Here is a 70,046-nt window from a genome sequence, read left to right on the forward strand (position 1 = left end):
ACTATGTTCTTTGGCTACTAGTCTGACTGATCCTTTGTTCTCCTCACCATCAGATCCAATTATGTGAAGGTGCTGGGAATCTGGTTCAGAGTTGGGCCATGCAGCAAAACTTGGCTATAACAAATAGCCAAGGTGAAACAGAAGTAATAACAAGAAGTGCTGGAAACACTCAACAAGTCAGGCAGCATCTGTGGAAAGAGAAACAGTTAATATTTCAGGACGAAGACCCTCTATCAGATTCATGAAAGAGAAAGCAATTTTTTTTAACTAACACTTTCAAATGTGAAGAAATGCCCGAGATGACACCACGGCTAGCCAGTCTCCAGTGTTCTTCAATACTAAAAGCGAGAGTAAACCTGCATTATAATGTTGTAAAATGTGAGGTTGTCACCTTTGCTAAACAAACCAGAAAAGCAGAGTACTTTTTAAACAATGATAGATTGGAAAAGGCTGATATAAAAACAGAAAATATTCAAAACACTCTGCAACAGACAGTATCTGTGGAAACAGCAACAGAGTTAAAGTTTCAGGTCAAAGACCCTCCATCAGAACAGCAAAAGGAAGAAAACAAGTTGGTTTTATGTTGCATGGAGCGTTGGGACGGATGGATAGAGAAATAGGAATATCTCTAATAGTGTTGTGAGATAAGCTGTTGATGAAACCTTCTGGTTGATAATAGGTTGATGTTCAAAGGGACCTCGCTTCCTTAAACATGAGTCACTGAAAACTAATATTCAGGTGCAGTAGACAGTTAGGGAGGCAACTTATTTGCTGGCCTTTATTGCGGGAGGATTTGAGTACAAGAGGAAAGATGTCTTATTACAGTTATAATAGATGATACCTGACCTGCTTCATGTTTCCAGCATTTTCTGTTTTTAGTTCAGTTTTCCAGCATTTTTGATTTTCATTTACAATTATAAATACCTTGATGAGATTATACCTGGAGTATTATGTACAATTATGGTGTCCATTTCTTACAAAACATATAATTGCCATAGAGGGATTGCAACATAAATTCATCAAACTTGTTCCTGGAATGGTGAGTTTGCTGTATTAGGTGAGACTGAATAGACTTGGCCTGTAACCTCTATAGTCGGAGAGGTGATCTCATTGAAATTTACAAAATTCTCAGATTCAGTGAGGATGATTCCCTTGTCCAAAGAGTCCACAAATAGGGGTTACATTCTGAGGATAAGGGGTAAACTTTTTAGTACTGAGATAAGGAGAAATCTTTCACTTGGAAGATGCTCACTCATTAGAATTCTCTACTCCAGAGGGGGTTGAAGGGTCAGTCACTGATCTCAAGCAAAACAGGGATCAATAGATAGTTGGATATTAAGGGATAGAGGGATATGGAGATAGCAGAGAAAACTGAAACACAGGTGGAAGATTAACCATGATCCTGATAACTAACAGCAGGTTCTAAGTTACTCTCTGTTACTCCTTACTTCCTTACTTTCTTAGATAGAACTTGAACCCAGACATGACATGCACATTGAGTCGAGGTTAGAATTGAAAGTGGATTTGTAACTCTAAGATAAAGTGCCAGAAACTTTTGAGCTCAACCCCTGTGCAACAAATGAGTTCAGAGCCCAAATCAGTCAACTCTTCAGTATACGCATGCGCAGCACATTCAGTAGGATGTGACGCTGCAGAAGATGGCGCTATCGGGGAGAGTATGCCGGCGGTAAGGAGACAGCACCTTTAAATCTCGCACATTTTCCCACTCGGAAGATCGGGGATTCTGGCCGTTTCTTTGGGTGAAGCTCCGACCTGGGGTGATGGCCGATGATACGGCGAATGGAGTGCGGGTGAGTGAAGCGCCAACTTTTCGGGGAATAAGGTCGAAATATGCGCCGGATGTCCCGCCCCGACGCGTTGATTGGCTCAGTGGCTGCTGGTTCGGGTTCGGGTCCCTGTCCCTGGTGGTGCCCGGGACCCAGGAATTACCCGGGGCTCTCCACCTGGGGGGCCACACCATTGCTTTAATCAAGGACTACATCTGTGCCTTTACCATGTTCCCAAAACTGGCATGTCCTTCCCCTGTCACAGCCCCCACCTCACCCCCCCCCCCCCACCCCCTGGCACGTCCTTCCCCCGTCACAGCCCCCACCTCACCCCCTGGCACGTCCTTCCCCCGTCACAGCCCCCACCTCACCCCCTGGCACGTCCTTCCCCTGTGTCACAGCCCCCACCTCACCCCCTGGCACGTCCTTCCCCTGTGTCACAGCCCCCACCTCACCCCCCCGGCACGTCCTTCCCCTGTGTCACAGCCCCCACCTCACCCCCCGGCACGTCCTTCCCCTGTGTCACAGCCCCCACCTCACCCCCCCGGCACGTCCTTCCCCTGTGTCACAGCCCCCCCTCACCCCCCCGGCACGTCCTTCCCCTGTGTCACAGCCCCCACCTCACCCCCCCGGCACGTCCTTCCCCTGTGTCACAGCCCCCACCTCACCCCCCCGGCACGTCCTTCCCCTGTGTCACAGCCCCCACCTCACCCCCCCGGCACGTCCTTCCCCTGTGTCACAGCCCCCACCTCACCCCCCCGGCACGTCCTTCCCCTGTGTCACAGCCCCCACCTCACCCCCCCGGCACGTCCTTCCCCTGTGTCACAGCCCCCACCTCACCCCCCCGGCACGTCCTTCCCCTGTGTCACAGCCCCCACCTCACCCCCCCGGCACGTCCTTCCCCTGTGTCACAGCCCCCACCTCACCCCCCCGGCACGTCCTTCCCTGTGTCACAGCCCCCACCTCACCCCCCCGGCACGTCCTTCCCCTGTGTCACAGCCCCCACCTCACCCCCCCGGCACGTCCTTCCCCTGTGTCACAGCCCCCACCTCACCCCCCCGGCACGTCCTTCCCCTGTGTCACAGCCCCCACCTCACCCCCCCGGCACGTCCTTCCCCTGTGTCACAGCCCCCACCTCACCCCCCCGGCACGTCCTTCCCCTGTGTCACAGCCCCCACCTCACCCCCCCGGCACGTCCTTCCCCTGTGTCACAGCCCCCACCTCACCCCCCCGGCACGTCCTTCCCCTGTGTCACAGCCCCCACCTCACCCCCCCGGCACGTCCTTCCCCTGTGTCACAGCCCCCACCTCACCCCCCCGGCACGTCCTTCCCCTGTGTCACAGCCCCCACCTCACCCCCCCGGCACGTCCTTCCCCTGTGTCACAGCCCCCACCTCACCCCCCCGGCACGTCCTTCCCCTGTGTCACAGCCCCCACCTCACCCCCCCGGCACGTCCTTCCCCTGTGTCACAGCCCCCACCTCACCCCCCCGGCACGTCCTTCCCCTGTGTCACAGCCCCCACCTCACCCCCCCGGCACGTCCTTCCCCTGTGTCACAGCCCCCACCTCACCCCCCCGGCACGTCCTTCCCCTGTGTCACAGCCCCCACCTCACCCCCCCGGCACGTCCTTCCCCTGTGTCACAGCCCCCACCTCACCCCCCCGGCACGTCCTTCCCCTGTGTCACAGCCCCCACCTCACCCCCCCGGCACGTCCTTCCCCTGTGTCACAGCCCCCACCTCACCCCCCCGGCACGTCCTTCCCCTGTGTCACAGCCCCCACCTCACCCCCCCGGCACGTCCTTCCCCTGTGTCACAGCCCCCACCTCACCCCCCCGGCACGTCCTTCCCCTGTGTCACAGCCCCCACCTCACCCCCCCGGCACGTCCTTCCCCTGTGTCACAGCCCCCACCTCACCCCCCCGGCACGTCCTTCCCCTGTGTCACAGCCCCCACCTCACCCCCCCGGCACGTCCTTCCCCTGTGTCACAGCCCCCACCTCACCCCCCCGGCACGTCCTTCCCCTGTGTCACAGCCCCCACCTCACCCCCCCCGGCACGTCCTTCCCCTGTGTCACAGCCCCCACCTCACCCCCCCCGGCACGTCCTTCCCCTGTGTCACAGCCCCCACCTCACCCCCCCCCCCGGCACGTCCTTCCCCTGTGTCACAGCCCCCACCTCACCCCCCCCCCGGCACGTCCTTCCCCTGTGTCACAGCCCCCACCTCACCCCCCCCCCCCGGCACGTCCTTCCCCTGTGTCACAGCCCCCACCTCACCCCCCCCCCCGGCACGTCCTTCCCCTGTGTCACAGCCCCCACCTCACCCCCCCCCCCCCGGCACGTCCTTCCCCTGTGTCACAGCCCCCACCTCACCCCCCCCCCGGCACGTCCTTCCCCTGTGTCACAGCCCCCACCTCACCCCCCCCCGGCACGTCCTTCCCCTGTGTCACTGGCATGTCCTTCCCCCGTCACAGCCCTCACCTCACCCCCCCCCCGGCACGTCCTTCCCCTGTGTCACTGGCATGTCCTTCCCCCGTCACAGCCCTCACCTCACCCCTGGCACGTCCTTCCCCCGTCACAGCCCTCACCTCACCCCTGGCACATCTTTCCCCTGTCTCACTGGCATGTGCTTCCCCTGTCACAGCCCCCACCTTGCCCCTGACACAACCTTCCCCTGCCACAGCCCCCAACCCACCCCCAGCACATCCTTCCCCTGTCACACTGGCACGTCCTTCCCTTGTCACAGCCCCCACCTCACCCATAGCGTGTCCTTCCCCTGTCTCTCTGGCATGTCCTTCCCGTCTCACTGGAATGTTCTTTCCCTGTCACAGCCCCCAACCCACACCCTGGCACATCCTTCCCCTGTCTCACGGCATGTCCTTTCCCTGTCACAGCCCCCACCTCACCCACAGCATGACCTTCCCCTGTCACAGTGCCCACCTCACCCAGGCATGCCCTTCCCCCATCACACTAGTATGCCTTTACTCCCTCCTTTCTCACCATCACCCCTCCCTCACCTTCTCCTTCCCTCCCTCTGCCACTCCTCCAGAACCCTTCTGGCATTAATGTAAAGTTTGCAGGTTCTCCCTGTAACCTGGTTTCCTCCCACATCCCAAAGACATGCTAGTTGGTAGGATAATTAGCCACCTAATTGATGAGAATGTGGAGAGAATAAAAACTAATTAATGTAGGGCGAGTGTAAATGGTTGATGCAGACCCTGTGGGCTGAAGGGCCTGTTTCTGTGCTGTATCTTTCTATGACATATCCTTTTCCTTCCCCTCCATTGCCTTTTTCTTCTTCCACTTCCGCACACCATACCCCTGTCTTCCTTTCTGGCCTGCCCTTTCCTTCCCCTGCCACATCTCTAATCTGTATGCCCCCCCCTCTCTCCCCCACTACTGCTCCATGTCATTTATAATTCTTCCCTGACACTCCTACTCCTGCTGCAATGTTGCCCCTGCCAGTGCACGGAAGATGCATCCATGTGTGCGCCCCACTAATTTACTGGTTTGTTCTCCTCGCCTGACCCACACTCCTCAAATCCCTGCCGACCAATACCCCACACCAGTGGATGCCTGTTTCCTCAGAGCTCACCCATCAATTTCCTCTCTTGCACCTCCCCCTCCATTTTCCACAGGACCCCACTTAACCTCCCTACATCTCTGCCATTTACACCCACACCCACCCCCACCCCATACTGGCTTGTCCACCCCATGCCATTCCTATCTATCGCCCTATCCGGTTGCATGTCCTCGAATCTGTTATCATGTCAAAGGCACATTTGTGCTCCCCAAACCTCCTGCCAATTCCTTACTTGTTCTTCACCAGATCCAATAACCTGCCTAATCCCAAATGATTTTTCCTCCCATTTAACCCTGTCCCAAACCCCATTCAAAATTGCCCCCCCCCCCCCCAATCCCTTGCATCAGTCCATGCTGATTCTGCCCTTAGCCCCCTGCCCTCTATCCAATGGCATGTTTGGTAGCCCCACCCCTACCCAGCTCCTCATCCTCCCATCCATTCCCTTTACAATGCCTCTCCTGCTCCCTGGCATGTCCTTCCACTGCCACCATCTACTCCCTCACTGTCATGTCCTTGCCCCATCCACCATGTGAAAGACATGTCCATTCCATCTTCCCATGTCACTGATTTGTTTTCTTCTCTCATTATCTGTAAATTGGTCCTCCCCAACTGTTCACGTCAATGGATGTCTGCACTGAGCAGTGCCCCTCTTTGGCTCCATTCCTCTGTCACCCAAATCAATGGCCGCTCTGGTCATCCAAAACTCCCATCCCACATTGACGTGACCCATCATTGGCTTTCTGCAACCCATCATTGGATTGTATTTCTCATGTCTCTCAGCGTGCAAACCCTTCCTGGTTCCTTGTCTTCAACTTGCTTTCACTGGTTCTTCTCTTCCAACTCCCCACGACCACACCCCCCCCCCCCCCCCCCCCCCCCGCCATGTTTAGCAACCCTTCCTTCAGTTACTGTTACCTATGGCAATCCCCGGGATCTATTGTTCTTCCACACCTACACCCTTTGCTGGTTTCATCTTCCATTACATGCCTTAATAGACATAATTAAGTTTGCCTTTTTATTTGAAAGCTATTTTCATAATAAAGGTAACCTTTTATGATGCTACATATTTCAGTTCTATGAAACCTTTTGTTCATAAAGAACTCCTAGTGCAGGACTACCCAAATCATTATATTTGATGCATTTTGATTTGTCCAATGGCAAAATCTTTCATTTCCCCTGCCATTCCCCCGTTGCTTAACTATTGTCACATTTTGTAATTCCTATGTCTTGTCTGGTGTTTCATAGAAGAATTATCTTTTGAGCCACTTTGGCTGAAAAACTGTATGAGTCACTGTAGGGGGAGGTTCTTTTGCCTGGATAAGTGCACCAGCTTTGCTAGATGCATTTATCTGCCACTTTGTCACTGAACATAATCTACTGAGACTTTGGAAAAGAAAAGTTGTAGAAGATGTCAGCAAATGACTGGGTAAGCTAATGATTCGTGTTAAGTGCAGGGACATCTTGATATGTGTTTAGAGACTGGAATGGTATTTTAGTATAAAGATGAAGAGTGAACACCATACATTTAAACCTGGGATATGGGTGTTGAGCACCATACTTTAAAGTTTTTAACCTGCCCATTTCCTCCACTAAAGTATGGAGAACGTTTTTACAAGTAAATTGTTGGATGTTTCCAAATCCAGCTTGAAATTTTTGGAAATAATATTATTTTTATTTCTTACTTTTTTTCATCTGGAAGCTGAATACCAAAATGAATCCCCAATAATTTTTTTACCAAGTCATGTGTTAATTTCATAGAAAATGGACAATAAGCGACTTTGGAAGAAAGCAAGGATTGAGAATATTTATGTTCAGTAAGAGGTTATTGTGGGGTGGAAAGCAGGGACTGGGACGTGAATGATAAATCTTTGCAAATAGATCATATTACTAAAGTATTTCCCTCAACAAAAGGTCTAAAACTAAGAGGTACTGAATCAGGTCATAGGTAGAGGGATCTGGGGGGATTTTTTTTCATGCATGGAGTGGTGGGGATCTGCAACTTACCATCTGAAAGGGTGATTGAGGTAGAAAAACCCACCATGGTTAAGATGTACATTGATATGTGTTTAAAATTTGGTAACCCACAAGGCCAAAGACCAGGAGCTAGAAAGTGGGAATAGGCTGAATAGCTTTTTGGCTAGGTTGGGTTTGATGAGCTGAATGGTCTCCTTCTGTGCCATTTAATTTCTATAAATTGAAAAAAAAAACTTGATAGATTTTTAAGTTTTATAAGGACAAAGAATGTGACATTCAGGATATAGGTTTGTCAGTACAAGCAAATATTTAGGCCACAGAAAGAAAGGAGCGTGCATGTGTCTAGCTTTACATCATGACTTTTATGCATTTTGACAGATACATGAACAGGCAGGGAACGGAGGGACATAGACCACGTGCAGGCAGATGGGATTAGTATAAATTGGCATTGTGGTCAGCAAAGACATCATGGACTGAAGGGCCTGTTCCTGTGCTGTACTGTTCTGTGTAGTAATAGTATGTTCAATAGTTTTGAATACCCTATTACTAGGTAAAAAGACTTGTATTTATTTAGCACTTGTGGAACGTCAGAGCTTCTCAGCATTACAGCAATGAAGTGTACACTTTTTGAATTACAATCGCTCATGCAAAGTAGCAAAATGTACCATCTAATTTGTGCCCTGCAGGCTTCCACAAACAGTCATGTGATAGTAACTGAATATTTTGCCTCAGTGAAATTGAGTACAAAAATTGGTCAGCATACTAAGAACTCATCTGCTCTTCAAATAGTCTTGAAGGATCTTTTATGTTTACCTGAGAGGATAGTCAGAGTCTCAGTTTAATAGCTCTTCTGAAAGACTGGACCACTAACAGGAAAGAGTTGAATTTTTTAAAATGATCAGATGGTAAACGAGGCAGATTGTTCCATCTAGTTGTAGATTCTGTAAAAAGAACTAAAATATTTTATTGAAGAGTAGAAAGGGGAGGAGAAACTTATTTATACAGAGTAGAAGCACAAAATATTTTGTATATCTATTTTCTTCTTGTTGCAACATTCACCCCTCTATCACTGGAATATCATGCACCATCTACAAAATATGCTTCACCAATTTGCCAAGGCTGCTCCAAGCCCTCAACATGTAAGACCTAGAAGGACAAACCTCATTTGAAGCAGAAGGAAATGCAGTGTTATGGGCAGAGGGAGCTGTGCAGTGAAATTAACACTGTAGATTGAATGGTCCTTTTTTTTTGCTATAAATGCCTGAAGTTCTTATGACATCCTTTATTATCGATGGATTATTTTTAGATTATAGTCTAATGTAATGTATGGTGAGTTACCACAATGTGCAATGCTATGCTTTTAATGGCTTTAAATAAGGAATGAATTTTGGGTAAAATAAGGGAAAAAAAATCTCACTTTGTTTAGTGTCAAATGATCTTTTATTCGTACTGAACAAAGAAATTGAGTCTCAGTTTATTGTCTGATCCAGAAAGCCTAGCCTAGCTTCTGTGTTCTAGTCTGGAAGAGAGTTCAAACCCACATAATCGATCCAAGCTAACTAACCGAGGAAAAGGTGGGTTGCAAGTCCATACCTCCCTGAAAGTGGTAATGCAAGTGGATAGGGTGGTAAATAATGTGTACAGCATGCTTGCCTTTATTGGTTGGGGCATTAAGTATAAAAGTCGGAGAGTCATGCTGCAGCTGTATAAAACTTTGCTTAGGCCATATTTGGAGTACTGTGCAGTTCTGGTCACTGCATTACAGGAAGGATGTGGAAGCTTTGGAGAGCATGCAGAAGTTGTTCACCAGGATGTTACCTGGATTAAAGAGTATTAACTATAAGCAGAGGTTGGACAAACTTGAATTGTTTTCTCTGGAGCGTAGGTGGCTAAGGGAGACCTGATAGAAGTTATACAAAATTATGAGAGGAATAGGTAAGATAGATAGTCTTTTTCCCAGAGTGGAAATATCAAATACGAGAGGGCATAGCATTTAGGTGAGGGGGGGGGGGGGGGGAGAAGTTTAAAGGAGGTGTGCAAGGCAATTTTTGTTTAACGTAGAGGGTATTGGGCACCTGAAATGCACTGCCAGGGGTTTTGGTGGAAGGAGATACGATAGCATTTAGACAGGCACCTGAACACGCAGGGAATGGAGGGATATGGATCATGTACAAGCAGATGGGATTCATTTAATTTGGCATCATGTTGACAGACATTGTGGGTCAAAGGTCTTGTTCCTGTGCTGTACTGTTCTACGTTCTGTAAGTACTTCATAAAGCAGGAGATAGCTGGAGCAGAGGCCTTGGTGGGTCCATAGTCAATCAAGTGACAGTGAGACACCGCTGTAGTTTTGGGCAGGGATTAGGGAGGTATAGTTTCATGGGTTTCTGCAGAAGATGAGCTAGGTGGGTGTGCAGTGTCCCTATATTGCACTCACTTTGGAAGTCATTTACTGCATGGAGTATTCAGCAGTGATAAATAAGTGAAGATAAGTTGCAGAACACAGAGAATGCTAGTTTTAGTTAAAATACATAACATGCATATTCTGGTCATAGAACAACACCATGTAATAGTTTGATTGCATTCCTTCTTGAACATACTAGAGTCCAAAATTTATTTTTGTAGTTATTCAAGCCCTTTGTTTTATTGCTAACACAAATAGAATTCTGCCTTAGGAGCTGCAGCGCATTCAAAGGTTTAACCCTGAATGAGACAGCAATTACCAAAGCACAATGATGCATAGAGGAAATTAAATAAAATAATTGCACGATTGAGGATATTTACAGATTCTCAGCTAAAATTGTATGCCTTTTGTTTGATTGATATAGGTTCATAATCCACATTATTTTCTGGTTTACAAAATAAATTTCTGCAGATACTTCTGTTATGTTTAGGCACCATTAGTTCTCAGTCTTGTGCACTACAAAATTCCTTTCATGATTGATAGTTTGAATTAAAAATTAGTTTGCTTCAAACTTTTATTTTTAATTGATTTGAAAAGTGAATATCTTTCCATTGTGCAGTGGCTGCCCATTCAAAGTTCCTTTCCCTTAAGTTTATCACATTTTGTTTTAGAACTCTGCTTCCCACAATGTGAAAGAGAATTCTTCTCGAATCATCCGAGTTGGAACAAGAAAAAGCCAAGTAGGTTGTTTCTTTCTGTTTTCAAAAGATTTCCTACTAATTTGAAAACTAGTTGTGTTGGATTTTAAGTCTTTTTTATTTCCCTAAAGGTTGAGTTACATATTTTTAAATTATATTTGGCATGTTTTATAGTCGGAGTATCTAGCTTTCAGTCATCAACTGTTTGCAGTGCCACAGCCTAGCTGTGTAATCTGCACCAGTATCTTCATATGGGGTGGAAAGGGCTGTTCCCATTCAGCCTGTCACTTATCCACATCTACAGAATTGTATCGGTTTGTGGCTGAGTCACTGGAGAATGAATTGTGGGAGATTTGCAAGATAGAACCAAAGGGAGGGACAGGTGGACCATCCAGATAAGTGTCTTTGTTCTGAGAATTCCTCCAACAGATTGCTTCATTACCACTTATGATGGAGAAGCATTTTAGGAGACAACTTTGGGTTTCAGCAACAATTTCTACAGCCATAGATATCTTAATTCTGGAAGTGTATTGCTGTCATCAGGTGCACAGCTCTCTCTCTACCAGCTGCACGTTATGTGAAGATGACCAATCACTGATGCTCCAGCACAACCTAGACCCAAAATAACCCAGAGCTAGTGATCTGCCACCACATCTCAGCTTTCCAGACATGTTTCAATTGAATATAACGGGCTGGTTCATAAAGTAGCTGCATATATTAAAATCAATGAGAAAGATATTTACTCAAAGATTTATTATTGATTATTCTTCTAGACGGTTTCTCGCGGTACAGGATGACTTACTCCATTGGAAGTAGAAGATCCCTGTGTGTGAAATATATATGCACGCAAGTACCAGATAGTCTTGACAGAGTGTCAAGAAAGTCCAAGGCGATATGAGATCAGGGTCTGCTGCACAGAGTTCGCACATACAGAGGGACACAAGCACATGTTTGCTCACACCCACTTTCCTCTGTCTGCTTCCTTCCAACCCTCCAACTCACTGTGTGTATTGTGCTGAGGTACATGTAACTGGCTTAGTTTCACCATGCTAGAATGTATAACTGAATTAATGGATTATGCTCACCCCCTCCACTGTTCCTCCACAACCCCTGGTTCTTGAACACCCTACTGGAGGAAACAGTTTCTTCAGATCTACCATATTTAATTCTTTTATCATTTTAAACATCTTGATCAGAATATCTTCTTAATCGTCAATTCTCAAGCCAAGTGTATGCTCAAGGGATCATTATTTTAGTTATGTATCCAACTAGAAACAGTACAGTACAACTCTTAACACCAAAGTTGTTGCTTTATATCATTCATTTTCATGAAATAGACGTCTCTGGCAAGGCCAGCGTTTATTGCCCAATCCCGTACACCCTAAAGGTGGTACTGTTTATGCTATAACTCAACCTGGGAGTAGGAGATGGTTCTGAAGCTGAATCCAACTCGTACAGAAGTGATTTGATACAGCTGAATGGTCACTTCCTGAGTTTGGGGTAGTGCTTAACATACTGCATTGTCAATTAATGTGTTTGCAACTTCAAAATGAAAATGAGTTTATTAGAAGTTGTAAATTCAACTGATCCTTTTGTTCTAGCAAGATCTGTTTTTTCCATTAGCTGTACACATTGTGTTTGAAATGAGCCATGTCTTGGTTTGTTTTTCCCAGCTTGCTCGGACTCAGACTGACACTGTGGTGAACATGCTGAAAGAACACTACCCACATGCACAACTTGAAATCGGTATGTATAAGCAGATGTGGAAAGACTAAAAATTTACAATCATTTATCAACAATTATACAGATAAATTGGGTCAGCCATTTGAACTGGGTACCAGTGATCTTTAGGGAACTTAAACTTATTTTATGCCAACTTTCTATCCAGACTGGCTGGCCCTCTTTCTATGGGCCTCAGTTTTGCTAACCAGCTCTTTTGTATGGAATTCATCAAATGCCTTCTGAAGATCCGTGTGGGTGACATCTAATTGCATTCCCTTTATCAATCTTCTCTTGCCTTCTCAAAATATATTTAACAATCTGTCTTGAGAGCTTCAGTTGACTTCCAATGTACTTGGACTTTTGAGAAGAGTTTGAGATCAACTGAATCTTTTAATGGGGGTGGGGAGGGAACACCTTGATGATTTGCTGCTGAACAACTTATCTCTAATTTCAAAGGCTTTGGATAAGTATATAGGAAAAAGAGTTAGTTATTTAAGCTTGATTCAGCATTTAGTGCAATCGTGTCCTATCTGTGAATATATGCCTATCTTTACCCCATATCGCTCAATCTCTTCGGTTAAATTACAATGTAAATTCAGCAATTGACCAGATTCAGCAAGTGATCAGTTACCATTCACAGAAGAGATATAAATTTCTGCAACCCTCTGTAAATAGAAAAAAATTCCTGTTCACTCCTGAAATACATCAATGCCCTCTAGTTGGAAAGATGTACAGAGAGAAATTGTCAGTTCTCCTTAATTTCTTGAGAACTTCACACAGAAAACCCCTTAACATTCTAAATTACACAAAGTACAGCATTTGTCTGTATAAAGTCTCTTTGCAACTTAATCCTTACTCAGTTATCATTCCGTGCTCCACTCTAACCAAGGCCAATATATCCTTCTGTACTAGGTATAATCTAACCAGGCTTTTATATGGCTGCAACATAACATTTTCCCCTTGTTTTCCATCACTGATAAATAAAGGTCATCTTTTCATTCCCTTATCTAAATCCATAGCTTTTGTAACTGATTCACATGTCTTTTAAACACTTTGTTGAACTTGATTATGTTATGAATAATAAGTGGGAATCTGTAATTCTGAATTTAACCTCTTTCCCACTTTGTTCAACTGCTACCTGAGGGAAGTGCCTCATTGAATCTGTTAACATGAATATTTTGATCATTTTAATCATCTTGTTCATGTCATTGTGCTGCTATTTGTCTTCAAGGAAATACAAGCCTAATGTATGTAATCTATAGTGAATCCACAATCTATCACTCAGAGATTTAAGCCAGGGGATATGGATTTGAGCTCTGATATGATTCCACCTCAGTGGAAGTGTCAGCTGTGGCTCAATCGGTAGCATGCTTGCCCCTTAGTTACAAATTCAAACTGTACTCTGGGTTCTTGAGGACAAAAATCCAGTTTTACACTGGTGTAAAATTGTGGTCGTGCTGGACTTTCAGAAGTGCCATCTGTTGGGTGACACCATGTGCCTCTCGGGTATACAGAAAAAATCCAATAATGTGCCTTGAAGAGCAGTGGGACGATATTTGGTGCCTTGGCCAATATTGACCACTCAATCAATATCACTGGAACAAATTATCTCTGAATTATCCCATTGCTGTTGGATACTTTGCTGTACAAAATCGCTGCCATATTTTCTATATTACAATTGTAGAAACACTTCAAAAGAGTTGTAAAGCATGGTAGGCCTAAAGTCACTAAAGCTGCAAGTAAAAGTTAATCAAAGTGTAGTTGTTGCCTTGCTGCTTTAAAAGTTTGTCACATGATTAACTGTTCTCAGAATTGCAACATGGCGTGAGAGTTCGCTATCACAAAGATTTAAAAAATTCTACGGACTGAAAGTTTATTCAACATGCACGAAACAAGACAGCAAAAACCTAATACACAATTTGCAAAATAGTTCATCCATGGAACCAATATCAATAGGTTGTGTAATAAATTTCAAAAGACAGGAATGACGTTTTCACCAAAAGAATGGTTTGTATTTGTATGCCACATTTCAGGGTCCCTTTCATTTGAGTTTTGTTTAGAGGGTATGCTTAAATCAACCTGATGCTTTTCTTATTTTTTTGTTATTTAAATGTTATTGCTATGCACTGAACTATGATATACAGGCTAGTTTAATGCTATGTTCTATTGCTATAGTTGCCATGACAACCACTGGAGACAAAATTCTGGACACAGCTCTCTCAAAGGTACTTTGTATCTTCTATTTGGTCTTCTGTTTTCCACATTGTTGAGACATATCATAAAATTGTCCTTGAATTAACTTCTTTAAATAGAGCAGTGCACATGCATCTTAACTACTGTATTTGCTCTGAATGTATTTAATGGAACATTATAGAAGGAGCTTTATTCTGCATCTAACCCAGGTTGTATCTGATGCAGGAATGATTATGGTGACATTAAATGCCTTTAGTAGTACACTTCTTTGGCTGATTATTCCTCAAAAATTATACCAAAACAATGTAAACATAGTAAAAGATATTGAACCAAGCTCATTTCCATCGAGTTAACAAAGACATCAAAACATTTGCCAGTTATTTGACATGAGCCTTGTATCCCTTCAACACTTACTTCTATCTGCTGCTTATAGTAACTAAGGATTAGCATCCCATGATTTGTGTGGAGAAGAGATCAGAGTGAGGGGGCAAGGTGATATGCAAGGAAATAATGATAGTTAACCATTGTTTAATTTTTTTCCCTTAGATTGGTGAGAAGAGTCTGTTCACAAAGGAGCTGGAAACTGCATTAGAGAAGAATGAGTAAGAATTCCTTGATGGCTATCTACCCATCACTTGCTCAACTCTCTTACCTTTCATGATGTGTATTTCTTGCAAAGGTGTTGATTGTATATAATTTTTATATCTGGAATATTTGTACTGCTATTCCACATTCTGTTTCTCTCATGCAGGGTTGATATGGTAGTTCATTCCCTGAAAGACCTGCCAACAGCACTGCCTCCTGGATTTACAATTGGAGCCATCTCCAAGTGAGTTTTCTTTGTGAGGGTTCATTATGATTACACTCCAATTTAACTGTCTGGACATGTTTGACGGAACAGCAGAGGGAGCTTTTCTCTGCTTCTAATGGTCAAGTAAATTGCAATGGACATTTCATCTCCTGGATGATGAAAATCCTCATTGATTGATCAAAAATAGTGTGGGGACCATAGCATGTTTTTAATTTAGTAACTCATTTCTTTCCCCTCCCCCCCCACCTCCACAATCACCATTATTTTCAGGCATATTATTCCCTCCTCTCTGCCTCCCACTTCAATATGAATGACAAGTCCCATGAATTTTACCCAAACAAGTGCAATTATGGGTTTTATTGGAAGTGAACTATAGCCAATTTGCAAAGGTTGATACTGATTTATAACTACAGTTGTCTTATTACAGGCGTGAAATTCCTTACGATGCTGTTGTTGTGCACCCAAGTCATGTGGGAAAGTCGCTGGACACACTGGCAGAGCGGAGGTAAGGCAGTGGTCCAAGTACACATTTCATTACCCATTTCAGGGGTGCAAGCCAATCCTAGTTTATTGACACAATTTTTCTCGCCAAAAGTTGGGCAGAAGCAGACCCAGCCAGCCTGAAACTTGAGCTGCATGTCCATTTAAAACAAAAACCTCACAGGTTAGCACACTCAGAGCTTACTCTTGCATTATCCCTTCATAAATACAACTAGTTGCCATAGAGATTGTCCTTTACTGTTTCGTAGAATGTGAAACTTCGTCAGTAATTTAGTGGGTTAGCACGTTGTGTTCAGTCCAACGCCTGTGTGACCTGGTCAATGGGACTTCCATACTGTTGCATCATGGGGAAATGAACAACATGACATGTATTGAGGAAGCTGATGATATGAAGCTTGTTTCTGCATTTTCTCCCTACATTTGAGGGGCTGCAGTGAGGGAAGATGCAAGTTATTCATTGTCATTTGGCTTGTAGTGGAGATTGGAAACAAAGAAAAGATGGATTGTAGTTGGAGTTATATGGGTTCACTTTCTGTGCAATATTTTTATTTCTTTATTTGGTCCCTGCAGTGTGGTTGGCACGAGTTCCTTACGACGAGCAGCACAACTGAAAAGACGATTTCCTCACCTGGAGTTCAAGGATATCGTATCCTTTTATTTCTGTTCAAAGCCATGTATACATAACAACAGAACTTTAAAGTACTACTTGAGCCCACCCTGTAAATATATGGGTGGTATTAACCTGGTGAGCATGTAAATATAGTGAGCCAGTCAACTCAGTTGGCAAAACTTAAATCCTGGTGTTTGAAAATTAAAAGCACTACTTGAAGCTGCAAAAGTTGTTCTATAGCAAGCCACTCACCTCCTTATAGACTGTTTCCATGAGACCCAGAACACCCTATTCAATGTTGTCAGCAACTAAACCAGTGCATCAACTGGGTCCTATGTGAGGAGGGTGTGAGGACACTCAGGACTGAAAACAAGTCAAAAGGCAAGTTAGCCCTCTGTGTGCCAACAACCGTTCACATGAAGAAAAGTAAAAATTGCCACCTGATCAGTCTGCCTGAAGGATGGCTTATGTGGGAAGGATCAGACTGGGTGAACAACAGTGGAGGGTTGTTGCAGCATCCAAATTGCCCACGAGGCACAATGGTTTTGGGGCTAACTTGACTTGTTGTCAACAGGAGTTTATTCACGGTGATGGAATGTAATGAGGTTCATAATGATGTTGAAAGCTATGTGTGGTGTTACTTGAATCTGCTGGGGAAGTAACACCAAGGATGTTGTATTGCCATTGAAGCGTTTCTTTAACGATTTTGATCCCAGCGAGGCAACTTGAATACAAGATTAAAGAAACTCGATGAAAAGAATGACTTCAGTGCTATTGTACTGGCAGCAGCTGGTCTGCGGAGAATGGGTTGGGAGAATAGGATCACTCAGGTATGGATTTTAGTAACCATGGGTTTGTGTTCTAACCTGAGAAACTGCTCTGTTGGGGAAGCCTTTCCATAAAGCAGCAGTAATACTTTTCACGTCATTCCTGCATCTAAGGTAGTGGTTCTCTCTGAAGCTGTATGCCCATTGAAACATGCCAATAGAAAGCAGGATATTCAGCACCATCAAGCAGGGCAGGTCCAAACTGTTGAAATGCAAAACCAGATCCATGTCAGGTGATCTTCACATAAAGGATTGAAACATGACTTGTATTCTGGATAGCACAGTGAAATTATTTGGGTTATAACTGGATGCTGCAGGGGGACTTTGATGGGCTTTCATTTCTGGGGAGTGGGGTATGATGTGGGAAATGATAGGCCAAGTGGTCTTAATGAGCAATTGGTTCTGTTCCCACAAACCTGCACCACCCAAAGGAAGTTTATTGAATCCTCTGTTTCTAAGTAACAGAGCAAAATTTAACATCTTATTCCTTTGTCCTGATTGACCTAAAGCTTACAATTTGGAGAGCTAGTAATGGGAGGTTTCTATTGGTGATTTATTTTCAAAAATGGAAATCAATATTTGTTAGGTTGCCAGAATGCATGTAGCTTTAAGATTCTCTTTTTTTTTCTTGCAGGTTTTGGAGCCTGAAGATTGTATGTACGCTGTGGGTCAGGTAGGTGTGACTGAATGATGACAGATGATCAACCTGAAACACTAATTCTGTTTCTCTTTCTAAATGTTGTTTGATCTGAAACTCCAAAATCACTTTTAACTGTGGGTTTAACCAGCTCCCTAACTCGGTGTTGTCTACCATTTGCCATATGGTTGATTGTAAATCCTATCGTGACTAATTGCATTTCTGTTTAGTAAGTAAAAACAATGCATAATAATCTTTGGGCCTGTGACCTTAATACACATGTGCATGGCATATATTTCTGAACTTTAACTTGTGTGGTGTATGTGTTGTTAATAATTGAGTGCTTCATTTCCTTGGTTACTGCATCCTTGGTAAATACTCATGCTCAGTCCATTCATCTGTGTAGAAGGTATTTTCTAATATTCTGCTGCTGTTAATTGTATTTGCGTTGTTATTTGGTTCCAGGGAGCACTGGCTGTTGAAGTCCGGCTGAATGACCCAGACATCCTGGAAATGGTTTCTGCTCTCAACGACATTGAGACTGTTCTCCGCTGCATTGCTGAACGTTCCTTCATGAAGCACCTGGTACAGTTCAAAATAAACAAAATTCTGCCATGGCACTGTCCCAATCAAGGGCGAGGCAGCTGCTGGGACCTACTCACCAAATCATAAAATGTTGGGAATACACAAAGACTTAAAGAGAAAAGCAGGACATGCATAGTACCCAAAATACTAAGCTGCCCTTTCTGTATTTCCAGTTTTGCTTTGTGAGTCTGAACTGTTCTTTTCACCGTTCCTGGGGTGCCTTAAACAGCAAGTGGTTCTCTGCATCATTGGTGTGGGACTGGAATTACATGGTCCCAGACTAAATAATGCCAGCAGGTTTGCTTATCTAAAGGAAATTAATACACCAGCTGATGTTTATGACAATCCAACAATTTCATGGTCACTTTTACTGATAACAGCTTTTCATTTCCACATCCTTAAAACTGAATTCAGATTCCCAAACTGCCATGGGATCTGGACTTGCTCAGTAAAAAAAAAATCACCACTCTTGTCGTATCTGACCAAAATGGCCATGGGGAGGGAGCTGGTAGTTAGTCATCATGATTTATTGCAGTTGGACCTGATTCTTTTTTCTTGCACTATACGTTTTGTATTTGAATGGGAGTTGCTATGCAGTGAAGGGGCATCTTTGTTTTTATTACCCCTGTTCTCCCTGTAAGTGCCCAACCCCCCCCACCCATTGGGCCACCCACCTTGGGTCCAGTGATGAAAGAAACAATTCCTTTTGACAACAGCTAACATTACAAGTGGGAATCAAACCTAGGATCTTTTGGTTGGTACTATTCTTTATTTCTTTTGCGTATGTAACTTTTTGAAACACTGAGTGAAATGCATCTTTTTGTGTAGAGTGTTCTGGGGGCAGCCCGCAAGTGTCGCCACGCTTACGGCGCCAACGTAGCATGCCCACAACTTCCTAACCTGTACGTCTTTGGAATGTGGGAAGAAACTGGAGCACCCGGAGGAAACCCACGCCGACAAGGGGAGAACGTTATTCTCACTCTCTTGGACCTTGTTTCTGTTGCATGGCTGTGAGATAGGAGGTTGCATAGGATCTAATTGGCTCTGTGTTGCATGTTCTGTGCAGGAGGGAGGCTGCAGTGTACCTGTTGCTGTTCACAGTGTCATGAACCAAAACCAGGTAATGTTACATGTTTTATGACTGACATTTTTATTTTGCGCTATGTTTAATATGAATCCACTTTTTAATTCTCTAATTCTTCTAATTCCAGCTCTACCTCACAGGGGCTGTATACAGTCTTGATGGATCTGACAGCTTAAAAGATACAATGCAAACGAGCGTCTCCACTCAAACACAGGTACATCTAGATCAAAGCTGATACTTCAGTACAGTAATGAAGGAGTGCTACACTCTGAGGTATTGTCCTTTGAATCAAGTGTTAAATCTTTGGAATGGCTGTAAGAGATCCTATGCTTGATGACTCTGTTCTTCACTGCCAGATCCATGAGCCACAGGTGGTTCCCATCAACAGCAAGTGCAGCTCCTGCAGTTGCTGGGAGACCAAACAAGACTGGGAATGTGGGCAGGACAAGGTGTACAGACAGAGCTCAATGGGAATGGGGACAAGTGTTTGGAAGGAGTAGAATAAGAATGGGGCCATGTATGCATCTGGCATCTAGCATGTCAATAATATGGATAGATGTGTAACCAGGAGCCAAAGCATGGCTGGGATATCAGGTGCTAGAGACTGGAGTGTTGTTGCCCAGAGAGGGAGTGAGTCTGCAGGAGTGAAAGTGAAGAAACTATTAAGATGCAGATGAGTTGTCTACTCCCTCTCTGTCCATCCCATTGACTGATTATGGGCTGCCATCCTCAGAATTGTCGTTTTATTCCCACTCTCTGCCTCCTGTCTATTATTCAATTCTCTGCAATTATTGTATACCCAATCTCAAGACGACACTTTTTGCATCCCTTTTATAAATCTGCTTGTACCCACCCAGCCTTTTGGAGTCTTAAACTACTCTAAAAGATTTGTCAAATGCAAATTTCCTTTCTTAAGTGCTTTTTGCTACTTCACAATTACAATTCGAGGTTCTAAGTGCCCTGACACCAAATCCATCATAATAAATACCAGCATTTTTCCTCATGCTAACATCAGATGCATGGTTCCCTTTTCCGCTATCCCTACTTTAGAACATAGAACAGTACAGCACAGGAACAGGCCCTTCGGCCCACAATATTGTAGTAATAAAATCCCCAACTAAACTAATCCCTTCTGCCTACACAATGTCCATATCCTACCATTTCCCTCACATTCATGTGCCTATCTAAGGGCTTCTTGAACACTCCTACTGTATTTGCCTCCACCACCACCCCAGGCAGTTCAATCCAGGCATCACCACTCTGTGTGTGTGTGTGTGTGTTTTAAAAAAAACTTGCCCCACACATCTCCTTTGAACTTACCCCCATCACCTTAAATGCATGTCCTCTGATATTAGACATTTCAATCCTGGGGAAAAGATACTGGCTGTCTATCTATGCATCTCATAATCTTATAAACTATCAGATCTCCCCTCAGCCTCCACCCCTCCAGAGAGAACAACCCAAGTTTGTCCAACCTATCCTCATAGCACATGCCCTCTAATCCAGGCAGCATCTTGGTAAACCTCTCCTGCACCCTCTCCAAAGCCTCCACATCCTTCCCATAATGGGGTGACCAGAACTGAATACAATACTCCAGTTGTGGCCTAACTAAAATTTTATAAAGCTGCAGCATAACTTCCCGACTCTTGAACTCAGTGCCTCAATTAATGAAGGCAAGCATGCCATATGCCTTCTTCACTGCCTATCAACCTGTGTAGCCACTTTCAGGGAGCTATTAACTTGGATCCCAAGATCTCTCTGCTCATCAACACTGTTAAGGGTCCTGCCATTAAGTGTGCTGTCTCTTTACATTTGATCTCCCAAGGTGCAACACTTCACATTTGGCTGGGTTGAACTCCATCTACCATTTCTCCACCCATATCTATATCCCGCTGTATCCTTTGCCAGTCTTCTACACTATCCACAACACCACCAATCTTCATATCATCTGCAAACTTACTACCCACCCATGTACATTTTCATCCAGGTCATATATATACATCACAAACAGCAGAGGTCCCAGTACGGATCCCTGAGGAACACCACTAGTCACAGACCTCCAGCTAGAATAAGTCCCATCGACCACTATCTCTGTCTTCTACGGGCAAGCCAGCTCTGAATCCAAACAGCCGATTCACCGTGGATCCCATGCATCTTAAACTTCTGAGTGAGCCTCCCATGAGGGACCTTGCCAAACACCTTACTAAAATCCACGTGGACAATATCCACAGCTCTACCTTCATCAGTCACCCTCGTCACATCGTCAAAAAAACTCAAGTTAGTAAGGCAAAACTTGCCCTGCACAAAGCCGTGCTGACTGTTCCTAGTTAGGCTATGGTTTTCCAAATGCTCATAAATCCTATCCCTAAGAATCCTCTCCAGTAGCTTCCCTACCACTGACATGAGACTCACTGGTCTATAGTTACCAGGATTATCCCTGTTTCCCTTGAATAATGGAACAACATTTTATCATATATACATGTCTCAATGTGTATCCTTAATTATTATGAAATACAATCAGCATTGTAGTTAAGTGTGGCTGACATTTGCATGAAGTCCCACAAACAGCAGAGGTAGTTGAGCAATTTTTTGAAATCTATTTTTGGAGATTGTTGTTGAGAAAGGAGTTGTTCGTCAGGGCACTTGGAGTATCCTCCACCAGACTGCCAGCCCAAGTTATGGGCTTGATTGTGACCTTTTGCTCAGAGTGGAGTTCCACAGGTGAAGCTGTAATGAAGTAGAATGGGAGGAGGTTCACGTGGAGCATTTGCAGAGGTGGACCAGTTGGGCTAATCGGCCTGTTTGTCTTCAGTGCCTTGTTTTCAGCTCCGAATATGTTCTATAGAAATTCCAGGCCTTGAAAGTTTGTGATGTAAAATTACTAATTGCCTTCCTCCTCAGGATGAAGATTGTAGTGTTGCTGATGTTCAACATGTTGGGATTATGGCAAAGAGAATACCACACAACTCCCAGGCAGCGGCTGAGAAATTAGGAATGGATTTGGCCAATCTATTGCTTAGCAAAGGTGCCAAGGATATCCTAACTGTTGCCAGACAGCTGAATGATTCAAGATAATGCAATGTATTTATACTAATGTGAATACTATGTCGTTATTTAGGCATTCATAAAGCTATAAATATACAGTAACCAAAGGTAACAGACAGTATCCCTTCCCTGTGCCTTATGCATTTCATTTGCTTCTGTAAACTCTCAGTTTGTTGTTCTCTTACCTTCTAAACTACCCTCTAAACATACTGGGTTGTTTCATCAACTAACTTTCATCTGTTGCTGGGATCCTGTCACATTTCGAGACTGCTCCAGTCATTCTCTACGATTCAGTACGTAGTCTGCATTTTCTTGTATCTTTCAATGCTATGTAAAGCGTATGTATTTTTTTTACCGAGAAAGTAGTTATAATATAAAACTTCGTAGAAAAGGTACATTTGAAATTGCTCATCTTGAATTACCTGTGAACTGAAATTTGAAATCATGTCTTTCTTTTAAATGCTGCCTATGCAGTTTTATTTAGTTTACACTATTGAACAGATTGGGGTTTTGGTTAAGTCCCTTTTGAATGAATGGGCATAGACAGTGAAATTGAATTTTGGCCATGTTTCCCCCTCTATTCCAGTATGGCCTATTCTAATATGTAGTCCTTTGTTCTATTGTGTCCCCCTGAAATTAATAACATTACTGCAGTAGTAGCACTATCTTTAGCCTGATGAGTGGGTAGTGGACATCACTGGTAAGGCCACTATTTATTTGCCCATCCCTAATTGCCCTTGCAGTTGGTCAGTTCTGTTCTGCAGCTATTACCGTGTCATGCCTGTGGTGTTGAATGATCTTGCAGCAGATGAATCTCTTGCATGGAGATACTCTACAAGAAAAGCATTATCCATCTTGTCTCCATTTGTACATAGTTCCAGGATAATTCCATGTGACATCTGACAGCTGACATGCAGTCTGTGTTTACTACTTCCCTTCCTGCCCCCCCCACCACCACCATGTGTACATGTGGAGTGCCTTTGAAAATAGCTTGTGTTATTGAGGAAGTTTGTGAACAATCATTCCCTTCCCAACTTCCAGTGTTGAGTAGGATAGTGAAGTGTATGTGGGAGAATAGAATCACTCCTAGAGAGGCAGCTTCTGGCCCTGCATCAGATAGGTTGAGAAATTACCAAACTGATTTTGACTTCAGTACATGAAAATCAAAAAAAACTCCAGATGCTGGAAATCTGAAATAAAAACTGATACTGGAAACACTCAGCAGGTCAGGCAGCATCTGTGGAAAGAGAAGCAGAAGTTAATGTTTCAGATGAAAGACCCTTTTTCAGAACCTGTTCTGATGAAGGGTCTTCAGCCTGAAGCATTAATCCTGTTTCTTTTCCACAAATTCTGCCTGACCTGCTGAGTGTTTCCAGAATTTTTGGTTTTTAAATTAGACTTCAGCCTGATTTTTGTTTTAAAGGCTTTTATTTTTCCTTACATGTGACAAAAATAAACCAATTTACTGTATAAATGTATGTGAGGATGTCTGATGTCAAATTTTCCTGAAGTTCATTTACAGTGGACTAATTATGTGACACTGCAGCTGAGTTTGATTATTTTGTCTTCATCTATCATCTTTGCAAGTAATCTTCTTTCTAGAGGTTATGGGACAGAAACCCTTACAGTGTCTTCCCATCTCTGTGAGCCAGCATCGCTCTAGCTGAGATGGGCTCACTCAACATGCATAGGGAAACACAAGAGTTTAGAGCATTTTGATGTTGGTGTCAGCAATGGTTCATTGTGTGGCACGCATGCTTCTGAATCATATGGCTATGGATTGAAGTTCCATTCCAGAGACTAAACCCAGGCTCACACCCTCAATTTTGTACTGGTGTGTTGCTATGCAAGAGTTGCTGTCTCTTTTATTGAGATGTTGTACCAAGATCCTGTCTTCTCTCTCAGTTGGAACCAAAGCAATGTTGTGATGAAGGAGAGGATTTTCTTCCTATTTCCTGACCTTTATTTATCCCTAGTCAATACTACACAGATTATCTAATCATCATATTGCCATTTATAGCAGCTTGCTCTATGTAAACTGCTGGTTTTCTATGTTACAACTGTAACTGTAGAGGTAAATAATTGACAGTGAAGTGTTTTGTGATGTCCTGAAGTTATAAAAGACACTAGATAAAGTATTTCTTCATAACTTGTGACTGTACTATGTGCAGAAGAAATGTATGTCAGACTATAAACTAACTTTATCAACTGTTCTGTTGGCCACTTACAAGGGATACTGTCTGAAAATGTATGTCACAATTGGTTCCTTAATACCAGGGTTTCTGATCCTGAGGCTTAGGGTTGGATTATATGAATTATATTCTTACAAAGTAAGGTATCATGCTGCTTTTCAAAAGTAGGCCAGAAATCTGAAGTTACTGTGAGTTGCCAGAGACTGCACCCACTTAAGCCTGCTGTGTTAATTGCATAGTTTGCTTTCCAAGGGAGTAGACAAATTGCAGACCAAAACATCAAAAACAAGACCAAAACAAAACAGGTTGGAAATCTGGGTAATGAAAGAGGAATTTGACCGCAGTGGTCACTGTCCTTAAAGGCTGGATTTCCTTCTGGAGTGAATGGAAGCCAGAATGCCATGGAGTGGTTGGTTTTTGCTTCTCTGCAATAATCACCATGTTTTGCTCTAATGTTGTAGTTCACTGTTACAGTGGATGGAGTACTTTTACCTTAAAAACATAAACCCTTAGGTGCCTTCTAAACTCAGACTAGTAGAAATGTTGAAAACGTACCTGCAACACACTTGTAATTTAATCCTGAATCTCTGGCCCTCTGTCCTTTCTCCTCACAGGCAATTTTTAAACTGCATGGTAGTAGAATTTGACGCCATCAAGTTGGTTAAATTTTTATCTTCTGTGCAAAAGTGATCTGTAGATTCCCAGCCCTAACCCAATGACTGAAGTTACTGAAAAGGCAAAGAATATTCAGACAGCAGCCAAGTCTTATGCATTACCTGGTCCTTGTATTTTTAATCAGCACAATCTTAATTTCTATTTGAGTATGGTGTGTGAAAGAAAGAGGGTGCATAGTAAGGGCAGTGAGGTCAAAGTGAGAATTCCCCATGACTGAGTAATGGTGAGTCCCACGGTTTAGGACACCAACATTAATACTTTGAGAATCAGAAGAATGGGATCCTGGCTCAACAGTGGTTGTGATGGAAGAACCCTGCATCTGTGCTGTTGAGTTCAACTTGAAAGATTCACTGCATTACATGAATTGAGGGGTGAGATGTTTATGGCTTGTTGATGAACAGAAAGTTGTCTCTGATGGCAATTGCAACTTAACCTACCCATTGGAAACTGCCTGGATTAATAGAAAATGTAATTACAGTGGTGTTAAACCAGAGTTCCATCTTATCCTGTGGGATTCCCCTGCCCCTAAGATGTATGTTTTCAGTATTTTTTAAAAATCAAATTATTGCCTTTCTTTTAATATTTTTGCCTTTCGGTGAATGTGCTGAGGTCAAACTTGCTCTGGGTTTTAAGATGCAGGATTAACCCAAGAGGATCAGTTCTAGGCAGCACAGACACATTTTTCTCATGTTCCTTACTGTGGGACAACTTTCTCCTGAGAGATCCTTTTGAGATCTGTCATTTCATGTCTTTCCACCCATAAAATGTCATTGGTGGTTTCTTTTAAATGTTGGAAATATTCTACAAGCAGTTAAGAATAGGTTTGACATTTTCATGAATATTTCCCTCTTTGCTATCCACAATTGCTCGCTCACCAAGTTGTAGGATTTTGTATGAAAGCCTTACTAAAACGGGTCTCCATTCTTAAACATAATGATGCAAAGTGCTCTGTTAATCAGAGGCATAAATACTGATGAGTAGGACTGCACGCTCAGGGCCTGAATCCCCACAAACGTAATTCCTAGAGCACATTATATGATAAACTATTTTTTTAAATGGAAAAGGATCTTGCAAAAGGATTAACAAATAAAATTCTACTGGTCTGGGACAGATTTGAAGCAAGGTAATATTTACAGGGATGATTCTTACTGTTATGTCCATGATGCTGTAGATTATCTGAAGTGAGATTGCTTATAATGAAATAAGTATTTGCTGCTATGGTGCTGACCCCTTGCAGTAATGTCAAAATAAAACAGCATATGTAAAGAATGTGTTTCTAAATTTTTTTTAAAACAAGGCCTTTGTTTGAAGTCGAGTAAGTTGAGAAGCAATCTGCAGAAACAGTTCTGGGGCTGAGGATGCCTCCTGAATGTAGATAGTGTTGACAACAGCACATTTACTCATTATGTATATTATTTCCTCCTCCCTAGCACAGGGTTCCATAAATACCAGCTCTCGTGCACCATTCTTTCTGGATAGTGCTTTGTAGCAAAGGCTTCACTTGACATCAATGTGCGCAATCCAATGAGGGTTAGCAGAAAATTGTTTGGAACAAAGCTGGTTGGTCTTCACACTGGCAGCAGATCCATTCCCAATCTTCCATCAATCTCAGGGTGAAGATTAGACAAAAAATGTGTCAAATGTTTAATCTTTTCAATTCCTACAAACAGATGTACGTGTCACTCAGAGCAATAGAGAGTGCAGGTTACACAGTAAATGCCCGGAGTGTAAAGGCACATAATATTTTATTCTGCTTTACAGGCAGGTGAGTTTGCAGTTATCTTCCTGACATGACTGGCTTTTTACACTTTTTCTTCTGAGATGCATATTCTGTAGCTACCTTTCTGCATCCTCAATGACAAAATCACATCTCTGTGCAGGAATAACTGTTCAGCCTTTATGCCTGTTCCATTGTTTAATTAGGTCAATGGCAGGACCAGATCAGGGCATGTTCTACAAATCATATCAGGATACAAGACAAAATATTAGACAAGGGCTTATCAAAGTGGTGGGCTTTTTGCAGCATCTTAAGGATAGATAACAAGATTTAAGAAGGGAGTTCAATAGCTTATGGCCTTGGCAACTAAAGGCACAGCCAGCATAGGTGGAGCAATTATATTGGGAATGATTTAGAGGTCAGAATGGAAGGTGGCTAGAGATTTTGGAGAAAACATAGGCCAAGGCGATGTAGGGATCTGAAAACAAGAATGAAAAATTTAAAATTCACTAAGGAATATTTTTAAATTGATGAATAATTTTAAAAATATAATTCATAACATGATTCAGCTATACTTATTGAAAATGTTACATTTGTGGTTATGCAAATTGTAGCAGAAACTCAAAGCCTAACCTACCCACTTCAAGTAAACATTGGGTGCAATTTCCTGATTGCGCCCAAACTGGAAACTCTACCTCATTACCACCTCTCTCTTCTCCAGCAGGTTACGTAAGCTAGGCGGGCAATGTTTATGGTTGCTGTTTCCTGTTTTAAAGCAGCACATCTCCATGAATGAGCTCGGTGGAAAGGGAGACTCACTCTGCTGGAGTAATCCACATTATTGCAATCCTGCTCTGGCTGTTTCCTCTTAGACAACTGATTCCTTCTCCACATTCTGATGATTGCAATCATTGTAAGACCAGCAGCAATTGCTAGCACAATGCCAACAATTGGACCCACCAGGGTCATATGGTGGTTCTTTGTGCTCTGGGTCACTCCTAAGAAATGGGAAAATAGAAATCATTGGTCACAAACACAAGGTTAACAGAAATAACCATGGGAACCTCCCATTTGTTGTGATGGGAGATCCCTAGAACACCATCTAGTGGCTCAGAATAATGTCACTGCCTGATGCTGACATGCATCAGAAAGGTTCCATTTGTATCAATGCCCAAACTACAGGTGTTAATGGGTATCTTAGAAAGAGCAGAGCTAACATAGACAATTGAAATACTATCACTGGTGAGTTAATTTATTCACTTTATTCATTTAATTTTAGTGAAAAGCCACATGAGCATAAAGTAGGGCAAAGGGTGAGTAAAGGAAGATAAATTTGTATCTTCACTGATGTTAATCTAACTCCCTTACATCACTCAGTAGCACCACCCACTACTCCCCCCACCCCAAACGCACATGCACCATGTGCCCCTGATGCCATTCCAGGTTCTATCCAAGTGTGAGAACAATATTAGCACTGTTGTCAGCATAATCCACGATATTAAGGTAAACTGAGAGCTCATTTCTAATTTACATAAAACAAAGGGAACATTTGAACTCTTTCTATAAAAAACACATTGTACTTTTCTGGGTCACTTCATGTCATTCAACCAGACACTTCCTTCCATACATCATCCTTGTTACCCTATTAGGTTTCTGTGCCAGCAGTGTACAGGATAACATCATTCCCCCTGTAAGTCTGCTTTTGGAACCGGGACCAGTTTGGGTTAGAGGCAGTTATCATCAGAGATTCCTGAGACATCCAGATCCTAGCGACATAGCACCAAATGGATGCCTGCAGGTAAGCAAATGACTGTACGGTTGCCCACCCACACTGAATCACCCAACGTCCCATCCCCTGTATCTGCAGCCTGACCCTCAAACCACCTCGAACTCTTTACCCCTGACCCTCCAGTTCCCCCACCCCATTGCTGCGATTCCCTTCCTCAATATCCTGCCGGTTCCAATTTTTCCTTTCAAGCACCAAACCTGATTGCCCTCAAGTGCCTTTCACCCCATATCCCATCCCCAGCACTAAAGGTGCATCCTAGTAGGTGAACTAGAATTTCTCTGCCCTGCCTTCACTGCCCTGATCTAACAATCCATTGGACCACCTCCATCTCCTAGGCTGCAATAGTGTAAGCAGCTCACCACCACCTTCCCACAGCCAATTAGGGATGGGCATTAAGTGCTGACTTTGTCAGTGCCACCTACCTCCTAGGAACAAGGAGTAAAAGAGTGTATTGAGTGCTTGAACTTATCATGGATTGGATTTGGAACACTCTCTCAAATTGTGGAATTTGGTGTCGAGCCAAATGTAGAGAATCAGGGAAGAAGGAAGAGCACATAATTCCGTACTGGGACTTCTGGAAAGTATAGCAGGACTGAATGTTGATGCTTTAAGATTTAGGACAGAGAGTCCAGAATTTAGAAAGGAATATGCAAGGCAGGGTATCCAGAGTTCAGGGGGAGGAGAGGGATGTTCAAAGCAACAGTTAATAGAGGCAGAGGAAAGGTTGCAACAGAGGGTATTTAGAGATAATTCAGAGAGGTGTCACCCACAGAGCAGTAAACTGTTTTCAGGTACCTTGGCCAAGATACAAGACAGTTCATCAGCATTGGGAGCCAGTGGAAAGTTCAATAACCATGCAAAAGTCTACATCACAAGGGGTACGCATCTTGCTTTGTGCCTGGGATATTTTGCCTTGTAATTTTCCTGCCACTTACCATTCAGAGGTGCTGGGGTTCCAGAGGTCAAATAATCTGAAGCAAAGAGCAACAGGAATTAATGTTTCAGGGAGAAAAACCGAGAGCAAAGCAGAAACCAATCTAATTTAAAGACAGTTTTACATGAATTTAAGCTAGAAATTTCTCAAAACTTCTTAAACGAGGTTTCTGATTAATTAACTCCAAATAAAGGGAAAGGAATCTGACCCAGACACTCCTCTTACCCAAAGAGGAACCATAAAGAAAGGTAAATTGTTCCTTTAGAAGCAGTTTAATTTCTGCTGTCTGTCTTGTACCTTCTTCCCTGATGTAAATGGGTCCAGATGAAACTGTGAAGGTTTGTGTTGTCACTCTTTGATCAGTGAAAATTTCTCGCTTTCGCCTCTTTCTCCCATTACCATAGCAGCCCTGTATATTTACAAGGAGAGAGTAAGAATCGTACATCATTACATGGCACCAAAGGTTCAGCTGGCCCTATGAAAGAGCAGGGCAATTAGTTCCATTTCTCTGCCTTTTCTCAATAGCATTACATTTTTTGTTACCTTTCAAATATTTATCCAATTTCCTTTTGTAAATTTACTATTGAATCACCCTTTCAGGCAGCGCATTCCAGGTTATCATCAGCTTTGAGGGCATAAACAAATATTTCCTCAAGTTGCCTTTGGATCTCTTGACAATTACAATAAATTAGTGTCATCTGAACGCACTCTATCATCACCGCAAATGGTTTTTCCATCCCTAAACATTGACACATAGGAGTTATCAACAAGGACAGTAACTGCTGTGGGACCAAAACTTGGGCTTGGACGATCCATGAAAGCAGTTTTATGCAGAGCCAATAAGGATCACCGTGATCTACTGACCCATCCTTGGACTGGGATGTCACAGAAATACTAAGCCTTAAAAAGAGTCCCATGTGGAAAGTTTTAGGGAGGAGGAGGGATAAGTAAAAATGGTTTGTGTAAGACTTCTTCTGTATTGTACTGGACCTATTCTTGAGAGAAACCTAGAACAGACCATAAATTCATGTCTACAACTTTCTACACAGAGGAAGGATAATGGGAACATTGTTATAGGAAATGAAGCAGAGTCAGCGAGGAGGGAGCAGAGGACAAGGGATTAGAAAACATTTCCAGCACTAAAAACAAACAACTGAAAATATCGAAAATACAAAACAGAAAATGCTGGAAATAAGGCAGTAGGTCAAGCAGCATCTATGGAGACAAAGTTCGCATTTCAGGTGCAGGGCAGCACAGTGGCACAGCTAGTGGAGCTGCTGCCTCATAGCTCCAGAGACCCAGGTTCATGTGTGACCTCAGGTGCTGTCTGTGTGGAGTATGCATGTTCACCCTGTCACTATGTGGGTTTCCTCTGGGTGCTCTGATTCCCTCCCACATCCCAAAGATATGAGGGTTAGTGGGTTAATTGCCCACTCTAAATTGCCTCTAGTGTACAAATGAGGGGTGGGATCTGGGGGAGGAGTTGATGAGAATGTGGGGGGGGGGAGAGAATTAAAAATGAGTTATATAGACTTCAAGTCAAGTTGCTATTTATTGTCATGTGTACAAGTACAGTGAGCTACAGGTGCAATGAGAAACTTGCTTGCAGCAGCATCACAGGCGCATAGGTACAGACAACACACAGAAAATAAATTATACAGGACAGTGAAGAGAGAGAGAGAGAAAAAAAATAGACTGCAAAAACATGACCTTAATGCAAAAAAACAAAGACACAATCAGAGCCAAGTCCATGGTACTGCAAGAGGTGGTCCGCAGTGTTCCATTGTTTAGTGTAACTGAGTGGTTGATGGTTGGTGCAGGGTCAATGGGCCAAAGATCCTGTCCCCACGCTGTATCTCTCTGTGACTCAGCAAACTTTCAACAATAAACAAGAAGGACAATGCCAGCTTGATTGATCCACCACACTAAAACATTCACTCCTTACACCATCATATCAATCTGGCTGCAGTCTGTAATATTTCAAGATTCACTGCAACAACTTGCTAACTCCTCTATAACAGTCCGTCCTGAACCTGTGACCACTACCATATAGAGACACAAGGGCAGGACATATATAGAAGCATCACTACCTGCACATTTGACATGAAGCCCCATTCCTTCTGACTTAGAAATGTTGTTTATCTGCCTGTGGGTCTAAATCCTAGAGTTCCCGACCTCACAGCAGTTCAGGGTTACCTACACCACCGAGACTGTAATGCTTCAGGAAGGAGGTCGTCACCACATTCTCAAGGACGAATATGACAGAGCAATAGATTGTGACTTTCACAGCAGCACCCATGAGCCTCAAGTGAAAGAGAAAGACAACCTGTATAAAAAAAAGCTTCAACCTGTACAACATACCACAAACTGTGTAACACACTCCAACTTACCCAACACACACCAGTCATCCCCTCAACTGAATAACTCTGCCAGCTATGAAACATACCCCTAAATATGTAACATAACCAGCCTGTGTAACACATCTCAATCTATACATTTATAGGTACATACACCACAGAAACAAACCCTTTGGCTCACCAAAATCTCCACACAGACCAAACACCCATCTATACTAATCCCATTTTATTCTCCCCACATTCCCAACCACCAGATTCTACCACTCACCTACCGAACAAGGACAATTTACAATGGTCAATTAATCTACCAACCAGCATTTTTTGGGGGAATACGGGAGGAAACCAGAGCACCCAAGGATAGACCCACATAGTCAGAGGGAAATGTGCAAACTCCACAGAGACAGTGCAGGAGGTCAGGATTGAACCCGGGTTGCTGGGGTTGTGAGGCAGCAGTTCTACTAGTTTGTCAATGCCACCCAACAATGCACCTTGCCTGTATGAATTATCCACCTTGAAAGCTGATGGGCACTCACTTGTAGCAAAGTCTGACAGGTTTTGGTTTCACAGAGCCTGGTAATGCAGTGTACGTAGATTGTCGAGAGCTTCCTGTCTCTATGCTCATTAAACCGGAATGTGTCAAAAACAAACCGGGATTTCTTGCTGATTCCATTTCTGAGGATAGTTGTGCGAGGGCTAATGTTGCACCTGGAGATAAAGATGGAGAGTGGTTGTTGGCAATGGAGCAAAAAATTAGCATCATCCAGATCTTCACTCTGATATAAAATAAAGTCAGATCTGCTCAAGTGCAGAGAGCGAGATCCTAATCCATGTTACCCAGTGAAGAAGATGTATCCAGTGTCAAGCAAGGAGAGATTAAATGGTGATGGTGTGGCAAAACAGTGATCCAGGAGGACATTAAAGCTGAAAATCAAACAGATGATCCATTAGACACATTGGCTTATGAAACAATTTATCCCCTTAGTTTACACCCTCTTACCCCAAGTTCTGGCTGGAGGGCAGTTTCCAAAGTCAATAAAATCCTGGTAGCCAGAAATCATTTTTTTCAAGTGAATGTCAGCTAGATATTTGACTGGGGGATGGCCACCATAGCCAAATTGCTTCTGACATCCCTCATAGCAAGTATCCCCAGATAACCTTCGTTCCTGCCTAGTTTAAGTCACCCTTGTCTATTGTAGCATCCTTATTGAGATCACGTAACTACTCACAAACTGGAATTAACTCCGTGCCTCTCCTGTACATCTGATAGGTAAATGAAGAAAAAAAGTACATCGCCTTAAAATTAGAGCTAGGTTTTTTGGGATATTACCTTATTGTACACAGGCTATTGGAAATCTGGAACTTTCACAAAATACTGCAGATCTCAGTGGGGGTTCAGCAGGGCTTGGTATCAGGGAGGCGTTAACTGGAGTTTTTAGTAGACTTTTATTCGTAAAAGCCGCACAGGTATCAAGCAAGGTAAATGGTGTTGAGATTCCAATCAATCTTTGTCTAATTGAAAGATGGTACAGACCCAAGGGGCTAAATGTCCTTCTCGTGTTCCTGTCTCTACTTACTTTGCAGTTAGATTACTGATGCTGACTTCAACATAAACCTTGTATCTGAGTGGAAGACCACTGTCGGGGACAATCAGTGGTGAAGTGTAATCTTGGTCCTGTTCAGAATGAAGCAAATGAAAATTACAAAGAGATTGTGAATCCCCTGCTGCCAAACCCCTAACTGAGGAACAAAGATCAACTAGGTTGCAGTAAGTAGTCCAATGTGCTCCATCCTTGGTCTCTCTCTGATTTATAGAATCCTCATCGAGTCCAAGTCCATTTAATGTCTTTAACTCTGCCATGTTGTTTATTGATTCCCTCAGTTCCTTTATCTCTGACTTTATTTGGATCATCTTTCCTGGGTCCAAACAAATGAAGTTGTTGTGTGTCCTTAACTGATACTGGTTGCCATTGTAGACTATTCATATTCTGGAGCTTATTAACCTGAAATTGGATCCAGTTCAGACTGACAAGACAAAAGATTCTCTAATTCATGCCTTGCAAACAGCAAATCCTGGCATACACTGTGATTGTCCAATTTTATCAATAATTTTAACTTAATTTTGTGTTAACTAAGTCATTATGGAGCCATAGTTTATGTTCAGACAGAGGCAGACAAGTGCCTATCTTAAAGCCAACAGAAACATTTAAAAACATTGATGTGGATTGCAACCAGAGAACATAGCACAGACAGGAATATCAGCAACAAAACTCAACTCAGGCAATCATTTTTAACTAAACTCCAGGTTCTTTGCCATGTATGGACCTTTAAAAGACATTTTCCAGGGATTTTCAACATTTTCCAGAGAATTGGAAGAGTTTTGAGGAACAAAAACTGGGTGATTCTGCAGCCTGTACATCAGTAACTGCCAAAGCAACAAACTGCTTTACATTTGCTCTCAGTTCATCCACATTAGCTAGATGATCGATAACAATGCACACTTTGTACAAAATGCACTGCAGCAACCCACTAAGACTTCTTCAACAACACAAAGTATCTACAACCTAGAAGGGCAGCAGGTACATAGGAAAGCCACCACCCGAAGTTCAGCGTCCTGAAAACGAAATACATCACTGTTCCTTCATCATCGAGTCAGACCTGGAACTTCCTAACCAACACCACAACTTCAGTACCAGGACCATAATGGTCCAACTACATGGTTCATCATCACCCTGTCAGGGACAAATGGAGATACCAATAAATGCTGGCCTGTATGGACAATAAATATATATTTGTTTCTAGAAAAACAAAATCACTCATTCAAGTAATCTCTCATTTCTATCCAATGGGCAAGTAATGCTGTGTGATGTGATGCTCTGAGGTCACAGTGTGAAGTGTGCCCAGGACAGATGTCTGCTGGAGCCAAGCCTTTGTGCAGACAACCACATAGAATATTTAGTTCTGTCTCAAGGCACAGTAATAAGTGATGCACTTGTGACTTTTTCTTTCATAAACCATTGTGCGAATCAATCCCCACTCTGGCTCAGAATTCGTGACTGTCATTCAGTGGAACCAGTGGTTACATGTGACTTCTCCCCATCCTCAGCCACATTGAGCCCATACAAGTCTGCAGCTACATGAGGTTAAAGCCTATATTAACACCTTGAAAGGGTGTTTATGGCCATGGAAGGGATGTTCACACCACAGCCTGTGACGTGAATCCTTGTACCACTTTAGAGAAAGAATGTGGCAACATGATATAATTTGTGTTGGTGAGATGGGGAGACCTTCTATAAGCAGGTCATAGATGCGTAAATCAATAATTCACACTATTAAGGATGGAAAAACTTACATCATACAGCTGCAGGGTAAGAGTGCTGCTGAAGCTACCGTTGCTTGTTGCGACTGCAATAGAAATGGAAGACCTGAATGAAACAAAGACAGAAGTATGTGAGGTGAGGAAGTGGCTGCAGTTGAGCTCAGTCCATGGAATAAAGAATGCCCTCAATACTGCCCAACCTGCTGAGTATTTCCAGCATTTCAGTTTTCATTTCAGATTTGCAGCATCCACAGTTTTTAAGCTTTCCAATGATGCTTCTGCAACATTCTCATAGGATCCCAGTTATAGGACTGGTTTCAAAGACCAAGCTCTGTTACCTCAGTGTAGTGATCATTCTTCAAGTGTAGCTGAATCCTTGATTCTCGCTGAACAAGATCCCTAACTATTTACCTTTTAGTCAAAGCAGGGATCTTTCTGTTGTGTGTCTCAAAAGCATGTGGAACAATGAACTAAACCACACTGTGCACCTGTCCCAAATATTACCTTTTCTTGCTTTAATAATCCCCATTATGCTTATTATCTGGCCTTAATTATACCCATGGGGAGACACTCAGCTGCATACAAGAACTTCTTGCATCATTCGACACCTAAGGGTCTCTCAAAGTACTTTAGTCAATGAAGTACTTCCTAGGAGTACAGATATTGTGGTAATAAAGGAAATCCAGCAGTTAATTTTCACACAGCAAGATCCTACAAATTGCAAAAAGTTCATGACCATAAAAACAATTTGTGATATTGATTCAGGAATAAATATTGGCCAAGATGGGAGAAAATAAATTCACAGGTGTTCTTCCAATAATATTGTGGGATTTTTTAAATTTCCATGCAAGAGGACAGACCAGGCTTTGATTTAGTATCTCATCCAAAAGGTGGCACTTCTCAGTACTGCACTGGAGAATCAGACTATATTTTGTGCACAGGTTTCTCCAGGGAAAAACTGGGAATTATTCCTGGTATGCTGACCATTTTGAAATAGATGATCTGCTTGTTGTCATACTCCTGTTTGTGGGAGCTTGCTCTGTGCAAATTAGATGCTGCATTTCCTACAACGTGACTATCTTGCAAAATCGAAAAGTTTTGGAATGTCTGAGGTTGTGAAGAGACTACATAAATACAAGATTTTCCTTCCTTCCAATCTACCCCAAACAAATATTCCAAGTCAATTTGTTCTCAGCTCATGAAACATTGACACCACTTGCATTATCTGCTTTCAGATTTATTACCGGAGGTAATGTCCTTCAGGTGATGCCCCATGTAACAGTTAAGCTTCCTGTTAAAGATCCCAGGGCACAACTTGAAGGCCAAGGGCTTCTCCTGGTCTACAATTCTCCCTCAATTGATTTCACCAACAGCAGACTAACCAATCCTTCCCACATTCTTGGTTTGCTGTGCTTAAATTGACTGCCACATTTACCTGAGTAACAGTTGTGGCTACACACCAAGCTAAACAGCTGAATATGGCTGCATAAAACTTCCTGAGCAACATAGCTGTGTAAATGACAGCTCTTTATTTGTCTTGTACCATCTCATTGTTCTAACGAGGACTTACGTTATGAGCCTTGTGTTGTTTAGGATATATTCAAGAGGGTACTTGCAGGAGAATTTATAGTATAGTCTGGGGTTGTAACTGATCATCACCGTATGATCGTTCGGGGGATCTATAAAACCGGAGATGACAACGGACTGGAGATTGGAAAATTGGGCAAAGGTTCCAGCTCCTGGAGCCTCGTCGAGAATCTGAAATACCAAGAGAAATTAATAAACAGTAGTGACAACGAACAAGCTGTGTTTCTTGTCAACAGCAATATAAAATAAACTCATAACAATCCTGAGGCTAGACACCAAGATTGTAAAAATTGTGTATAATTTATATTTAGTTTATGTTTTTCTTGTGAATGTTGAGTATCTGATGCTATGTGCCTGCGATGCTGCTGCAAGTAAGTTTTTCATTGCACCTGTGCACACGTGTACTTGTGCGTCTGACAATAAACTCGACGTTGACTCCACCTCGTCTTGTCTCTTATCTTGAATTATCTGTTTCTCTGCCTCTCACTGGTCTCTGTCACATCTCTTTGCATCCCAGGCTCTAAGTCTTGAAAAATGCTACTTTTAGAAGCCAGTAAGTTGAACAAGTTTCAGGATGCAGACATGTGGAACAGACAACCTGAAACAAAGACCGTGGAGGTAAAGTTGGCTTACTTAAAAATCACTAGAGAATTACACAAAATCCCCTTTCAATCTCTCCTTGCATTTCTCTCAAAATCTCTGCCTGCAACTCTTCCCCCAGTCTTTGCCAATGGCTCTCCCCTCAGTCTCTGATCGAGTGTCTTCCAAGTCATTCTGAATCTCTCATTTTAATTCTCCCTTAATTCCTCATTGTGGCTTTGGTCTAAATCCTGTTATCTGTGGATCTTGGTCCTCTGTTGGAAGTATGGAGCTCTGTTATCCATCTCATGTTTTACTCAAGTTTCCATGCTCGAATCCATATAGTGTGCATCAGCAAGCTACCCAGTTATAGAGGGAGGTGGTTCATAGTTAAGTCCTGATGAGGGGTCTCAGCCCAAGACCTCGCCTATTCATTTCCCTCCATAGATGCTGCCTGACCTGATGAGTTCCTCCAGCACCTTTTTTGTATTGCTCCAGATTTTTTCCAGCATCTGCAGAATTTCTTGTGTCAGTTAAGTTAAGCCTGACCTCTGCCATCTCGATCCCTCTCCCCCTCCCTCCTTCCTGCACGAACACCTCCTCCCAACTCATACCCACCTAGTGTGACACAAATTAAAGCACCTACTTTGAAATGATTGCCACAGTTGTTGAAGTCGACATCATTAACAATGACAGAATATCGAATCACCGGGGGTGTGGCTGAGACATCCGCTCTCCCCTTGCACTTTGTGTCATTATATCGGCCATTCAGTGCAAGGGTTAGAGGATCGAAGCCAGCAAAGAGTGGAGGGCAAAGGTTAATGGACAGGTTGATCAAATGAGCACCACAATCAATGGAGATATCCCGGTTATCTGAAAGAGATAAGAAATTGACCAACAAGATTCAAACTAAACAGTTTAGACATTGCAGCAACTTCTCAATGTACATTTAATTTGTAATATCCAGATCCATCCTAGTACACCATCACATACCTCATACCTCACAGTGGAACCACGTTATATCCCACGCCCCACAATTGTCATTTTAATTGTGACTTAGCTGCACCCTAACTGTGACTTAACCCAGTCTTCACACTAACACAGTGATTAACACCACACATTTCACCCTAACATTCCAATATAAGATTCACTGTAGCATTCTATACCCCTGCACCCTTCTCTGCAATTAATATACTCCACACTGAAATACAGATATAACCCACACTCCTTGTTGTAAAAGTCAGACATTCCACACAATGCACCATAGCACTCTGATATCCTACACCCTCAATGTAACAGTTATATCACTATAACTATTGCACCAAAAGGTTGAAGTCCCCTGTGCCCCTCACTAACAATCAAGTTGTACCTGGATATCTGTTGTACTGAGCAGCACAATGGTAATTGGCTTGTACACATTGAATAGAAAATTGAAGGAGTGATACAGAGAGAAGCAACATCCTCGGTGAGGCAGCCATATCTGTGAATAACATAAAAAGAAATGATAAAACAAAGAGCACCAAACATCCTTCAAAATGAAGCTTTGCCCTGGCTGCTTCCGTCCTGGAGAATTTCCTCCACTCCTCAAGGGCCACCACCACGTGACCATCTTTTACCATTACCCAGAGATCCTGGCACGGATTGCTTGTAGACCATTCTACCACGTGATGTGAATCCCAGCTTACTCCTATCCTCAAATGACACTGGTAACCTTTCACCTGACACCATAGTTACGGCACTGGACAAGCAAACCAGAGATTAGAAATTCAAGTCCCACCATCACAGTTGAATAAATCTGAAGGTAAATCTGGTACTGGAAAATGAAAGCTACCAGGTTGTTACTGAAACTCACGTCCTCTGTGGTAAGACAAGTCACCTCTGTCCATTTTGGCTGAAAATAACAAGGTGATTCTTAAATGCTGTGTTCACCAGACGATCTTCAGTGGATGTACACTGGCCATCACAGCCAGGTGCAAGCACCCCAATATTTTACTCACAAATAGTTACAAAATTGCACACCCCCAACTCCCACCCATCCCAATTCCAAGTCTGGGCTGGTAATCTCAAATAAGGTTAGGATTTTGATAAAAATTAAGGCGGCAAATTCAGCCAAGAGGGAGATCTGGTTCTACAGACTTCTGCTGACCCCTTATGGAAAGCCTAAGCAAATGGTCCGGGGTGGGGGGGGGGGGGGGGTGGTGGTGAAGTAATTCAGCTATTCCTGGGATAGGGTTGCCAATGATGTATTCCATTAGCAAGGAACAGGCTGTAGGTAGATGGGGCCACAACAAGTTCCATTGTATGGTCAAAGCTCTCAGGCTCAGCAGTTCTTAATGGGCCCAACTACCTCTTGTAACCATAAACATTGTAATAAATAATGTTCAATGAATGAGGAGGAAGAAAATATAACACAAGATGTGCTAATTACCTATTCCTGAAATCTAATCATTAAACTGTAAAGGCAACATTCCAGGCCATCTAGAAAAATAACTGTGGGTTCCATCAAATACCCACAGGAAAGTTCTGTAAAAATTCTTGATATTAGACAAATCCCAGCAGTATTATCTAAAATTCACAACAACTTGGGCAAATGTGTTATTTCTTTCCTGATAGGAAAATGTATTTCACATGGGACTGAGAATTACAAGTCAGAAAAGTTCCAGGTCCAATTCCTGCTTCCTCCCTGGACAAACTTAACTCAACACAAATCACTCTCCAAGGAGGCAAGTGAGGGAGTATAGCCCTGCACAAAGGTAATTTTAGGCTCAGCAGTGATGCTTCTGTATAGCCGATGACAAGCAAATCGGGGCATTCAAGGCAGAAAGAATGACAAGTTAGGAAAGGTTCTATGGAAGAAATCTGCAGTTTATATGAAACAATGCAGTTTTACAGTCTTTCACAGCCTCCGAACTTCTTAAAGTTGTTTACTGTCAATGAAGGGCATTTGAAGCATGTCACTGTTGCAATGCACAGTAGGAGCCAAATTGTGCACAGTAAGCTCCCACAAACTCCAATATAATAATAGACTGTTTAAGAATAATAACATTATTTTTTGTTTCTGGAATAACAACTTATTCTAAAATCAAGAATAAGTTATTCTGGCTGAGGAATAATTGGCCAGGACATCGAGGATAATTGCTCTGTCCCATCTCAGTAGTTGAAACTAGTGGCTTTTACATTCTCCTGTGAGGGGAGATAATGTCTCAATTTGACACCTTAAGTGAAAGACTGTACATACAACAGTGCAGGGCTCCCTCAGTGCAGAGCTGAGATGCAAGCTCACATTTTGTGTTTGAGTCTCTGGAGTGTGGCTTAAATCCATAACCTTTGGACTCAGGAGCAATGATTCACAGCTCACATGAAAAATCTGAGTCTGGAAATAACTACTTGTAATTTTCCTTCAAATGAATACAGAACACACTTTCAGAGTCTCACTCAGCTGCTTAACAGAAACATTATTTGGTATACATAGTTTAAATGTTTCACATGGTTCATAATCCTTCTAGATACTTGTCCTTTCAAACCATTTCTTTGACAGAAACACTATAAAATTAAAATGGTTAAAACCTATTTTAAAGATTGTCCTCACTGGCCAAGGCATCACAGCCAGGTGCAAGCACCCCAATATTTTACTCACAAATAGTAAAATTGTAAATATTTCTCAACCAGTACCTGAGGCTGACAGTGGCTCCTTCGTTGACACTCTATCGGGAATTTACAAACTGCTTCAAAACAAAACAATTCTACAAATGAGTGTCCTTGAGAATATTTGATATCTTAAGCAAGGTGCTCTGCAAGACTCTCCTTTGTCTCCACCTCTAACACACCTTATTTCTTAACCCTCTACCTTCAGTTTTCCATTAAAGTTTTCCCTCCCAATGTTAGTGCTGATCTCCTGTCTGTGTCCAATCTTTAGATGCCGGTGGCTGTTGGTAGCTCTACCAAGGGGTCCATGCATTACATGTGACCCCCTCCATAGGATTGTTGATAGACTGCTTGGTTGCATGAAAGGGGCTCATCCTATCTCCTGCTGACCCCCAGAATCATGCACAGAGTAGAGGTGTCAGCAAGTGATGGAGGCTCTATACCTCTTGGGTTTTTGCCCTGCTCTTTGAGCTGGTTAATGTTAGCCTTAACAATTGGAATATTTTAGTTCATTCATCAAATATTGTCAGGTACAAGAATTATGGGAAAAATATCTCAAAGAGACTATAACAAATTACCTTTCTGGTAAATACTTTATTTTTTGCTGGATAGTATTAAAGAATCATCCTCTGTATCTAACCTGTGCTGTATCTGGCCTCAGCATGTTTGAAGGAATACTTTAAGATGACACTTAGGCAATATTAACTCCCAAGGAGCCTGCCTTGTGAGTGATTGAAGAAACTTCGCCTGTAGGTGATCCAGGTAGACCTGCCCTGGGTGTAGTGTGCACACGTGATACGCAGTGTACCACCATCAATGTTGATATCACAGAATGTGAGAAATATAAAGAGAAGATAATAGAGTTAGTATAGAAAGGGAATATTTCACCACTTACATGGATGCAATGAGAGACCGTCACTCTGGGCAGAAGTAGAGTTCCAAAAACAAAATGAAAGGATGAAAAGAGGGAGTTCTCTGCTTTTCCCTGTATCAGTAATGTTGAAGTGTTACAGTACAATAATGCTGCTATGTTAGAACACAATTGGACAGACTCTTTAGAAATGTTCAAACATCAGTTAAGCCGAAATTTGGCCTGGACTCTGTAGTTGATTGTGTGACTAATCTTGGTGGCAATCAACCAGCAGAGTGCATATTTCTGGAGCATAGAACAGTGTACCAGTCACTGGAAACTTTCCAAAGTAGACCTGCATTCTGTCCCTTCAGCCTCAGAACTTGGGAAGCTAAGTCATCCCAGATTCACATCTCTCTCCAGATTATTAGGTCCTGCCTGAAACTGTTTCAACTTCACCAAATCCCAGTGGCTCTCTGCACACAAGGTGGCACAACAATTGTAAGACTCTAGGGGAAGGGGAGTGGGACTATTTAGTTAGTTCTTTCAAACAACTGGAATAGATAATTGGATGATATGGCCTCTTTCTGTGCAATGCTTTCATGGTTCAACAAATACCATCTTTGCAACTAGACTGACATTTTCTCAGATGTTCTTTGAAACCAAAATAAATATCATGCAACTTGACTGATTTCACCCTTCGTTGGAATTGCCTGTGTTGTCTGCAATCACTATGACTGTGAGGGACTCTCTGCAAGAAGGAAACCAGCTAACAACTTGTCGGTGCAGCAGCAGTCAAAGGATGCCTATCGCTCAATGCCGCCCTATCCTCTTGGGCATAGCTCCTCCCTACGAGACTAAGTTAAATATTCACCTTCAAAAAAAAAGACATGATTAACTTGCATTCCTACAGCACTTATTACGTCTGTTGTAATGCAGGAAACACATCACCTAACTTGCCCAAGCTCTCCCAAACTGCAACATGACTAGGAAAGGTTTAGAGGGATATGGGCCAAACGCAGGCAATTGGGACCAGCTCAGTTAGGCATCTTGGTCAGCCTGGATGAGTTGGGCCGAAGGGCCTGTTTCCCTGCTGCATAGCTCTATGACAATGACCAGATCATCTGTTTTCATGATGGTGACCAAGAGTTTAAGGATGAAAAAATATCATCCAACTTCACAAAGGGCCATGGGATGTTCTTTTTATATCCACTTGAGAGAGCAAACAATGCCTTGCTTTGTTACCTCATCTGAAAAATAGTACCTCTGACTGTGAGCCACCCTATCAAGTCTCGTCGCTGCAAGTGCTGCAATCCCTCAGTACTGCACTGCAATATTAGCCTAGCTTTTTGCATTCAAATACTGCTGGAACCCCAAACCTGACTCAAAGGCAATGCTGATGTCAAGTTCGTAGCTCCTTCATGTCACATTATCAAGCTGCTCAAAGAAGTATCCTCAAACTTGTAAAATAAACCACATTTTTGACCCCCCCCAAAGTTCACTTTGTAAACAGCTGATATTTCAGACTCTACTTCAAAAATGTTTCCAACAATACTGCATTCAAATACATGCTTACCAGCATCTCACTCTTTGAAAACAACAGGAAAGGGAAAGACTTCTGTAGGGGCTTGTTCTGAGATGTAAAAGGCTAATCGATGAAATCAGAACATGCCACTAGACGGGGACAAAGGCAGCTGTACGTCACTGGAGAACACGGCAGGTGAAAAGAAAGTGGGTTAGTAACAAAGGAGCTGGAGAGAGGTCAGTTCCCACCCAGATAGATTTTCAATATTTGTGTAGGTTAAGACAGAAAAAACCAAACAGTCACATTTCTAACTCTCCTAATAAAAGGTGTGCATTTTTATAATATGTCTCAACCTCTAGACATCCAAAAATACTTATCAATTTGGCTGTTTCGTAGGAAACAGCAGCCAAATTACACACAGCAAGATCTTCACAAATAGAAATATTTTTAGTGAATGGCTTGAGAGACAACACCCTGCTTTGCCAGTAATACTTTACATCCAGCTGAGATAGTTGTGCATCCCACCTGAAGGCATACCTCGAGTGCTGAACTCCCTCAATATCAGCCTGGTTTTATGGGCTTAAAGAATCATGGCTGACCCAGGGAGAGCACGTGCTTACACACCAGACCATAACTAGCACTGGGAATCAATCAGGACTAAATTCAGTCAATACTGAATGAAATAAAAGCAAAAAAACCTGCTGATGCTGGAAATCTGAAACACAATCCTGGAAACATCATGAGGTCATATAAATGCTTATGACAAGAGAAGAGACCCACAGTTAATGCTTCACATCAATCCTTCATTAGATCCAGAAATAGTTGGAATATTTCTTTAACTATTCCCAATTCTGATGATAGGTCATTGACCTGAGACATTACACTGTTCTCTCTCAACAGGTACTGCCCAACCTGAACAATTCTGGTACTTTTCTTGTGGAATTAGAGTTCAATCATGTGTCAGGGGTGTAGACCACCACCAACAATTCTAGAGAATAATCAAAGCCTGTTGGAGAGTCTGACCAGGCCTTCGTCTAAAAGCTTAAGACTTTCTCTAGATAATACAGTTTGACCATTTGATTGGGTTTACTCAAATCAAAACACACAGTCTCTTGTGTAACCTGTCAAAGTGTTAGACCCAAGATATTACAAGATTCTCTAGGTAAACATTTTTCATGCACCAAATAAAATCATTCCTGACAAAGTGGAAATGGAGTGATTGCAGCAAAGTGGAGTGTCCCAGTTGGTATCTGGTGAGGCTCTAAGCCAGAGCCTTTATGCAGTTTCATATTGATGGTCATGGCTCAAAAAAGGTAAACCTTAACATAATTAAGTGGACAATTTGACGATTGAGATCACCAATAGCAAGTCCCCTGCTCTGGTTGACTTTACTCACAATGGCACTCAAACAGACTGGGTTTTCCCCTCCTTGGGCACAGGTTAGATTTACTCTGGAACTTTTCCAAACTGCTGGGGAAGCTAAGGGCTGCAGGTGGACAGGGAGTGGTGGCCAATTGTTCTCAACCTTGGTGCTGTGTTGAATTGGAGACTGATCTAATCAATTCCAGTTGTCTCAATTCTGTTCCACCCCTGGCCACTAACAATGTGAGCATCTAGGCTTGCATCCATCATTACCAAGGTATCACCTTTGGACTGGAATCACTGCTGGTCCTTTCATCAGCTGAAGCATCCACTGTGCAGATTGGACTAACCTAGGATCATCCTGCTCAAGTTTGTTTCTGCCTGGGATTCTGTGGCATTAAGACACAGGAACTAAGAAACAAGCAATGAGCTGTGGCTCATGTCTATACAATGAAGTATATTAACTGACAAAATCTTTCCAATGAACTTTAGTGTCATTTCTTTAAATCAATCTTCACAAACACTGCTTCATAGACTAATTGTTTTCCTAGAGGCATACAGCACAGAAAGCCCTTTGGCCTATTGAGTGCACACAGACCATCAAATACCCATTTACACTAATCCCGTGTTATTCTCCCCACATTCCCAGCAACTCCAGATTCTACCACTCAAACACACTGGAGGCAATTCACCTACTAACCAGCAAGTCTCTGGCACTGAGGAAACTGGAACAACCTAAGGAACCTGCATGGGAGAACTTAGAAACTCCACACAAACAGCAGAGGTCAGGATGGAACCCCAGTCACTGGAGTTGTGAGGCAGCAGCTCTACTTGCTACATCACTGGGCAACCCTTATTTCTCCCATTTCATTGGTTAAAAGAAATGCTTCAAATGTCACTTAGAGGCAAGGGATGCAAAAAGTTACCCAATGCCATTCCAGAATCCCCAGCCCAACCCAGCTCTTGCAGCTGATTTTATCTAGATCTGTGATAATGGGGGGAACAGGTCCAGGCCCAGGCCCAGGCCCCGGCCCCAACCCTAGAATGTTGAGCTGAGAATTGAGGTAAATAATTAACTGCTTGACTTGGTCCTTGTAATCAGAGCCTGGGAAGTGAAGGCCAGGGATAAATCATGGGAATTCTACACCATCCCATTCTTCACACAGATACTGCTGTTCCATTCACGTCTTCCTCCTGCCCCACCCCCCGTCCTCCCTAAAGGTACCACCTTTTGTACTTGAACTGCTACAGGCCCTACTCCAATGCTGTTAAAGGATTGACAGCCCGTGACAAGGGAATAGCTGTAGCATACCACGTTATGTTGTTAAGAACAAAGATGTGATGGTGTCCCTGTGCAATGGCTACCTTCCCTTCGTAATGAAGTTTGGAGGCAAAGTTTGGAGGCAAAGTTTGGAGGCAAAGTTTGGAGGCAAAGTTTGGAGGCAAAGTTTGGAGGCAAAGTTTGGAGGCAAAGTTTGGAGGCAAAGTTTGGAGGCAAAGTTTGGAGGCAAAGTTTGGAGGCAAAAGTTGGAGGCAAAGTTTGGAGGCAAAGTTTGGAGGCAAAGTTTGGAGGCAAAGTTTGGAGGCAAAGTTTGGAGGCAAAGTTTGGGAGGCAAAGTTTGGAGCAGGAGGCAAAGTTTGGAGGCAAAGTTTGGAGGCAAAGTTTGGAGGCAAAGTTTGGAGGCAAAGTTTGGAGGCAAAGTTTGGAGGCAAAGTTTGGAGGCAAAGTTTGGAGCAAAGTTTGGAGGCAAAGTTTGGAGGCAAAGTTTGAGGCAAAGTTTGGAGGCAAAGTTTGGGAGGCAAAGTTTGGAGGCAAAGTTTGGAGGCAAAGTTTGGAGGCAAAGTTTGGAGGCAAAGTTTGGAGGCAAAGTTTGGAGGCAAAGTTTTGGAGCAAAGTTTGGAGGCAAAGTTTGGAGGCAAAGTTTGGAGGCAAAGTTTGGAGGCAAAGTTTGGAGGCAAAGTTTGGAGGCAAAGTTTGGAGGCAAAGTTTGGAGGCAAAGTTTGGAGGCAAAGTTTGGAGCAAAGTTTGGAGGCAAAGTTTGGAGGCAAAGTTTGGAGGCAACAGTTGGAGGCAAGTTGGAGGCAAAGTTTGGAGGCAAAGTTTGGAGGCAAAGTTTGGAGGCAAAGTTTGGAGGCAAAGTTTGGAGGCAAAGTTTGGAGGCAAGTTTGGAGGCAAGTTTGGAGGCAAAGTTTGGAGGCAAAGTTTGGAGGCAAAGTTTGGAGGCAAAGTTTGGAGGCAAAGTTTGGAGGCAAAGTTTGTGAGGCAAAGTTTGGAGGCAAAGTTTGGAGGCAAAAGTTTGGAGGCAAAGTTTGGAGGCAAAGGTTTGGAGGCAAAGTTTGGAGGCAAAGTTTGGAGGCAAAGCTTTGGAGGCAAAGTTTGGAGGGCAAAGTTTGGAGGCAAAGTTTGGAGGCAAAGTTTGGAGGCAAAGTTTGGAGGCAAAGTTTGAGGCAAAGTTTGGAGGCAAAGTTTGGAGGCAAAGTTTGGAGGCAAAGTTTGGAGGCAAAGTTGGAGGCAAAGTTTGGAGGCAAAGTTTTGGAGGAAAGTTTGGAGGCAAAGTTTGAGGCAAAGTTTGGAGGCAAAGTTGGGAGGCAAAGTTTGGAGCAAAGTTTGGAGGCAAAGTTTTGAGGCAAAGTTTGGAGGCAAAGTTTTGGAGGCAAAGTTGGAGGCAAAGTTTGGAGGCAAAGTTTGGAGGCAAAAGTTGGAGGCAAAGTTTGGAGGCAAAGTTTGGAGGCAAAGTTTGGAGGCAAAGTTTGGAGGCAAAGTTTGGAGGCAAAGTTTGGAGGCAAAGTTTGGAGGCAAAGTTTGGAGGCAAAGTTGGAGGCAAAGTTTGGAGGCAAAGTTTGGAGGCAAAGTTTGGAGGCAAAGTTTGGAGGCAAAGTTTGGAGGCAAAGTTTGGAGGCAAAGTTTGGAGGCAACTAGTTTGGAGGCAAAGTTTGGAGGCAAAGTTTGGAGGCAAAGTTTGGAGGCAAAGTTTGGAGGCAAAGTTTGGAGGCAAAGTTTGGAGGCAAATGTTTGGAGGCACAAGTTTGGAGGCAAAGGTTTGGAGGCAAAGTTTGGAGGCAAAGTTTGGAGGCAAAGTTTGGAGGCAAAGTTTGGAGGCAAGTTTGGAGGCAAAGTTTGGAGGCAAAGTTTGTAGGCAAAGTTTGGAGGCCAAAGTTGTGAGGGCAAAGTTTGGAGGCAAAGTTTGGAGGCAAAGTTTGGAGGCAAAGTTTTGGAGGCAAAGTTTGGAGGCAAAGTTTGGAGGCAAAGTTTGGAGGCAAAGTTTGGAGGCAAAGTTTGGAGGCAAAGTTTGGAGGCACAAGTTTGGAGCAAAGTTTGGAGGCAAAGTTTGGAGGGCAAAGTTTGAGGCAAAGTTTGGAGCAAAGTTTGGAGGCAAAGTTTGGAGGCAAAGTTTGGAGGCAAAGTTTGGAGGCAAAGTTTGGAGGCAAAGTTTGGAGGCAAATGTTTGGATGCAAGTTTGGAGGGCAAAGTTTGGAGGCAAAGTTTGGAGGCAAAGTTTGGAGGCAAGTTTGGAGGCAAAGTTTGGAGGCAAAGTTTGGAGGCAAAGTTTGGAGGCAAAGTTTGGCAGGCAAAGTTTTGGAGGCAAAGTTTGGATGCAAAGTTTGGAGGCAAAGTTTGGAGGCAAAGTTTGGAGGCAAAGTGTTGGAGGCAAAGGTTTGGAGGCAAAGTTTTGGAGGCATAAGTGTTGTGGAGGGCCAGTTTGGAGGCAAAGTTGTGAGTGCAAAGTGTGTGAGGCAAAAGTTTGGAGGGCAAAGTGTGTGGAGGCAAGAGTTTGGAGGCAAAGGTGTTGGAGGCAGTTGGAGGACAAAGTTTGGAGGCAAAGTTGGAGGCAAAGTTGGAGTGCAAAGTTTGGAGGCAAAGCTTGTGGAGGCAAAGTTGGGAGGCAAAGTTTGGAGGCAAAGTTTGGAGGCAAAGTTTGGAAGGCAAAGTTTGGAGGCAAAGTTTGGAGGCAAAGTTTGGAGGCAAAGTTTGGAGGCAAAGTTTGGAGGCAAAGTTTGGAGGCAAAGTTTGGAGGCAAAGTTTGGAGGCAAAGTTTGGAGGCAAAGTTTGGAGGCAAAGTTTGGAGGCAAAGTTTGGAGGCAAAGTTTGGAGGCAAGTTTGGAGGCAAAGTTTGGAGGCAAAGTTTGGAGGCAAAGTTTGGAGGCAAAGTTTGGAGGCAAAGTTTGGAGGCAAGTTTGGAGGCAAAGTTTGGAGGCAAAGTTTGGAGGCAAAGTTTGGAGGCAAAGTTTGGAGGCAAAGTTTGGAGGCAAAGTTTGGAGGCAAGTTTGGAGGCAAAGTTTGGAGGCAAAGTTTGGAGGCAAGTTTGGAGGCAAAGTTTGGAGGCAAAGTTTGGAGGCAAAGTTTGGAGGCAAAGTTTGGAGGCAAAGTTTGGAGGCAAAGTTTGGAGGCAAAGTTTGGAGGCAAAGTTTGGAGGCAAAGTTTGGAGGCAAAGTTTGGAGGCAAAGTTTGGAGGCAAAGTTTGGAGGCAAAGTTTGGGAGCAAAGTTTGGAGGCAAAGTTTGGAGGCAAAGTTTGGAGGCAAAGTTTGGAGGCAAAGTTTGGAGGCAAAGTTTGGAGGCAAAGTTTGGAGGCAAAGTTTGGAGGCAAAGTTTGGAGGCAAAGTTTGGAGGCAAAGTTTGGAGGCAAAGTTTGGAGGCAAAGTTTGGAGGCAAAGTTTGGAGGCAAAGTTTGGAGGCAAAGTTTGGAGGCAAAGTTTGGAGGCAAAGTTTGGAGGCAAAGTTTGGAGGCAAAGTTGGAGGCAAAGTTTGGAGGCAAAGTTTGGAGGCAAAGTTTGGAGGCAAAGTTTGGAGGCAAAGTTTGGAGGCAAAGTTGGAGGCAAAAGTTTGGAGGCAAAGTTTGGAGGCAAAGTTTGGAGGCAAAGTTTGGAGGCAAAGTTTGGAGGCAAAGTGTGGAGGCAAAGTTTGGAGGCAAAGTTTGGAGGCAAAGTTTGGAGGCAAAGTTTGGAGGCAAAGTTTGGAGGCAAAGTTTGGAGGCAAAGTTTGAGGCAAAGTTTGGAGGCAAAGTTTGAGGCAAAGTTTGGAGGACAAAGTTGGAGGCAAAGTTTGGAGGCAAAGTTTGGAGGCAAAGTTTGGAGGCAAAGTTTGGAGGGCAAAGTTTGGAGGCAAAGTTTGGAGGCAAAGTTTGGAGGCAAAGTTTGGAGGCAAGGGGAGGCAAAGTTTGGAGGCAAAGTTTGGAGGCAAAGTTTGGAGGCAAAGTTTGGGAGGCAAAGTTTTGGAGGCAAAGTTTGGAGGCAAAGTTTGGAGGCAAAGTTTGGAGGCAAAGTTTGGAGGCAAAGTTTGGAGGCAAAGTTGGAGGCAAAGTTTGGAGGCAAAGTTTGGAGGCAAAGTTTGGAGGCAAAGTTTGGAGGCAAAGTTTGGAGGCAAAGTTTGGAGGCAAAGTTTGGAGGCAAAGTTTGGAGGCAAAGTTTGGAGGCAAAGTTTGGAGGCAAAGTTTGGAGGCAAAGTTTGGAGGCAAAGTTTGGAGGCAAGTTTGGAGGCAAAGTTTGGAGGCAAAGTTTGGAGGCAAAGTTTGGAGGCAAAGTTTGGAGGCAAAGTTTGGAGGCAAAGTTTGGAGGCAAAGTTTGGAGGCAAAGTTTGGAGGCAAAGTTTGGAGGCAAGTTTGGAGGCAAAGTTTGGAGGCAAAGTTTGGAGGCAAAGTTTGGAGGCAAAGTTTGGAGGCAAAGTTTGGAGGCAAAGTTTGGAGGCAAGTTTGGAGGCAAAGTTTGGAGGCAAAGTTTGGAGGCAAAGTTTGGAGGCAAAGTTTGGAGGCAAAGTTTGGAGGCAAAGTTTGGAGGCAAAGTTTGGAGGCAAAGTTTGGAGGCAAAGTTTGGAGGCAAAGTTTGGAGGCAAAGTTTGGAGGCAAAGTTTGGAGGCAAAGTTTGGAGGCAAAGTTTGGAGGCAAAGTTTGGAGGCAAAGTTTGGAGGCAAAGTTTGGAGGCAAAGTTTGGAGGCAAAGTTTGGAGGCAAAGTTTGGAGGCAAAGTTTGGAGGCAAAGTTTGGAGGCAAAGTTTGGAGGCAAAGTTTGGAGGCAAAGTTTGGAGGCAAAGTTTGGAGGCAAAGTTTGGAGGCAAAGTTTGGAGGCAAAGTTTGGAGGCAAAGTTTGGAGGCAAAGTTTGGAGGCAAAGTTTGGAGGCAAAGTTTGGAGGCAAAGTTTGGAGGCAAAGTTTGGAGGCAAAGTTTGGAGGCAAAGTTTGGAGGCAAAGTTTGGAGGCAAAGTTTGGAGGCAAAGTTTGGAGGCAAAGTTTGGAGGCAAAGTTTGGAGGCAAAGTTTGGAGGCAAAGTTTGGAGGCAAAGTTTGGAGGCAAAGTTTGGAGGCAAAGTTTGGAGGCAAAGTTTGGAGGCAAAGTTTGGAGGCAAAGTTTGGAGGCAAAGTTTGGAGCAAAGTTTGGAGGCAAAGTTTGGAGGCAAAGTTTGGAGGCAAAGTTTGGAGGCAAAGTTTGGAGGCAAAGTTTGGAGGCAAAGTTTGGAGGCAAAGTTTGGAGGCAAAGTTTGGAGGCAAAGTTTGGAGGCAAAGTTTGGAGGCAAAGTTTGGAGGCAAAGTTTGGAGGCAAAGTTTGGAGGCAAAGTTTGGAGGCAAAGTTTGGAGGCAAAGTTTGGAGGCAAAGTTTGGAGGCAAAGTTTGGAGGCAAAGTTTGGAGGCAAAGTTTGGAGGCAAAGTTTGGAGGCAAAGTTTGGAGGCAAAGTTTGGAGGCAAAGTTTGGAGGCAAAGTTTGGAGGCAAAGTTTGGAGGCAAAGTTTGGAGGCAAAGTTTGGAGGCAAAGTTTGGAGGCAAAGTTTGGAGGCAAAGTTTGGAGGCAAAGTTTGGAGGCAAAGTTTGGAGGCAAAGTTTGGAGGCAAAGTTTGGAGGCAAAGTTTGGAGGCAAAGTTTGGAGGCAAAGTTTGGAGGCAAAGTTTGGAGGCAAAGTTTGGAGGCAAAGTTTGGAGGCAAAGTTTGGAGGCAAAGTTTGGAGGCAAAGTTTGGAGGCAAAGTTTGGAGGCAAAGTTTGGAGGCAAAGTTTGGAGGCAAAGTTTGGAGGCAAAGTTTGGAGGCAAAGTTTGGAGGCAAAGTTTGGAGGCAAAGTTTGGAGGCAAAGTTTGGAGGCAAAGTTTGGAGGCAAAGTTTGGAGGCAAAGTTTGGAGGCAAAGTTTGGAGGCAAAGTTTGGAGGCAAAGTTTGGAGGCAAAGTTTGGAGGCAAAGTTTGGAGGCAAAGTTTGGAGGCAAAGTTTGGAGGCAAAGTTTGGAGGCAAAGTTTGGAGGCAAAGTTTGGAGCAAAGTTTGGAGGCAAAGTTTGGAGGCAAAGTTTGGAGGCAAAGTTTGGAGGCAAAGTTTGGAGGCAAAGTTTGGAGGCAAAGTTTGGAGGCAAAGTTTGGAGGCAAAGTTTGGAGGCAAAGTTTGGAGGCAAAGTTTGGAGGCAAAGTTTGGAGGCAAAGTTTGGAGGCAAAGTTTGAGGCAAAGTTTGGAGGCAAAGTTTGGAGGCAAAGTTTGGAGGCAAAGTTTGGAGGCAAAGTTTGGAGGCAAAGTTTGGAGGCAAAGTTTGGAGGCAAAGTTTGGAGGCAAAGTTTGGAGGCAAAGTTTGGAGGCAAAGTTTGGAGGCAAAGTTTGGAGGCAAAGTTTGGAGGCAAAGTTTGGAGGCAAAGTTTGGAGGCAAAGTTTGGAGGCAAAGTTTGGAGGCAAAGTTTGGAGGCAAAGTTTGGAGGCAAAGTTTGGAGGCAAAGTTTGGAGGCAAAGTTTGGAGGCAAAGTTTGGAGGCAAAGTTTGGAGGCAAAGTTTGGAGGCAAAGTTTGGAGGCAAAGTTTGGAGGCAAAGTTTGGAGGCAAAGTTTGGAGGCAAAGTTTGGAGGCAAAGTTTGGAGGCAAAGTTTGGAGGCAAAGTTTGGAGGCAAAGTTTGGAGGCAAAGTTTGGAGGCAAAGTTTGGAGGCAAAGTTTGGAGGCAAAGTTTGGAGGCAAAGTTTGGAGGCAAAGTTTGGAGGCAAAGTTTGGAGGCAAAGTTTGGAGGCAAAGTTTGGAGGCAAGTTTGGAGGCAAAGTTTGGAGGCAAGTTTGGAGGCAAAGTTTGGAGGCAAAGTTTGGAGGCAAAGTTTGGAGGCAAAGTTTGGAGGCAAAGTTTGGAGGCAAAGTTTGGAGGCAAAGTTTGGAGGCAAAGTTTGGAGGCAAAGTTTGGAGGCAAAGTTTGGAGGCAAAGTTTGGAGGCAAAGTTTGGAGGCAAAGTTTGGAGGCAAAGTTTGGAGGCAAAGTTTGGAGGCAAAGTTTGGAGGCAAAGTTTGGAGGCAAAGTTTGGAGGCAAAGTTTGGAGGCAAAGTTTGGAGGCAAAGTTTGGAGGCAAAGTTTGGAGGCAAAGTTTGGAGGCAAAGTTTGGAGGCAAAGTTTGGAGGCAAAGTTTGGAGGCAAGTTTGGAGGCAAAGTTTGGAGGCAAAGTTTGGAGGCAAAGTTTGGAGGCAAAGTTTGGAGGCAAAGTTTGGAGGCAAAGTTTGGAGGCAAAGTTTGGAGGCAAAGTTTGGAGGCAAAGTTTGGAGGCAAAGTTTGGAGGCAAAGTTTGGAGGCAAAGTTTGGAGGCAAAGTTTGGAGGCAAAGTTTGGAGGCAAAGTTTGGAGGCAAAGTTTGGAGGCAAAGTTGGAGGCAAAGTTTGGAGGCAAAGTTTGGAGGCAAAGTTTGGAGGCAAAGTTTGGAGGCAAAGTTTGGAGGCAAAGTTTGGAGGCAAAGTTTGGAGGCAAAGTTTGGAGGCAAAGTTTGGAGGCAAAGTTTGGAGGCAAAGTTTGGAGGCAAAGTTTGGAGGCAAAGTTTGGAGGCAAAGTTTGGAGGCAAAGTTTGGAGGCAAAGTTTGGAGGCAAAGTTTGGAGGCAAAGTTTGGAGGCAAAGTTTGGAGGCAAAGTTTGGAGGCAAAGTTTGGAGGCAAAGTTTGGAGGCAAAGTTTGGAGGCAAAGTTTGGAGGCAAAGTTTGGAGGCAAAGTTTGGAGGCAAAGTTTGAGGCAAGTTTGGAGGCAAAGTTTGGAGGCAAAGTTTGGAGGCAAAGTTTGGAGGCAAAGTTTGGAGGCAAAGTTTGGAGGCAAAGTTTGGAGGCAAAGTTTGGAGGCAAAGTTTGGAGGCAAAGTTTGGAGGCAAAGTTTGGAGGCAAAGTTTGGAGGCAAAGTTTGGAGGCAAAGTTTGGAGGCAAAGTTTGGAGGCAAAGTTTGGAGGCAAAGTTTGGAGGCAAAGTTTGGAGGCAAAGTTTGGAGGCAAAGTTTGGAGGCAAAGTTTGGAGGCAAAGTTTGGAGGCAAAGTTTGGAGGCAAAGTTTGGAGGCAAAGTTTGGAGGCAAAGTTTGGAGGCAAAGTTTGGAGGCAAAGTTTGGAGGCAAAGTTTGGAGGCAAAGTTTGGAGGCAAAGTTTGGAGGCAAAGTTTGGAGGCAAAGTTTGGAGGCAAAGTTTGGAGGCAAAGTTTGGAGGCAAAGTTTGGAGGCAAAGTTTGGAGGCAAAGTTTGGAGGCAAAGTTTGGAGGCAAAGTTTGGAGGCAAAGTTTGGAGGCAAAGTTTGGAGGCAAAGTTTGGAGGCAAAGTTTGGAGGCAAAGTTTGGAGCAAAGTTTGGAGGCAAAGTTTGGAGGCAAAGTTTGGAGGCAAAGTTTGGAGGCAAAGTTTGGAGGCAAAGTTTGGAGGCAAAGTTTGGAGGCAAAGTTTGGAGGCAAAGTTTGGAGGCAAAGTTTGGAGGCAAAGTTTGGAGGCAAAGTTTGGAGGCAAAGTTTGGAGGCAAAGTTTGGAGGCAAAGTTTGGAGGCAAAGTTTGGAGGCAAAGTTTGGAGGCAAAGTTTGGAGGCAAAGTTTGGAGGCAAAGTTTGGAGGCAAAGTTTGGAGGCAAAGTTTGGAGGCAAAGTTTGGAGGCAAAGTTTGGAGGCAAAGTTTGGAGGCAAAGTTTGGAGGCAAAGTTTGGAGGCAAAGTTTGGAGGCAAAGTTTGGAGGCAAAGTTTGGAGGCAAAGTTTGGAGGCAAAGTTTGGAGGCAAAGTTTGGAGGCAAAGTTTGGAGGCAAAGTTTGGAGGCAAAGTTTGGAGGCAAAGTTTGGAGGCAAAGTTTGGAGGCAAAGTTTGGAGGCAAAGTTTGGAGGCAAAGTTTGGAGGCAAAGTTTGGAGGCAAAGTTTGGAGGCAAAGTTTGGAGGCAAGTTTGGAGGCAAAGTTTGGAGGCAAAGTTTGGAGGCAAAGTTTGGAGGCAAAGTTTGGAGGCAAAGTTTGGAGGCAAAGTTTGGAGGCAAAGTTTGGAGGCAAAGTTGGAGGCAAAGTTTGGAGGCAAAGTTTGGAGGCAAAGTTTGGAGGCAAAGTTTGGAGGCAAAGTTTGGAGGCAAAGTTTGGAGGCAAAGTTTGGAGGCAAAGTTTGGAGGCAAAGTTTGGAGGCAAAGTTTGGAGGCAAAGTTTGGAGGCAAGTTTGGAGGCAAAGTTTGGAGGCAAAGTTTGGAGGCAAAGTTTGGAGGCAAAGTTTGGAGGCAAAGTTTGGAGGCAAAGTTTGGAGGCAAAGTTTGGAGGCAAAGTTTGGAGGCAAAGTTTGGAGGCAAAGTTTGGAGGCAAAGTTTGGAGGCAAAGTTTGGAGGCAAAGTTTGGAGGCAAAGTTGGAGGCAAAGTTTGGAGCAAAGTTTGGAGGCAAAGTTTGGAGGCAAAGTTTGGAGGCAAGTTTGGAGGCAAAGTTTGGAGGCAAAGTTTGGAGGCAAGTTTGGAGGCAAAGTTTGGAGGCAAAGTTTGGAGGCAAAGTTTGGAGGCAAAGTTTGGAGGCAAAGTTTGGAGGCAAAGTTTGGAGGCAAAGTTTGGAGGCAAAGTTTGGAGGCAAAGTTTGGAGGCAAAGTTTGGAGGCAAAGTTTGGAGGCAAAGTTTGGAGGCAAAGTTTGGAGGCAAAGTTTGGAGGCAAAGTTTGGAGGCAAAGTTTGGAGGCAAAGTTTGGAGGCAAAGTTTGGAGGCAAAGTTTGGAGGCAAAGTTTGGAGGCAAAGTTTGGAGGCAAGTTTGGAGGCAAAGTTTGGAGGCAAAGTTTGGAGGCAAAGTTTGGAGGCAAAGTTTGGAGGCAAAGTTTGGAGGCAAAGTTTGGAGGCAAAGTTTGGAGGCAAGTTTGGAGGCAAAGTTTGGAGGCAAAGTTTGGAGGCAAAGTTTGGAGGCAAAGTTTGGAGGCAAAGTTTGGAGGCAAAGTTTGGAGGCAAAGTTTGGAGGCAAAGTTTGGAGGCAAAGTTTGGAGGCAAAGTTTGGAGCAAAGTTTGGAGGCAAAGTTTGGAGGCAAAGTTTGGAGGCAAAGTTTGGAGGCAAAGTTTGGAGGCAAAGTTTGGAGGCAAAGTTTGGAGGCAAAGTTTGGAGGCAAAGTTTGGAGGCAAAGTTTGGAGGCAAAGTTTGGAGGCAAAGTTTGGAGGCAAAGTTTGGAGGCAAAGTTTGGAGGCAAAGTTTGGAGGCAAGTTTGGAGGCAAAGTTTGGAGGCAAAGTTTGGAGCAAAGTTTGGAGGCAAAGTTTGGAGGCAAAGTTTGGAGGCAAGTTTGGAGGCAAAGTTTGGAGGCAAAGTTTGGAGGCAAAGTTTGGAGGCAAAGTTTGGAGGCAAAGTTTGGAGGCAAAGTTTGGAGGCAAAGTTTGGAGGCAAAGTTTGGAGGCAAAGTTTGGGGCAAAGTTTGGAGGCAAAGTTTGGAGGCAAAGTTTGGAGGCAAAGTTTGGAGGCAAAGTTTGGAGGCAAAGTTTGGAGGCAAAGTTTGGAGGCAAAGTTTGGAGGCAAAGTTTGGAGGCAAAGTTTGGAGGCAAAGTTTGGAGGCAAAGTTTGGAGGCAAAGTTTGGAGGCAAAGTTTGGAGGCAAAGTTTGGAGGCAAAGTTTGGAGGCAAAGTTTGGAGGCAAAGTTTGGAGGCAAAGTTTGGAGGCAAAGTTTGGAGGCAAAGTTTGGAGGCAAAGTTTGGAGGCAAAGTTTGGAGGCAAAGTTTGGAGGCAAAGTTTGGAGGCAAAGTTTGGAGGCAAAGTTTGGAGGCAAAGTTTGGAGGCAAAGTTTGGAGGCAAAGTTTGAGGCAAAGTTTGGAGGCAAAGTTTGGAGGCAAAGTTTGGAGGCAAAGTTTGGAGGCAAAGTTTGGAGGCAAAGTTTGGAGGCAAAGTTTGGAGGCAAAGTTTGGAGGCAAAGTTTGGAGGCAAAGTTTGGAGGCAAAGTTTGGAGGCAAAGTTTGGAGGCAAAGTTTGGAGGCAAAGTTTGGAGGCAAAGTTTGGAGGCAAAGTTTGGAGGCAAAGTTTGGAGGCAAAGTTTGGAGGCAAGTTTGGAGGCAAAGTTTGGAGGCAAAGTTTGGAGGCAAAGTTTGGAGGCAAAGTTTGGAGGCAAAGTTTGGAGGCAAAGTTTGGAGGCAAAGTTTGGAGGCAAAGTTTGGAGGCAAAGTTTGGAGGCAAAGTTTGGAGGCAAAGTTTGGAGGCAAAGTTTGGAGGCAAAGTTTGGAGGCAATGTTGGAGGCAAAGTTTGGAGGCAAAGTTTGGAGGCAAAGTTTGGAGGCAAAGTTTGGAGGCAAAGTTTGGAGGCAAAGTTTGGAGGCAAGTTTTGGAGGCAAAGTTTGGAGGCAAAGTTTGGAGGCAAAGTTTGGAGGCAAAGTTTGGAGGCAAAGTTTGGAGGCAAAGTTTGGAGGCAAAGTTTGGAGGCAAAGTTTGGAGGCAAAGTTTGGAGGCAAAGTTTGGAGGCAAGTTTGGAGGCAAAGTTTGGAGGCAAAGTTTGGAGGCAAGTTTGGAGGCAAAGTTTGGAGGCAAAGTTTGGAGGCAAAGTTTGGAGGCAAGTTTTGGAGGCAAAGTTTGGAGGCAAAGTTTGGAGGCAAAGTTTGGAGGCAAAGTTTGGAGGCAAAGTTTGGAGGCAAAGTTTGGAGGCAAAGTTTGGAGGCAAAGTTTGGAGGCAAAGTTTGGAGGCAAAGTTTGGAGGCAAAGTTTGGAGGCAAAGTTTGGAGGCAAAGTTTGGAGGCAAAGTTTGGAGGCAAAGTTTGGAGGCAAAGTTTGGAGGCAAAGTTTGGAGGCAAAGTTTGGAGGCAAAGTTTGGAGGCAAAGTTTGGAGGCAAAGTTTGGAGGCAAAGTTTGGAGGCAAAGTTTGGAGGCAAAGTTTGGAGGCAAAGTTTGGAGGCAAAGTTTGGAGGCAAAGTTTGGAGGCAAAGTTTGGAGGCAAAGTTTGGAGGCAAAGTTTGGAGGCAAAGTTTGGAGCAAAGTTTGGAGGCAAAGTTTGGAGGCAAAGTTTGGAGGCAAAGTTTGGAGGCAAAGTTTGGAGGCAAGTTTGGAGGCAAAGTTTGGAGGCAAAGTTTGGAGGCAAAGTTTGGAGGCAAAGTTTGGAGGCAAAGTTTGGAGGCAAGTTTGGAGGCAAAGTTTGGAGGCAAAGTTTGGAGGCAAAGTTTGGAGGCAAAGTTTGGAGGCAAAGTTTGGAGGCAAAGTTTGGAGGCAAAGTTTGGAGGCAAAGTTTGGAGGCAAAGTTTGGAGGCAAAGTTTGGAGGCAAAGTTTGGAGGCAAAGTTTGGAGGCAAAGTTTGGAGGCAAAGTTTGGAGGCAAAGTTTGGAGGCAAAGTTTGGAGGCAAAGTTTGGAGGCAAAGTTTGGAGGCAAAGTTTGGAGGCAAAGTTTGGAGGCAAAGTTTGGAGGCAAAGTTTGGAGGCAAAGTTTGGAGGCAAAGTTTGGAGGCAAAGTTTGGAGGCAAAGTTTGGAGGCAAAGTTTGGAGGCAAAGTTTGGAGGCAAAGTTTGGAGGCAAAGTTTGGAGGCAAAGTTTGGAGGCAAGTTTGGAGGCAAAGTTTGGAGGCAAAGTTTGGAGGCAAGTTTGGAGGCAAAGTTTGGAGGCAAAGTTTGGAGGCAAAGTTTGGAGGCAAAGTTTGGAGGCAAAGTTTGGAGGCAAAGTTTGGAGGCAAAGTTTGGAGGCAAAGTTTGGAGGCAAAGTTTGGAGGCAAAGTTTGGAGGCAAAGTTTGGAGGCAAAGTTTGGAGGCAAAGTTTGGAGGCAAAGTTTGGAGGCAAAGTTTGGAGGCAAAGTTTGGAGGCAAAGTTTGGAGGCAAAGTTTGGAGGCAAAGTTTGGAGGCAAAGTTTGGAGGCAAAGTTTGGAGGCAAAGTTTGGAGGCAAGTTTGGAGGCAAAGTTTGGAGGCAAAGTTTGGAGGCAAAGTTTGGAGGCAAAGTTTGGAGGCAAAGTTTGGAGGCAAAGTTTGGAGGCAAAGTTTGGAGCAAAGTTTGGAGGCAAAGTTTGGAGGCAAAGTTTGGAGGCAAAGTTTGGAGGCAAAGTTTGGAGGCAAAGTTTGGAGGCAAAGTTTGGAGGCAAAGTTTGGAGGCAAAGTTTGGAGGCAAGTTTGAGGCAAAGTTTGGAGGCAAAGTTTGGAGGCAAAGTTTGGAGGCAAAGTTTGGAGGCAAAGTTTGGAGGCAAAGTTTGGAGGCAAAGTTTGGAGGCAAAGTTTGGAGGCAAAGTTTGGAGGCAAAGTTTGGAGGCAAAGTTTGGAGGCAAAGTTTGGAGGCAAAGTTTGGAGGCAAAGTTCCACTTTGGCAAGTTGCTGCATCTAATACACCATTTAGGGAGTCTAGAGTGGATGTAACTGTGCATATCCTTGCCCTCCATGCCACTCCTCACCAGGGGAGTTACAAGATTTGTCTCCCATTTCAGTTTAAGATAAAGAGCAGTTACAGATTTTCCACAAAAGATTGAATACTCCAACCATGTGATGTCATTACAGGAATGAAGCTTCAGACTTGAGGGACCAGTGCAAGTTATCCCTACAGCACTGGTGCCAAGACAACCAAGCAACTGTTATTCATAGCTTTGGTTACAAGAAACTTCATTATCAGCCAAGAACACAAGTTGGGAAGCACTGTTGCAAGTTTAAAAGAGTGGCTTTTTATTCAATATACATTTTCAAACATTTCCATTCTAGCCTTAAAACTGTTTAAATGGCAAGTTAAACACCCACCTATTATATAGACATTTGTAGTAAGAATTTAAATCTTGTGTAATAAAATTTGTCCTCAAGTTTAAGAGATCATGTAAATGAGTGCAGTTGAGCTTAGTGCTGGAACATTTTAAATCCACCTCCCCAGTATGTCAGGACACACCTTACACTAGTCAGCAGATCATCTGGATTGCCAGAAAGTTAACTTCACAATAAGACAGACAGCAAGAGAAAGAAGACAAGAACAGATCAACGCTTCATATTCACCCAGTGATACCGATCAATGTGGGGAACTGTGAACATATTGGAAACTCTGTACATTTTGTAGATTTTCTGGGGAGGGTAGTAGCCATTACAATCTTCTACAAATGACTTCTTGCGAAATGACCTGGGCCAGCCAGCTGCAGGGTGCGTGTAGTAATCATACTGCAAAAAGAAAAAAGCAACTTAATTAAAATTACAGCAGGTTGTGCTCCAACCAGTCCAGAGTGATTTTTTGTTATTTTCACACACACACGAAAGTTACATTTGGAGTTTAGGACCCCATTGCTGATGTTCAGTGAGTGAGTTGCTTTAGAACAGAAGCCTCAGGATCCCACTGCCCAAGGAAGCAATTTCTAGTCTTTTTCTATTAGCATCTACAGTACAGCTTAGTTTTTATTTCAATTGCCCAGATTCTGTAACTTTTTGCACATTACTTCCATTTACTTTATTCATAGAACACTACAGTACAGGCCCTTCAGTCCACAATGTTGTGGCGACTTAATATTGACCGAGTCATTTATGGAATCCCAACACAACTCCAGGGAGCTCCACCATCTCCATTTCCTTCAGCATTCAGGGAAGCATACCAGATCAGGAGCTTGAGCTGCAGTTTAATTTCTCCAGTGCTTGGTTGCATTGCTTATTGTGACATTCTTCCCCATACTATTCTGCATTTGAAGAAAAGTACTTAAAGATCTCTTCCAGTTTCAGATTTAGTAACTGTGCTCATCATATTTAACCATCTACTGCAGACCTGTAGAATACCTAGACTATCTCCAGTGGCTTCTGATTCTAATCTATCCCTTACATTCCTGAACTAGAGACCAGTCACAAATATTTTTGTCTAATGGTTTAATATATCAATTTTACTTTGCACTTTTAACTCCATAATAATTCTCAGCCTTGGCAAGCCAGCCATTTCAGCATAGAGAATTACAGGAAAGCTTCTTCTTTGTCCTGTCACTATATAACCACTTGCTTCCAGCAGTCACTGGATAGTTTCAATCCTCAACATTTGGTTCACATTGAGTAAGTGGCCTCTTCCCAAAAACTAAATTAGGGCAAAGCATGCCAAGCAACACATTCAGTTCTATACACTACAGTTATTACCCAATGAGAAGGGAATCATGAGTACTCTTTGACAGTGCACTCAGTATCAGCAACACAGTTGTAACTAGCAATGTGCTAGACAGAGGCAAGGCCATTAGTCTCAGAGCAACATCTAAACTTGGAAGTACAGCTAGCAAGCTGATTGATTTTAATCCTGCCCCATTAAGGAGAAGATTTGTAAACAAGGGCAAATTATTTGTTTCAGGTAACTAACTTAAATTTTCTCACTAATTTTCAGGACAGTGTTTGCTATGACTATTTCTACATCCCAGCTTCCAAATCATTTGCTGAAGATTGGTGTACAGTAGGCCTGAAGCAACCAAAAACCAGAGGTTGAGTTTTAAAGCACATGCTTATTGGCATCAGGTATTTGACTGACTTGGTGACAAGTAAACAATTTTTAGCTCAAGTTCTAAATCTAGTGACAACCATTGGAAGTGTCCTGGTAATTGACTCTACTGTACCTGGTAGATGCTCTTTGGATTAATCACAGTGGGGATTGTTTGGGGCTCTTCACCAGGAATTCCTCCTCCCCCGAAATCTTCCACCTGATATATACTGTTTGGGTTGCTCACAATTGGTATGGTCTTTGTTTCTATAGCTGTGGTGAAGCTTTCCTCTTCCCCAAGGGCACTGCTTATAGCACAGGTTGTATTCAACTCCTTGTTGCAACCTTCCTCATCTGAGGATGTCCCAGAGAAATAATCAGAGGTAGCTCGTTCTGCAGCATTGCTGATGTGCATGAAGATTTCCAGATTAGAGTTCTGTTCCTCCAGCTTTGTTACAATGAATGGCTGGTTCTTTTCTCCACACCTGAAATAAAAGCACATAGTTAATGCAAGATTAATAAATTACCTACTAAACTTACCAAGTCCCAGTCTTCCTGCAAGTGGGAGACTGGAGGTCTTTTTTCATGACTGTAAAGGATTTGTATCAGATCTGCCCTTAGCTCTGCTTTGAGATAAAGAGCTTCATTCCATTGGACCTCCAGTAGACATGATCTCAGGATAAGCATTAACTGTCAGGGCCGCTTAGTTGTTCAACAAACAATCTGCTGGAGGAACTCAGCAGGTCAAGCAGCATCTGTGGGGTGGGGGTTGGGGAGGAATTTTGATGTTTTGGGTCAAAACCCTGCATCGTGGTTGTGTGGAGAGGGAAGATAGCCAGTATAAAAAGAGGAGGAGGAGCAAGTATGAACATTTTCCCAATTTCAGCTAACCCTCACTTCCCGTGTTTTCTTCCCCCCCATCTCCACGTTTCTGATCCATTTCCAGTCCACTCTCTTGCCCCTCCACTCCTGGTTCCAGCCACGTTTCACCCACTGGATTCCCCCTCCCCCATCTGGTTCCATCCGCCTCCCTCTTCCTCAATAGTTCCCACCATCACCTCCCTTAACAGATTCCAACACTGGTAGCCAGTGTTCCTGCTCATCACCCTCCAGCAAGCATCTTCAGCCTCCCCTCACCTGGCTTCATTTGCTTGCCTCCACTTATCACCCACCCACCTGTCTCCCAACTCCACCCCTCCCCTACCTGCCTCCATCTGCCCATCACCCTGCACCCACCCTTGGTCCACCAATCACCTACTGGCCCATCTCATACTCCCCCTTTATACTGGCCAACTTCCCTCTCCAGTCCTGATGCAGGATTTCAACCCAAAACATCAACTATTCCTTCCCCAACCCCCACAGATGCTGATTGACCCACTGAGTTCCTTCAACTGATTGTGCTCTGGATTCCAGCATTGCAGTCTTACGTGTGGTTTTTCCTCTAGATTACCCTTCAAATATTACACAACCCCATGGAATGAATAAAATCATTTTTTGAATCTGTAATACAACACTGAACTATCAAATATGTACACAACCAGATACAAGCTGTTATTTAAAGAAATTTCTTCAACATTAGACACTGACACCAATGTCAACTGAAAAAGCAGCAACTACTAAAAGAAAGGCCATTGAGATACAAGTATTACTAACTAGTAAGTCGCCTGGGCCAGATCAATGCAAGCTCTTTTTATACTGACTCAGATGTCAAAAGATCCCTCCTCCCCTTCATTGGTCTCCAATTTTTGCACTTCCCAGAAGTTTACATGCGTGGGAAGGAAGATAATGTCTAGTATATTAACTACACAAGTACGGGTAAAATTGATGGACCCAGCTAGCTTCTCCTCCCTCCACCTCCAGGTCTCCACACTCTGATACATAATGTACATCAGCACTATCAAGCCCATTTTCCTCATCAGCACATTTGGCAAGTTTGGAGAGCAGGATTAAAGGTGGGAAGGTCAGGCTCACCAATTGGCCAGGTCACTTAACATCGACTCTTACCGACACCACACTTCATATGGGTCCACCCAGATAGTGAGTTCTTTCGGTAGTTCCAAAGATGAATACTCAATGTTGCTTTCCACACAGGCCTGAAAGAGCACAGGATCCCGAGGCTGATTCTTGTTTACTCTGATACACCTTTGAAGGAAAAAAAAGGGGAAAATCCAGGAAGATGCAACAAGATCATGTCACTTAAATTGGGCCAAGGCAAGTGGTGGCCAAATAGAGCAAGCTGCCATCTCTCCCATCCCCTCACCAATGGTCTAATCTGTGGAAGAAACATTAAAGCTACAATGTGCCAAAGATTTCCAAATGAAATCTAATTGAAATGCATTTTCTCATTTGAGAAATATTTAAAATAAAAATCACACTGCAGTGGGCAGTTCTGAATAGGTATGCTCAGATTCCCTTCCCCCACCCCTCCCCCCCCAACCCTTTGATGAACCCAATGCTGTTTCTGGGAACTAGCAACTCCGTCCTTCTCATTTCACCACTGATACGGTTTTAAGTGAAAGATTTAATGTTTAGATGCTACAGTTGCATTAGTGGGATTCAAACTGTCATCTTTGAATCATGAGACTAGGATTACCAGTTCAGAAATTGAACTGGAAGGTTGCCAAGAACTAATTAGTTACAATTCTAATTCACTTAGAAGAATTCAATGTTCCAGTTTGAAATACAATAGCCACTAGCATTATGTTCAAACTTAAATGTTGGCAGTTTTATGTAGCAACATTATCTTTACCCAATATAACCTTAGGAGCCACACAAAAAGAAAATTGTATGAGAATCTTTACCCAGGACCAAAGAACTGTCATCACTGAAGTAGGCCACTTAATAGCCTCACAAGTAGAAGACAGACAAACTTTAAGGCTTTGAAAGGTACTAAATAATCAAGAGGCAATGCTCAAGTTCAATTTCAACATAGATCACAATTCAAATAAGAGTCTGATGTGGTCTTCCTAGCAAAGACTCTGGCGAAAGGCCTATTTATTGACTCATGCATTACAATCACATTTGAATTAATGTCCCCAAATGTTTCCAGCCAAGACAACAGCCCATTCCTACCTGTAGGCTTGTCCTTTGGGTGGGTTTCCCCAGTACCAGTGATTCTTATATTTTTCAAACAATATTTTTGTCAGTTTGTTCCCAAATTTCTCTATCTTCTGCTTGCTGAATTTCTCATTTTTCTTTACTAGTCGGGTGATGAAAACTACCGCGACAGCGATTTCTTCTTTCATCGTTTCAGTGGGCGGCACCTGGGAGGTTAGAGTTGGACCTTCATCACAGCACATTCACCCCAGCTCAGTCTTCTCCACTCCAAGGAGGTGGGAAAACCAGAACCAACTGCATTTCATCCCCATTTATCAAATTAACAAATAATATAGTAGTCAGTTATGCACCAGTCAAAAATGTTACATTTAAAGAGGAAACAGACTACAGATGCTGGAAATCTGAAATAAAAGATTACTGGAAACTCACCAGGTCAGACAGAATCGGTGGAAAGTGAAACAATTAACATTTTATATCAGAGACCCTTCACCAGGACAAAGGGTCATTGACTTGAAGTGTTAATTGTTTTTCCACACATTTAAGAGCAACCATCAATTCAAGTCTGAGCTGCCATTTCAGTACATTCAAACATGCAAGAATTCTGGCATATCCATGGCATAGTTTTACTTTCAAAGCCAGAACCAGTTGTAGTAAATTTAACCCTTTTGATTCTAACATTTACCATGAATGAATCTCATTTAAACCTCTCAAAATCCAGGACAAATATTCCAAGGTCTATTAATTGCATTTACAACAAGAGGCACCTGCACAAGCAGAGCCAAACTCTAGCCCCCAGCTTTATTGCATCTCAAACAGTTAAGATTCAAGTGACCAACTGATCTGTTGGAGGAATAACAGTTAGAACAAAACAGGAGTGTTTTGATGCAAGGCATCAAAGGATGAAGGCTACACCCACACAAAGACTGGACATTGTGTTTGAACCCCAGGATATTGTGTACATATTTAAAGGTGCTACTGCCAAAATAGTCACATTGAAATTCTTGCTGACTAGCTGAATAGGTAGGAAAAGCTCAACATGGTACATCCAACACAAGCTTTAAGCTCACAAAATTTCAACTGGAGGACATATGCCATCCAAGCCCATTTGCAATTTAGCATTGTAACACTGAAGAACTTCAGTAATGTAGTGCGACCAGTAACCAAGAGCCCTACAGTGAATGTAGAGAGAAAAAAAAATCACAGCTCCTTTAACTTAATGTCTTGGAACTAAAACAATTGTTGAAAAAAGGAACTGCATGATCCCATACAAGGATATTTGAACCACAACTCACTGGCCCAGTCCAATTCACCTTTCCCACAAACTGTTGGAGGTTCTACACTGTCCCAAACTACTGGGAGTTTTTTTGTCACTTATACTAGAGGTCATAGAGGATTGTTAGCCCTTTTACAAAAATGGACATTCACTTTTCACCCTCCCCACCCCAAACACACTAGTTTCCATTGTTGTTAGATCATTACTTAGACAGAAAATGCTTCAAGCTCCCTGGTGCAAAGAGTGAGCTCTGAGCTCCACCTATTGCCCAGCAGACCACAATGCACACACACATCTTCCCTCCGACCAGTGTTTTCACTGCCATCTCAAAGACATTGCTTAGTTGCAGTTACCAAGTACCACACTCGGCTTGTCAAGAAGACGTGCAAGTTGGTTCTCTTAACATACTTACTTCAGAAGTGGAAAAAAAAAATCAGTAGAGTTCAGGGCAACACAGTGATACAACTACCAGTTCAGAGCAGCAGAGACCACAACCTCAGGCACTGTCTGTGTGGAGTTTGCATATGCTCCTTGTGGCCATATTAGTTTGCTCCAGTTTCCTCCCACATCCCAAAGACATGCAGGTTGGTGGGATAATTGTCTCTGGTGTGGAAGTGAGTGTTAGAATATGGGAGTATTAGAGAACATGGAATTAATGTAGGATTAGCATTAGTGGTTAGCACAGATTCAGTGAGCTGAAGGGCTTGTTTCTGTGCTTATTCTCCATTAATTTATGTTAGAAACAGGAAATAAAAACAAATGCTGGAAATAGTTAGCAGGACAGGCAGCATCTGTGGAGAGTGAAGTAGCCAATACACTTTCATCAGAACCAATATCAACTCCATTTCCACTCCCCATCTAGCCTTCCCATCCCAGGAATGGGACATTCCACCCAAACCTTCTCTCCAATTCAAAAGCCAATTAAAACACCCCTAGCATCAACCTGGCCAAGACCAGTTGAGAAATCTGGTCACACCCATTTATCATCCCATAATAGCCAAACCACCAAGAAAGACAGAGTGAAAAGGAGAATAACTAACTCAAACCAGTCAATTAGGACTGGAAATTACTTCAAATAAAACAAACCAGTTTCTATTCACACATCAAACAAACAGAAATTAGCAACCCTGAGCTCTAAAACAATCAAGCTTCCAACATATCTAAAAGTTACATTCTGGTTTTTTTTGTACAGAATGCTTCAAACCAATTCACCTACCAACAATGTGCTCAAACTTTCATTCCCAAACTCCTTGGGGTGGGGCCTTTATGGGGAAAGGAAGCATCATGGGAAACCTACAATGAACTCAAATGAGGTCAAAGAAAATCCTATTCATCTGTTCATTCAGACTGGTCCTTTGGAGATTTTTTTGACATTGTAGGACACCAGAAGTTTTTTTTCTAATTCCTGTGAGAAGTTTCACCTTTGTATTTCCTGAATTAATCAGGGTGTTGTCTTGGTCTAATATTTAGTTCCTCAACTAATATCCTTGGGGGGCTGGGGGGGGGGAAGAAAATGTTACAATGGTGTTACCATTTGTGGGATTTTGCTGTGCAAAGATTGGCTGCTATGTTTCCTGCATTACAATTGTAACGATGCTTCAGAACTGCTTCATTGCAGTGAAGCACTTTGAAGTTCCTGAAGGGGTGAAAGGTGCTATAGAAATGCGATTCTTACTTTCAAAGCACCAAATATTTTCTGGGCCTATGGTCACTGTGGAGTCTTGAATCTGATCAATTCTATAACTAAGATGGAAGGATTTTTCTTCTCCAGCAATGTTTCTACATTTTGAACTACATCAGATGGGAAACTTTTTCTGGATTCTTTTACTTGGATTGTTGACTCTGCAGCAACCCACAGTTTGTTCTAATCTGAACAGTCGTCTCCCACACTGAACAGGCACTGTCCCCTTTACAAACCAGCAGAGGGACAGGAGGGCCTCATTGATCTCTGGGACATTTTGATCTAGAGGAAGAGAGATAGAGATGTGGAGAGGTTTAAGGAGGGAATTATAGGACTTAAAGCCTGGGTCGATGAAGGCAGGGCATTTTTAATTTTAGATTTATTCTCAGCTAACAATTTTAAACAAATGAAGAGGAGGCCATTCAGCCCATCGTGTTTGTGTTAATTCATTATAGAAGTCAAATTACATTCCGAAAGAAAAATTTTAAAATGAACAGACCCCCACCTACATCGATCAGGCTTCACCCACATTGGTATGCCAGTTCCCACACAATGAGGGCCACACACGTAATGAACAGCCACCCAAGCTGGGCAGACTTGTTCTTATTGTATAGATCCAGTCTACACTGAATAGGCTGTGCTTAAATTGTATTTTCTATGCAGATAATGGTGTGGTAATGCCCACTTTGAATTAACCTGCCCAGGTTGAATAGGTCCCAGCCTCACTGAATAAACACTTGCCAAATAGTCAATTCCCTAAAATAAAAAGCAGAAATTAAGAGTCAGAGTGAGGCTCGGTGAATGAAACTTGACCTTCAATTTTACGAAGTCCAATTCTGGCCAATACAACATCAAAATGTAGTTGTTGTCAAGAAAGGCAGTGAAGATCTAGACACGGCAGAAGGTACTTTTCCCTTTGCCTTTTCTGTTTCTTCAAGACTGGTGATCCTACCTTCAACTTAGCAGGCTTTAAGATCTGTAACTCCCTCCCTAAATCTCTCCACCTCTGCATCTATTTCTCTTTCTCTTAGATATTTGATAAAAGCACCCTCATTGTCCAAGATTTTGGCTGTGTCATCATAGCTCTTTATGTGGTTCATTGTAAAGTTATGACTGATTATATTTATGTGAAGGATATTGGGACAATTTACCAAGCTGAAGTCACTTTATTAATATGTTGTTATTCTTGACAGCCTTATGAGAAAAGAGGAGGTAATTCAAGGAACAGAGGCTCATTGACACTGAGCTGGGGTGTTCAAGCCCAATGGATTGCAGTCTTTACTTTCTTGTCACCGAACACTCTAAGAAACTCCTAAGATTGTACTGTTGAAAGTATCCAGACAGGCTGCATCATGGTCTGGTACAGTAATTCAAATGTGCAGGAGCATAAGAAGCTGCAGAGAGTAGTGGACTCTGCCCAATACATCATGGGCACATCCCTCCCCACCATCAGTAGTATCTACAGGAGGTGCTGCCTCAAGAAGGCAACATCCATCATCAAAGATCTCCACCATCCGGGCCGTACCATCTTCTTGCAGCTACCATCGGGCGGGGGTTACAGAAGCCTGAAGTCCCACACCACCAGGTTCAATAACAGCTACTTCCCTTCAACCATTCGGTTCTTGAACCAACCAGAAAAACCCTAATCACTACAGTTCTATAACCACTTTGATCACTTTGCACTAATGTTTTTTTATTCTAATTGTGTTCTTTCTTGCAATAGTTGTGTATAATTGATGTTTCATTTATGTTTTTCTTGTGAATACTGCTTAAATGATGTTTTCTGCCTGTGATGCTGCTGCAAGTAAGTTTTTCATTGTGCCTGTGCATACATGTACTTGTGCATATGACAATAAGATAAGATTTCTTTATTAGTCACATGTATATCGAAACACAGTGAAATGCATCTTTTGCGTAGTGTTCTGGGGGCAGCCCGCAAGTGTCGCCACACTTCTGGCACCAACATAGCATGACCACAACTTCCTAACCTGTATGTCTTTGGAATGTGGGAAGAAACTGGAGCACCCGGAGGAAACCCACACAGACACGGGGAGAACGTACAAACTCCTTATAGACAGTGGCTGAAATTGAACCTGGGTCGCTGGCACTGTAAAGTGTTATGCTAACCGCTACACTACCATGCCTGCCTCGACCTCGACTTTGAAAGTAAAGATTAGTAACCAATTCCAGAAACAGTTCCAGTATACCGACCTTCATGAATAACTGACTTTGGCAGGAGAGAGATCACCTCACCTTCTGCCTTCAAGCCCTCTGAAGCATTAAACCATTCAGACAGAGTGAAGTGAGCTGGGCCACAATTTTAATAACACTCTGGCTTTCTAATTTTTTGCACAGAAATGGATGAAATTGTCTCACTAATTTGACTGACATTTTTGAAGAGGCAACCAAGAAGATTGCCTAAGGTAGAGCAGCAGACATTGTCTATAGGGACTTTAGTAAAGCATTTGACAAGGTCCCACATGGCAGGCTGGTCCAGAAGGTAAAGGTACATGGAATCCAAGGTGAGCTGCCTAATTGGATCTAAGGTTGGCT

At 43.3% G+C, this 70,046-nt stretch overlaps 3 protein-coding genes across 4 annotated transcripts; 1 reads left to right on the forward strand and 2 right to left on the reverse strand.

Moving 5' to 3' along the window:
* The first annotated feature begins 1,667 nt into the window (after positions 1-1,667).
* On the forward strand, positions 1,668-26,571 carry hmbsb (hydroxymethylbilane synthase, b). Of its 2 annotated transcripts, none has more exons than XM_052040039.1 (14): positions 1,668-1,811; positions 10,415-10,483; positions 12,115-12,187; positions 14,339-14,388; positions 14,903-14,958; positions 15,108-15,185; positions 15,595-15,672; positions 16,239-16,314; positions 16,995-17,108; positions 17,740-17,778; positions 18,208-18,327; positions 19,394-19,447; positions 19,539-19,625; positions 22,313-26,571. In XM_052040039.1, exons 1-14 carry the CDS (start codon positions 1,782-1,784, stop codon positions 22,484-22,486), a joined length of 1,098 nt encoding a protein of 365 aa, XP_051895999.1. In that variant the 5' UTR covers positions 1,668-1,781; the 3' UTR covers positions 22,487-26,571. The 2 variants fall into 2 exon arrangements, with proteins under 2 accessions (XP_051895999.1, XP_051896000.1); XM_052040040.1 differs by having other exon boundaries at positions 19,539-19,684; positions 22,313-22,385.
* Positions 26,572-27,452: 881 nt separating this feature from the next.
* On the reverse strand, positions 27,453-39,258 carry LOC127583583 (zona pellucida-like domain-containing protein 1). Its single transcript, XM_052039704.1, has 12 exons — positions 39,225-39,258; positions 38,972-39,082; positions 38,249-38,475; positions 37,007-37,194; positions 35,470-35,542; positions 33,695-33,792; positions 32,955-33,041; positions 32,654-32,825; positions 30,061-30,172; positions 29,765-29,800; positions 27,860-28,038; positions 27,453-27,518 (listed from the first exon to the last, which is right to left on the reverse strand). Exons 1-12 carry the CDS (start codon positions 39,256-39,258, stop codon positions 27,453-27,455), a joined length of 1,383 nt encoding a protein of 460 aa, XP_051895664.1.
* Positions 39,259-59,707: 20,449 nt separating this feature from the next.
* Positions 59,708-64,739, reverse strand: btg4 (B-cell translocation gene 4). Its single transcript, XM_052039993.1, has 4 exons — positions 64,555-64,739; positions 63,487-63,624; positions 61,619-61,967; positions 59,708-60,206 (listed from the first exon to the last, which is right to left on the reverse strand). Exons 1-4 carry the CDS (start codon positions 64,725-64,727, stop codon positions 60,030-60,032), a joined length of 837 nt encoding a protein of 278 aa, XP_051895953.1. The 5' UTR covers positions 64,728-64,739; the 3' UTR covers positions 59,708-60,029.
* Between the last annotated feature and the right edge of the window lie 5,307 nt (positions 64,740-70,046).

Source organism: Pristis pectinata, chromosome 27, assembly GCF_009764475.1.
Source record: "Pristis pectinata isolate sPriPec2 chromosome 27, sPriPec2.1.pri, whole genome shotgun sequence".
In the NCBI taxonomy this organism is placed as follows: Eukaryota; Metazoa; Chordata; class Chondrichthyes; order Rhinopristiformes; family Pristidae; genus Pristis; species Pristis pectinata.

Bases quoted from the DNA above. Each gene is read 5' to 3' on its own strand.
- LOC127583583 (XM_052039704.1), bottom strand. From the start codon at position 39,258: ATGGTCTACAAGCAATCCGTGCCAGGATCTCTGG. The intron at 29,801-30,060 runs GTACAAGACAGA...TCTTTGCTTCAG, and splicing joins CATTTACATCAGGGAAGAAG to ATTATTTGACCTCTGGAACC. The intron at 28,039-29,764 runs GTAAGTGGCAGG...CCCATTTCTTAG, and splicing joins AACCCCAGCACCTCTGAATG to GAGTGACCCAGAGCACAAAG.
- btg4 (XM_052039993.1), bottom strand. From the start codon at position 64,727: ATGAAAGAAGAAATCGCTGTCGCGGTAGTTTTCATCACCCGACTAGTA. The intron at 63,625-64,554 runs GTAGGAATGGGC...TTTCCTTCAAAG, and splicing joins CCCAAAGGACAAGCCTACAG to GTGTATCAGAGTAAACAAGA. The intron at 60,207-61,618 runs GTACAGTAGAGT...TTCTTTTTGCAG, and splicing joins ATCCAAAGAGCATCTACCAG to TATGATTACTACACGCACCC.
- hmbsb (XM_052040039.1), top strand. From the start codon at position 1,782: ATGGCCGATGATACGGCGAATGGAGTGCGG. The intron at 14,959-15,107 runs GTAAGAATTCCT...TCTCTCATGCAG, and splicing joins ACTGCATTAGAGAAGAATGA to GGTTGATATGGTAGTTCATT. The intron at 17,779-18,207 runs GTAGGTGTGACT...ATTTGGTTCCAG, and splicing joins GTATGTACGCTGTGGGTCAG to GGAGCACTGGCTGTTGAAGT.